This window comes from Lytechinus pictus, chromosome 18 (assembly GCF_037042905.1).
Source record: "Lytechinus pictus isolate F3 Inbred chromosome 18, Lp3.0, whole genome shotgun sequence".
Taxonomy (NCBI): Eukaryota; Metazoa; Echinodermata; class Echinoidea; order Temnopleuroida; family Toxopneustidae; genus Lytechinus; species Lytechinus pictus.
The window spans coordinates 23626312-23698400 of NC_087262.1; the positions used below are offsets into that span (position 1 = coordinate 23626312).

General features: G+C 36.2%; 2 protein-coding genes across 3 annotated transcripts; one reads left to right on the forward strand and one right to left on the reverse strand.

Annotated features, from left to right (window-relative positions):
- The first annotated feature begins 1688 nt into the window (after nt 1–1688).
- LOC135157544 (uncharacterized) lies at nt 1689–8252 on the forward strand. 2 transcript variants are annotated; one of them, XM_064113476.1, is made up of 3 exons: nt 1689–1973; nt 2528–2734; nt 3152–8252. In XM_064113476.1, exon 3 carries the CDS (start codon nt 3587–3589, stop codon nt 5570–5572), a length of 1986 nt encoding a protein of 661 aa, XP_063969546.1. In that variant the 5' UTR covers nt 1689–1973; nt 2528–2734; nt 3152–3586; the 3' UTR covers nt 5573–8252. The 2 variants fall into 2 exon arrangements, 1 of the variants encoding a protein (XP_063969546.1); XR_010296526.1 differs by lacking the exons at nt 1689–1973; nt 2528–2734 and having other exon boundaries at nt 2788–6832; nt 7387–8252.
- Nucleotides 8253–27502: 19250 nt separating this feature from the next.
- On the reverse strand, nt 27503–48874 carry LOC129282073 (phosphatidate cytidylyltransferase 2-like). Its single transcript, XM_054918008.2, has 12 exons — nt 48748–48874; nt 47504–47600; nt 45682–45861; nt 44946–45006; nt 43113–43171; nt 42295–42433; nt 41704–41804; nt 40382–40429; nt 39168–39272; nt 37279–37413; nt 35789–35892; nt 27503–35250 (listed from the first exon to the last, which is right to left on the reverse strand). Exons 3-12 carry the CDS (start codon nt 45841–45843, stop codon nt 35133–35135), a joined length of 1032 nt encoding a protein of 343 aa, XP_054773983.2. The 5' UTR covers nt 45844–45861; nt 47504–47600; nt 48748–48874; the 3' UTR covers nt 27503–35132.
- Nucleotides 48875–72089: the final 23215 nt, after the last annotated feature.

Consider the following 72089-nt stretch of genomic DNA (forward strand, 5'->3'; position numbering starts at 1 on the left):
GCGCGAAGCGCGTGCTGAAAACTTTGATATTTCGATCTGAAAAAAAATGACAGTTAATGGACGTTTTTAATTAAAAAAATATATATATATCCAATAAAAGATTATTGCAAATCGAAAACGGGAGTTCTTTTGAGGTTTAGAACTGAAAACGGGACATTCTATTCATCTATTTAATCATGAAAAGTATGGGTTTTTGCTATAGAAATGATACGAGTGCGAAGCGCAAGTTGAAATTTTTTTTATATTCCAACCTGAAAAGCGAACATTTTGAGCACGATTTAAAATAAAATATGAGTTGTGTATCTCAATCTCGCTTGCTGATTTCTGTGTAACATTACAATCTTATTTTATTTTTGCACATGCGGAATTATTTGGGGGGGGGCTAACGATATGTTTTAATTGGTGGGGTGATCACCCCCCCCCCCTCCCAAGATCGACGCCTCTGATAAGTACCATATATTATGCGATATAAGCTCAATAAATTCACATTTCAATGGAATATGATAAATACAAATATAAGTTTCTTACAGAAGTGGGCATGAAATTATGTGTTTTATGAATATATCGACCGCTCGAATAAAATCATTTTTCATTTTCTTTTAGAAAATTGAACTTTTTTTTTTAAATAATATCACACGACATTATGGAGGCGCTGCCCGTCTGTGACGTCATCAATTCGAAAGGTTAAAAAGTCATTTATTCATTATTTTTCGACGGATTTTCATAATACCTTCCCCCACATTTTTTTTGTATTTTTGTTTTACTTTATTAACCCCAACTTATCATCAGGTAAACGTCCCCACAAAATTGCGACAGACAATAGTATCTTTTTCAGAATAATCAACCAGGGGGCCGTTTCATAAAGTTGTTCGTAAGTTAAGAGCGACTTTAAGAACGACTGGTGAACCTTCCTTACGCGCTCAACCATCGCCAATGAATATAACATTTTCCACAAGAAAGGATCACCAGTTTTAAAGTCGCTCTTAACTTACGAACAGCTTTATGAAACACCCACCAGGAATGTATTGTGCTACTATATGATTGCGTTTCTTTTCGAGCGAGTGCCATGAGCGTAGAGGCTCAACGAAAGGGGAAGAGGATGCAATAAAAAAGAACAGGAAAGAAGAAGAAAAGGGAAGAAATGAGACAGAAAGCTATTAATCATTTAAAGAGAAAGGTCTGGATCATTTAGTCTTAATACCCCTTATGACCGGTGTGTTGGCTCCGTCTCACAACGGGGAGGTCGGGAGTTCAAAACCCCGGCCGCATCAGACCAAAAGGCGTTAAAAGACAGGATTTGCTGCTACCCTTACTTGACGTTCAACAATTCAAGGGATAGAGCAACGTTGATCTGGCGCTGCACAGTGGCTGCCGGGCCCACGATCAATTGGGCAAAATGAATTTTCGGAGGATATCTGTTTCGAACAATAAAATATGGATTTTCGATTTCAATTAAAAAAAATATGGTGCCAGCTACATCTCCCCTTGCCCCCCCCCCCCCCCCCTCCCCCTTTCACGGTGGTGCCTTCACTGCATGAGCGCGTGATTTGGCTAAAGTAGAGATTGATTCAACTTCTCATGTAGCGTTTCAATATAGATTTCGTAATGTGATATACGTTATACATTGTCAAAAATTTATTATAATTACTATTATTGTTTATCATTATTGTCGGGAAATGGAATTTTGTGAAGGCGAAATTTATAAGGATTTAATTTGTGCGGTGAGATCTGCGTATCTGAACCAGGTGTTTCGAATATTTACGCTAGGTTACGTAATCGTACTAGGCCGAATTTACTTTTTTTTGAAGCGCATTGATATATGCATCTTTAATTAGGTCGTACTCGTACCGTTTCACGTGTGATAGCCCTTTGGGTGTGGTTTGATTAGGAGAAGGCATTTGAAGATCTACGTGCACGGACGTGTTTGTAGGCAGAGCACGAGAAGTTTTAAACGTGTGTTGGAGATTTCTTCGGTATGTAAACTTTTATATAGCATTTTAAGTCTATAAGAAGTCACTTTAATGCTGAGAATAATTCTAAGAGTATTTGTAACTATTTTAACTGGATTTAAGAGATTATTTTGAGTACTTTCCATGTCTTGACTTTGATGCGTCTGAAGGATAAGAATTTCGATTTCTGTAACAAATTGTGGGAAATGATGCAAATGCTCTGTGGTTATCTCCAAATAGAGATTTATCGGGTTTTCAGTATTTGTTGTTAATGATTTAATATGTTAAAAGATAACAGGCTCAGATACTTGCTTGTTATAGGAGTGATTTAATTGTTTTTGGTTCAGCATTTACGAACGTGGAGGGCGCCATTTTATCCGACTTCTCAAGATGGCCGCGCCCATGAATCGAAGATATAAAATGTATGTATAAGATCATGAAGTGATTACACTGTAACATTACACTGAAAGCAAATTATAAGATGATTATTCCGGAAATAATATGATAATTCATATACTTCTGAGAGTATTTCGAGTGTAGAATTGTTGGTGATGAATAAATTAACTTCTTATTTATAGCTGGGAGAATTGGGACTTCAGCTGGTCCAATAGGCAGTGGGTCTACCTGTAGCAGTGGGTGGCAGTGGCTGGTAGTGAGCTACTGTGGGCCTTGCAGTGGCTGTGGAGTTTGCAGTCCAGGGGTTGCAGTCTGTGGGTTGCAGTCTGTTGTACTGGTAGTGGCAGCCTGTAGTTTGAAGCAGTTGATTGACCTTTTTCTGACCTTGGGTAGGCATCTTAGAGTTTTGTTTCTTATATCATCAGATGCAAGAGTTGAGTGAATAAGCTGGTATTGGTATTATACTAGATATTGTTCGAGGTGCTTTGTACTAAAACAAAGAGGGATTTTATAGGCTTATGCTGAATTTATAGTAGGCAAGAAAATAAGTTGTTGTAAAAACATAATTATTTTGAATTCTTACAAGGGAAATAGTTTCGACTGAATTTAACTTGGTAAAATTCAAGATTGTTTGCAGCGAGGCGTTAAACTTTAATGACAAGAAGTCTGTTTCATTTTTGTAAGCATTACAGAACTATCAAGTGATGAGATGGGAACTGTTTACATGTGAACTTTGTCATTGATTATTTGAATCTGTAATATAATACATGTAATTTATTGCGGTTTTTGTTTATGTATCTTTACAGGGTTTTTTTATGTTTCCTATGACGCCGATTAAATGAAACTGCCCTAGATCTGGTGTCCCGGTTTCTTTATTGAACTGTCCGGTCCCTTAGCAAGGTCCAACCCCCACCCACGACAGATTTGGCGACGAGGATGGGATCACTGGTTCTGCGCAGTCTTCGCCGATGACCGTCAGGAGTCGAGGAACAAAACCCCATGGTCAACCAGTCAACCGAGAAGCCGTAATAGAGGTCAAGTCAGCAAGTCTTCGCAGTGAAGTCAACCAAGTCTTCACAGTGAAGTCAACCAAGTCTTGCCAGTCAAGAACGAACTTTAAATTGAGTGGTAAAGGTTAAAAATTAATTGTTGTCACTGATGTATACTATGTACTTGTAGTTATATTAAGTACAGTATATTAACCTTTTCTCCCGAATAAGACCAATCTAGCCCTTGTAACGATGCCCGGCGAAGAAGCGTCGATGTCCGAGATGCTGCAGGCCTTGACCGGTGTTCTGACAGGCCTTTCCGTGCAGCAGGCTCCGCCAGCTCCACCAGTAAAGCTACAGAAATTCAGAGGACTGCCTAAGGGGCCAGGAGAGCCCTCCCTAACCGAATGGCTCGAGGAGTTTGACACTTACTGCCGTAGGTACAAGCTAGAAGGCACGAACAAGGCCCAGGCTTTGGTTGAACATTTGACTGGATCGGCCAAAGAAGAGGTGCTATGTAGGAATTCCAGTGTGCGAGGCAACTATGATTCTTTGGTCACTGTCCTGAAGTCGCTCTTCAGTCCGGCGGAGTCCGTGCAATCGCTGAGTGCCGCTCTTCACTCAAGGGTACAGCAAGAAGGGGAGTCACTCGCCGAATACAGTAGAGTCTTAATGCGATTACACTCAAGAATGGAGCAAGCGGCCAGTTCTGAGGAGAAGAAGGCACTGGAACTCCTTAAGGATGGTTCGCTCAAAGAGAACTTCTTGAACGGCATTAGGGAGCCTTGGATGAAGAGAGAGGTACGACGAATTAAACTCGCCTCAAGAGGAAGTACATTTCTAGAAATGAGAGAGGAGGTTCTAGAGTTTTTCGAAGGACAAGAAACGTTTGCCAGTAAGGCTGTGCTGGTGAAAGAGGCAGTGGCAGAAAAGAGGGAGATTCCTAGCCCTTCAGAGATGGAATTATTGAAAAGTGATATTTCAAAGTTGGCTCACCAGGTCTCGAGCCTAGTTGAAGTTGTGAGTCACATGACTAAGGACAACAACCAGAGGACTGATCGTAGCAGTAAAGCAAAAAGGGACACGACCTGCTATAATTGTGGGAAGAAGGGTCACACTAGATCAGAGTGCCAAGAACCTACCTTGTGTTACGGCTGCAAGGGGACTGGACACATGAAGAAGGACTGCCCAGAGGGCCGACGAGCTGTCATGTCAGAGCGTAACAACAGCCAGCATCCAGGGGTTAACATGGGTACAATCCAAGAGTCAAGCATGGGTGCTACTTCGTGCAGTGATGAGGGTCTATACGCCAGGTTGATTTCTTCATGCCCAAGGACGAAGATTCTGATATGTGGAGAAGAGCTTGACTGCGTTTTGGATAGTGGTGCTGAGACGTCGGTAATTCCTTCTTCGGTTTATCATAGCCACCTCAAAGACAAGTTGGGAAGCCCGAGACAATTGCCATTCTCCCTGAATGTGGTAGGCGTCGGAGGAGTCGCAGTTACGGAAGGCTATATTGAAGTGCCAGTTGAGGTGGAGGGACGGATGCTACTTGGTAGCTTCCTGATCACTCAAGACAGAGAGAACAGTAATCGTACCTCGATACTTGTAGGATGTAATATCCTAGACCAGATTAGGGACAAGGAGCGCCTAGTTGAAAGGCACCCCCTCTTGAGTGTGGTACAAGCAGATAGCATACTTGTTTCTCTGTGCAACGTTGTCACCGAGCATGAGCCATGTAAGGATGATGGAGATGGAGTTAGCCCACGCAGTGGTGATCCCTGCCTTCCCCTAGGTGTGCAATTAGATGGACTATCAGCTGATGAGAAGCAGAAAGTCTCTGAACTCTTGACAAAGCACACTGATGTATTTTCAACAGGACCCTTTGACTTGGGGGAGTGTAGTATTGTCCCACATGAGATAAATCTGAGTGATGGCCCGCCAATTAGACTGCCTTATCGGAGACTCCATCCAGACCAGGCTTGTCGGAAAGTATCTGATAGGCAGAGAGAGGATGCCATGAAGGAGGAAAAGAGACAACAGAAGAAAGAGAGAGGATCTGTTGCTGCCATGGGAATAGGCGACAGGGTGCTACTCCATCGTGATGCATTCACAGGCAGACATAAACTTGTAGACAAGTTCTATGAAAGACCTACATCGTTGTTGCAAAGAACAAAGAAGAGGATGTCTACCAGATCCGCCCGGTTACTGGAGGAGAAGCTACATGTAAGTGGGTAAATCGACGTCGCCTAGTTGAAGATCCTCGTCAGGAAGATAGAGGGATAGACCAGATTTTCCCTTACCCTCAGGATAATGTTGAAGCAGAGAGTGAACTTAGTCGTCACGTTGATGATAACGTTGATGATGTCGACATCGAGAACCGAAATGACGACGGCAATGATGACAGTGATGATGAGGGCGATATCCCAGGTTGGCTCTATCTATCGAGTAGACAGGGTCTGAGGAATCCGGAACCCGAAGTAAGAGCCCCGGTCCGACGTTCGGCGCGAAGTAATAAGGGTGTAAATCGAAATCCTTTTCGATTACCCACGTCCTCCATCACAGGCCTTCCCACTTGTTAATGTAAATGTACAGATTATTTATGACACAAGCGGGGAAGGAGATACTTTGCACTTGATTTAATACATGATTAATGTTTTGGGGTTCATTTTTCTAAAAGAAAAGGAGGTTAATAGCAACAGTGGGAAAAGTATTGAATTTTCGAATTTGGCATTACTTTGTTTCCTGTTCTAGAGAAAAAGTGGTTTGTCAGTATATTCAAATATCTTTTCATTACAAAGATGATGGTGCAACTACTCATGGTTCCTTTTCCAGTAGTATACGATTGATATTTTGGAAATGTGACATTTGTTTTTTTTGTCATATATTGATAGAGACCGGTTTGTGACATATATATGTATATATAGGATAGGAGTATAAGATTGAATTATTTTGAGATATGAAATATGAAATTCTTTGTGGGTCATATTATATATTGACAGAGAATGGATATAGTGTTCAGTTTCTGAAATATATTATAAAAGGTGTGAAATCAAATTTCATAGATATTCTGCTATAATTGTTTTGAAATTGATAAAATCAATGGATTTGTGTATCGATTCAAGTATATTTTTGGGGTTAATCATTATAGATGTAGTTTGTCGGGGACGACAACGTAACAAGCGGGGAAGATGTCGGGAAATGGAATTTTGTGAAGGCGAAATTTATAAGGATTTAATTTGTGCGGTGAGATCTGCGTATCTGAACCAGGTGTTTCGAATATTTACGCTAGGTTACGTAATCGTACTAGGCCGAATTTACTTTTTTTTGAAGCGCATTGATATATGCATCTTTAATTAGGTCGTACTCGTACCGTTTCACGTGTGATAGCCCTTTGGGTGTGGTTTGATTAGGAGAAGGCATTTGAAGATCTACGTGCACGGACGTGTTTGTAGGCAGAGCACGAGAAGTTTTAAACGTGTGTTGGAGATTTCTTCGGTATGTAAACTTTTATATAGCATTTTAAGTCTATAAGAAGTCACTTTAATGCTGAGAATAATTCTAAGAGTATTTGTAACTATTTTAACTGGATTTAAGAGATTATTTTGAGTACTTTCCATGTCTTGACTTTGATGCGTCTGAAGGATAAGAATTTCGATTTCTGTAACAAATTGTGGGAAATGATGCAAATGCTCTGTGGTTATCTCCAAATAGAGATTTATCGGGTTTTCAGTATTTGATGTTAATGATTTAATATGTTAAAAGATAACAGGCTCAGATACTTGCTTGTTATAGGAGTGATTTAATTGTTTTTGGTTCAGCATTTACGAACGTAGAGGGCGCCATTTTATCCGACTTCTCAAGATGGCCGCGCCCATGAATCGAAGATATAAAATGTATGTATAAGATCATGAAGTGATTACACTGTAACATTACACTGAAAGCAAATTATAAGATGATTATTCCGGAAATAATATGATAATTCATATACTTCTGAGAGTATTTCGAGTGTAGAATTGTTGGTGATTAATAAATTAACTTCTTATTTATAGCTGGGAGAATTGGGACTTCAGCTGGTCCAATAGGCAGTGGGTCTACCTGTAGCAGTGGGTGGCAGTGGCTGGTAGTGAGCTACTGTGGGGCTTGCAGTGGCTGTGGAGTTTGCAGTCCAGGGGTTGCAGTCTGTGGGTTGCAGTCTGTTGTACTGGTAGTGGCAGCCTGTAGTTTGAAGCAGTTGATTGACCTTTTTCTGACCTTGGGTAGGCATCTTAGAGTTTTGTTTCTTATATCATCAGATGTGTATCATGTATTAATGTCTGATATTAGGATGATTGCATCAATGATTTTATAATGTCTTATAATATTGTCAAACGGTGTTACAGAGGATTTGTTTTGACAGTTTAGTTAATCTTATACGAAATAGATTGAACAGATGCAAGAGTTGAGTGAATAAGCTGGTATTGGTATTATACTAGATATTGCTCGAGGTGCTTTGTACTAAAACAAAGAGGGATTTTATAGGCTTATGCTGAATTTATAGTAGGCAAGAAAATAAGTTGTTGTAAAAACATAATTATTTTGAATTCTTACAAGGGAAATAGTTTCGACTGAATTTAACTTGGTAAAATTCAAGATTGTTTGCAGCGAGGCGTTAAACTTTAATGACAAGAAGTCTGTTTCATTTTTGTAAGCATTACAGAACTATCAAGTGATGAGATGGGAACTGTTTACATGTGAACTTTGTCATTGATTATTTGAATCTGTAATATAATACATGTAATTTATTGCGGTTTTTGTTTATGTATCTTTACAGGGTTTTTTTATGTTTCCTATGACGCCGATTAAATGAAACTGCCCTAGATCTGGTGTCCCGGTTTCTTTATTGAACTGTCCGGTCCCTTAGCAAGGTCCAACCCCCACCCACGACATTATTATAATAACGTCTTTCGGATGGTGACGTTAAAGGTCGATCCCAGACGTAAATAATCATATCTGACAAAACTCAAATACACACACACATTATCATTATTAGTAGTAGTAGTTGTAGTTGTAGTAGTAGTAGTAGTTGAAGTAGCAGTAGTAGTAGTAGTAGTAGTAGTAGTAGTAGTAGTAGTAGTAGTAGTAGTGGTAGTATAAGTAGGTAGTAGTTATATAATCATGGTCATCAATATATTATCATTCTGCCAAACAGAAACGAGTCGGTAAGTAGAAAGGCATCGGTATAGAATATTTTCCACAGTCGTTTGGATAGAAAAGAGGATCGAGGTTCTCAATTTACTGTGGATTTACTGTAGATATAATAAACATGATAAATAGGCATGCTCTATTCATTGGGGAAAGTACACAAAAATGTCAATTTACTAGATACAATATTATGTCGTCAGAAACAGCAGTATACGTACAGAGTGGTCATAATTCCATACAAAAGTATGGAGGGTTCACACGATGAAACTCTAGAGTCGCATGTATAGTGTTTTATTTATGATATCGATCGCAGTGGTCGCAACTTTTTTTTTTACTCATTCAGTTTTATTTCATCCGATTGCCAAGCTCCAATTATATTGTGCATTATCTTTGACTAGGTAATTAGCCAGTTGAAGAGTCAATGAAATGTTAAATTTATATTTATAGTATGCTTTTGCTTAGCTGCAACTAATATACCGCTTATACCAATTTCATTACAATCTGTCTATAAAGCACCGTAGCAAAACCATCTATAATATGGGGCAAGTTCAAGACTGGAGGCTGGAGCAATGCATTTTATTTGCATGGTTCTTTTTTATGTGTTTATCCTACATCACACAAATGAAAACAAACTGTACGCATTAAACCCTTTGTTGAATTTAGGGTAAAGAATTCAATACAGAACAAATAGAAGTTGCAAGTTTAAAATTTACGCCGAACAATATCAAAAAGAGACGATGGTGGAAGTGTAAATTCAGATTTCTGCCTACACGCAATATTGGGCATTGTGGTATGAAATGATGTTCAATGCGATGCTATAAACAAAAACACATGTATTCTTGATAGGAAATGGTCAAAACAATTGAACAAATTAAGGAATTAACGAATATTCGCCTTACCAAACATGCCAAAAGATAGTTAAGATTGAACAATAACTATGACGATTAGTAGTAGTAGTAGTAGTAGTAGTAGTAGTAGTAGTAGTAGTAGTAGTAGTAGTAGTAGTAGTAGTAGAAGTAGTAGTAGTAGTAGTAGTGGTAGTAGTAGTAGTGGTAGTAGTAGTAGTAGTAGTAGTAGTAGTAGTAGTAGTAGTAGAAGTAGTAGTAGTAGTAGTAGTAGTAGTAGTAGTAGTAGTAGTAGTAGTAGTAGAAGTAGTAGTAGTAGTGGTGGTAGTAGTAGTAGTAGTAGTAGTAGTAGTAGTAGTAGTAGTAGTAGTAGTAGTAGTAGTAGTAGTAGTAGTAGTAGTAGAAGTATTTATTGATAAGGTGGATTGCCCACATTCAGCTTGACTAGACTAGAACAGTCATGCTTGTCTTCCGCGGGGTCCGACAAATACCAAGTCATCCCACTAGAAATAATTAGTCGGACGTAAACGAACCAACGAAATATGTTCGTTCACTGCATTGTCAGAGTGCCCCCATCCCCACTCCCCTCGAATTATTTTTAGACCTTTTTCTTTTACCCCCCCCCCCCCTTCCTTGACAAGATAGAGCTGTTTTATAGACTGATATTGACCATATCATTTGCCGTCTCTCTCCGACTGTATTAGCATTGGATGGGTGCGTTAGCATCCATGCTTGCTCTCCAAATAATTGCTTCTAGAAATAAGTATTTCTAATGTACCACGTTCTTATAACCTGGATACTACTAGACAAGTTGAAGTTCTTGAAGTGTTATAGTTATGTTGTATTCTGATGTATCATTTTGGGGGATATGATTGCATGTATCTGCAGTATCTGGTGGCCATAATTATACTCATCCATTAGCTATTATACATGTCTGTCAGGTTGTAGTTCTATGTGGGGATTACAAGTTGAATGCAATGAGGTCTATATATTTTACTGTATAGTGCCTCTCTGAATGGCTTTGTGCACTGCAGTGAACAATCCTTTGTGCAGTCAATTCATCATGGTCCTTTCATCAGAAAGAATCTCATATACCGCGGTCACATTGGCTAACGAAAGAACAGTGGCCTATCACACAGAAGAGTCAAGGCCGTCCATCTTCTAACTTCCAGCTGTGATCAGATAGTAGACGGGTCAATATATGGTTTGACCCGGAACAAATTACAACAAATGATTTTTCAACTGTTTCTGGCAGTATTTGACCTTAGGAAAGACATACTAAAAATCTACAAAAATCCGCACATGGGAAAGTGGTTATTTTCAAGATGGCGTCCAAGATAGCCGCCAAAATGGATATAAGTCACTCATTATCCACCCTAGAATCCTATTTGATTTCATATTCCATGGTACAGTGGGTAAACGAATTTGTTGAAACAAGTTAGAGTGAATATTAGCAATCTAGGGTACCAGAAAAATCCAAGATTGCGCCCAAAATGGCTGCCGTAGGCTAAAAAATCCTTACTTACTTACTTAAGTGGCTTTAATTTGGTATCTATTCAATGGTTTTACCGGCGAAGTAGTACATCGGGACAAGTTACAAGGATAGTCAGTGGTCTGGTGTGTCCAAAAATCCAAGATGGCTTCCAAAAATTGAGTTTAAAATGGCTGTTAATGCTTAAAATGGTCAAATAATGCACTGGGATAAGTTACAAGGACAGTCAGTGGTCCGATATGTTCAAAAATGCAAGATGGCTTCCAAAAATGGAGTTAAAAAATGATGTTGCTACTTTAAAAAACAAACATAGTTTTTTCATTATCCGGGAATATGATTTTGTGCCTATACCAAGGTTAAATGGGTCAAATAATACATTGGGATAAGTTGCAAGGACGATGGGTGGTCAAGTATGTCCAAAAGTCCACGGTGGCTTTAAAAAATAGTATAAATTAGCCGCGCTGGTATTTACAAAATGGACAGAGTTCATGTAATATCCGTCAAGGGCATGTGATTTTGATGACTAATCCATGGTTTTAAAGTCAGAAAATTAGTTACAATGACAGTCAGTTGACATGTATGTCAAAAATCCTAAAAGGCTTCCAAAAATCGGAAGTTTAAAATCACCGCTTCTACTTTAAAATTGACATACTTCATTTAAAATCCACCAAGGAAATATAATTTCGGTGTCCATACTATGGTTTCACGGTTAAAATAATACGTTTGGACTGGTTGCATTGATATGCAGTTGTCCAATTTGCCTAAATATCCAAGAGTGTTTTCAAAAAAAGCATCTGAAACGACTCATATCACTCAATAGTGGTAAGAGTTCTACAATATCTACATGTATATGTAAGAAATAATGTTGGTGTCTAAATTGTGGTAGGAAAGGTCAAATAATACATTCGAACAAGTAACAATGATGGTTACTATTCCATTTTGTCAAAAAATCCATGATGGATTCTAAAATTTCATCAGAATGGGTGCTGTTACCAACTCATGCAACAATATGATAACATATCCCCATATTTAAGTGTAGGCACCAATATTATTTCTCACAAGTGGATATTGTATGAACTAATATGTCCATTTTTAAGTAACAGCAGTCACTATAGAACCCATTTTTTAAAGCCAACTTGGATTTCAAGGCAAAATGGATAACTGCATATCATGGTAACCAGTCCCAAAGTATTCTTTGACCCTTGAAACCCTAGTGTAGAACAAAAATGATATCCCCAAGGTGTATTTGTAATGTTCTATATCCACTTTTAAGTAACAACAGTCATTTAAGACCTCCATTTTTAAAGCCATCTTCGATTTTTGGACATACCTGTCACATGAATGTCCTTTCAACTTAACCCAATGTATTACTTAACCCTTTAAACTCTAGTGTAGACAGCAAAATCATACCTCCAAGGTGTATTTATAATAAACTATGCATACTTTTAAGTAGCCATAGTCAATTTACATCCCATTTCTTTGAAGTAATCTTGGATTTTTTAACATACAGACAATTGACTCGTCTTGTAACTTACCCTTGTGTATTACTTGACCCTTTAAAACCATGCTTTTAACACCAAATTCATATTCCCCAGACAGATATTAAACAAACTATGTCCTTTTATAAGTAACATCAGACATTTTTTTACTCCATTTTTGGAAGCCATCTTGTAATTTTGGACATACTAGACCACTGACTGCCATTGTCTGGTCCTAATATATAATTTGACCCTTGAAACCATAGTTTAGAAATCATATCTCACAGGCGGATTTAAAATGAGCTATGCCACTTTTAAGTATCAACAGCCATTTTAGAATCAAGTTTTGGCAGCCATATTGGATTTTTGGTCATACCAGACCACTGACTGGCCTCAAAACCTGTCCTAATGTATTATTTTGGCCCTTAAACCAGTGGTTTAGACACCAAAATCGCATTTCCCATGCCGATATGAAATAAGCTATGTCCGCTTTAAGTATCAGCAGCATATTTTTAAGACCAATTTTTGGACGCCATCTTCGATTTTTGGACATACCAGACCATTGACTGTCCTTGTAACTTATCCTTATATATTACTTGACCCTTGAAACCAGTGGTTTAGACATCAAAATCACATATCCCAGGCCAAAATGAAATGAGCTTTGTACGCTTTAGTATTAGCAGCCATTTCAGAATCAATTTTTAGAATCCATCGAGGATTTTTGCACATACCAGACCACTGACCTTCCTTGTAACTTGTCCCAATGTATTATTTGACCCATTTAACCATGGTATAGACACAAAAATCATATTTCTGGACATTGAGCAAACTATGTCGGGTTTTCTTAAGTAGCAACAGCAATTTTCGACTCCATTTTTGGAAACCATCTTGGATTTTTGAACATACTGGACCACTGACTGTCATTGTAACTTGTCCCAATGCCTTATTTGACCATTGAAATCATGGTCTAGACACCAAAATCATTATGTCCCAGGCGGATATGAAATGAACTATGTCCATTTTAATTATCAACAGCCATTTTAAACTCCATTTTTGGAAGCCATCTTGGATTTTTGGACACACCAGACCACTGGCTGTCCTCGTAACTTGTTTCAATGTACTATTTCACCCTTAAAACCATTGAATAAAAAACAAATTTAGATGAATTGTGGATTTTCAGCCCACAGCAGCCATTTTGGGCGCCATCTTGGATTTGCCTGGTACACTGGGGGGCTTATAATGCATTCTAGCCTAAATCAATTTTTGTACCCCCAGACCATGGAATATGAACAGAAATAGTATTATAAGGTGGATAATGTGTTAGTTGTATCGATTTTCAGTGAATGGCGGCCATCTTGGACGCCATCTTGAAAATAACCACTTTCCCGGATGCGGATTTTGGTAGATTTTTAGTATGTTATTCCTGAGGTCAAATAGTACAAAATACCGTTGAAAATCATTTGTTGCAATTTGTTCCGGGTAAGGCTATTTTTGGTCGTATATTGACCCGTCTACATAGCAGAGCGAGACAATAATTGGCGCCTATTTTTGACGATGGGGACGGCGTCAACACTGAAATCTTAACCAAAGTTAAGTTTTTGAAATGTCATAGTTCATGAAACTTGGAAACAAGGGTAATAAAGTATAGCGGAATATCCTGACTACGTTTGTTTAAGGTAACATGACCAAGGTCAAAGGTAATTTAGGGTCATTGCAGGCGTGGCCGCCTGGGTCAATGAACTTAGAAAATGTTGGGAGAATCAACATCGAAATCTTACCAAAATTAAAAACTAGAATAAGATATTCCAAAGCGTGTGTAAGATTAAAGCTAATCTCCCACATTAGATGTATTCAATTTAAAAAATATAATATAAAAAATGTACGTCGTATTATATAAACTAGCAGATACACCCGTGTATGTGACAAGTTTGATGGTATAAGTAACATTGAGATGTTTTCTATCATGTAGTGTATATAATTATAAAGTGTTTTGAATTGGAAACATGCGCTAAATTTAAATATTTATTTTTATATCAATATATGAATTGAGTAATTTGAATTTATTTGGCGTTATTGTGTTTATGTAAATCATTAACCATAATCTTGAAATACAATGGATATTTAGCTTGTATGTAGATTTAGTTGTATGTGAAATAATATGTAGAGTTTATGGAGTTTTGAAACTTTTGGAAACCTACTTAAAGTAGATCTAATTTAGTTGATTTGGGGTTATGGGGGCCTAACTTAAAATTAAAATTACCTGCCGTTGATACGGCGTGCTTAGCATTTTTCTTTAGTGTTTTAGATCTACTTGACGCCCCCCCCCCCCCCCGTAGGGATAGTAATTTTTAGTTTGCTTGTGAAAGAAATATGCACCAGTCGGTGACTGGCCGTTTTCTTTGGGGACTTCTCATTTAACAGTATTTTACCTAGACCAATTGAGAGTTCCCTCATTAACTGGTTCACATGCAAAGTACAAAATTAATGAAGTTAACTTTCTGCCGGTTCATCCGTTTCTACAGGGGCCGCGGAACGGTTTTCAAAGTGGAGGGGGGGGGGCTGCTGACCATGCAAAAAATCACATTCATAAAATTATGGTAATTTTTACGTTTTTGCACACGGTTTTGACAAAAGTGGGGAGGGCCTGAAGCCCCCAAACCACCGCTTCCCCTGCCCCTGTTCTATCCATGGAATTACCCGACTAGCTGACTGAAAACTGATTTTTTTTTTTTCCATTTTTTCCCCCTTCCACAGGGTTCTTTATTTTCAAAAAAACATAATTACATTGTATAAACATTTACATTTTTCCGACAAACATTAAATAAACATGGTATATACATATTTCATAATACATAGACATGTAGTAGTGATGATTTTGCAGTGTACAAAGAAAACGTCGAATCCAATATCGTTTGGAAAATGACCCCAAAAGCCGTTATAGAAATAGCTTACTTTAATCTGTGAAATCAGTAAGTCCAAAATGTTTTTATGCATGTTTTTATTATGTATGTAATGGTAATGGTAATTATACATCAATAGAAATGTTTTGACCTTGTGGGCAAATAACGGCTCTTTTTTTGGGGGGGGGGGTTGATATTCGGTTGGCAAGCAAAATCCACAGAGTGACACACGAAATGTTGACGTGCGCACAAAATTTGCCAGTCTTTCTTTCTGGTAAATGTCAAATATCATAGAGTCTATGTCAACTATTGTATGAGAAGGTCCCAAAGCAGGGTAGGAAATACACTGGAATTCAGCTCTAAGGCCGATTTTTTAGCTCCCCATATGAACTAAATAAATAGATCTAGCCCCAAATAACAAAATAGCCGTCAGTCAATTATCCTCATAGCCTAGGGTTCAATGTATAACATACAGACATCACTAAGGTCGAAATACATTCATGACTATGGTGGTCAACTGGTCATGAGCTTTAAGCCATAATTCAAAGGAAACAAATATTCAATTTGGCATAACTGAACATTTTTTGCCGTGAAATGTTTCTTTTCCAACGATTCATCGAATAGGTAGGGAATCAAGTATGTTTCATGCAACTTTTTCTCGACCGTGCGTCATTCATATTTTACGAAGAGGGTCTCATAATTATGAAAAAAGAAGAAATTGATGTTTCAGTTATGAACTTTGATTGAATAGATAGCAGTAAAAGCCAGAAAAATTGTAAAATTCACGTGCAAACGAAAATTTGGTAACACCATTTCCATTGTTCTAACTCAGTCATGCATGTTTTATGACAATTGATATGGTCTTTAAATGACAGAAAGAAATCATATATTTCGATTTATACATTACATGAAGAAAAATTATTATTATGGCAGCAAAAACTTTCACCGAATTACGGTTTAGTTTTTTCTGGAGATTCACTATATTCTAACTTCTCAATGAGACATCAAATTATCAATCGATGCAGTGGCGTACCGTGGGTCACGGCAATGGGGGGCACCAGCAAAAATTTTGAGTCACTTAGTAAGCGCGCGAAGCGCGCCCAGTTGCCTAGTATACTGACCTAATAGAGACATTTTAAGGACAGTGCCATTAAACGGATATGTCTCCCACTGGTCAAATAATGCGAGCGCGAGCTTAAAATTGTTGATACTCAGACCTAAAAGGGGACATTATAATCAATCTTTTGTAATTATGATGCGTACCTGTCTCGCTAAATAATGCGAGCGCGAAGCGCGAGTTGAAATTTTTGTAAATATTGACCCCCAAACAGGAAGATTTTAAGGGCTATATTTTAGGAATTCATTGATAGTATACACATCTCACCACAGTCATCTAATGCGAGTGACAATAAGTAAGCGCTTGCTGATTTTGTTAGAATTACATCTAAACATGCACATAAAGCAGTTGTTATCATGATTAACATATACCCATCTCACTAATCAAATCTTGCGAGCGCGAAGCGCGAGCTGAAAATTTAGGAAATTCAGACCTGAAGAGGGGCATTTTAAGGCTTGTTTGTAGGAATTCACGAAGACCATACGTAGTTCACTAACCAAATGATGCGAGCTTGAAGCGCGAGCTGAAAAATTTTGATATTCAGATTAGAAAAAGGGACATCTTCCTAGAAGAAAATAAATGAATGATAATTAGTGAATTCAATACCGGTAAATTAAAAATCAATTTTAATTACAATTAAAAGAAAATTTTCATTGAAAGTTATACTGAGAAGTCATGTCAACTTTTGTATATGTCTGCAGACACTTGACCATGAATTGTACCATGTTATGAATACCATGCTTGCTTCTTGGAGTAAATTTCAGTCCAGTGATGCATTAGGCTAGGACAATAACTTATCTCAAATTTTGACCTGTCTAATGCCTGCGGCCGACTAGATCTAATGGTTAACTTATAGGGATCACAGCCTGTATAGGTGATTGTTCCTGCATGGTTCGTTTTATGCTGGGGGAACTGTTCTTTGGAAAAAAATCATTTTGTATTACAGAAACGTCCTCACGAGACAACAAAACATTGTTATCAAGTTCATTGAAATGGCAAGCGTTTGATAATACTATACGTTGAACTCTTTTTTTTATAGAGACTTTCAAAACGAAGCCCCGTTCATGTCATGTCGACCCTTACCGTGAAAACGCATTTGTTAAGACTAGAAATGCAAGGAATGCAAGTATCATGCCCCGGGGGGGAGGGCAGTCAAATGTATTGCTGTACACATGCGTGACCGAATTATTTCCAAACACCCCCCTAAACGATTTTTTTTCACTGTGTGCAAAATAACCCCCTAAACAAATTTTTCGCGGGCTTTATTTACACATTTTGGCCCCATAACAAGTTGTCGCCAGAATATGACCCCGGGGAAAAAGCTTGGGGAAAAAACATACCCTAAACACGTTTGGCTAGTCTTAAAAAAAAAGCTTTGGAAAAAAATTACCCTAAATAGGTTTGACCCCGCGATTGACCATTGACCAGTCTTTCAAAACCACCCCTTTTCTTGAAAATAGGTGTTTTTGATACCCGTGCACGCGCGGCCCTCGTCCAAAACTTTATAAAAAAAACCGCCCCTTTAAACGCTTTTTTTTTTTGGTCACGCAGGTGTACAGCAATATATTTTACCCCCCCCCCCCGGGTATCATGCAAGCATTCTTTGAAAATAGCAGAACTTGTTATTTTCTCCGAGTGAGGTATCCAAGTAGAGAGCAGATCTATGAAAGTTTCTAGACAAGTTATGTGACTTCCTTCTTGAAATTCAAATGTCGTCAGCCCGGTGACTGAATTGTTCACACAGAGCCGAGCTGGATGTACGGGTTTGTGCGAGTTAATTTTTGGGGCTACTCGCGGTAACTCTTCATTCAATACGTGGTAACTCTCCGTTACTCGCAGCAACTCGGCACAGCTCTTAACAACTATCGGCAGCTCGACGCAACTCGAGTGATGTCGTAGTAAGCTCGTGCAATTTTTGAAAATTTTAAAATTCTGTCATGCTGTCGGGAACTCTTGAAAGTCTCGATCAAACTCGAAACAACTCGAAGTACACTCGCTACTTCCCGCGATTCTAATACGACCAGCTGCTAGTTCTGCACGAGCTTGCCGAGTCACTTGGGAGCTAACCACGAGTTTTGCACGAGGATAGCGAGTTATGAAGAGTGTGGATAATTCTGGTTTCTATCACCTCGTATGATGTATTTTGATATTAAAAATGGCCGCCAAACGCCCTAACAGTATTATGTAGTGCTAATGGGACAACAACTAAAAATCACAAGAGTTATCACTGAAATGCATATTATTAAGTTAAACGAGTGGAATACTGACTAAAATCATAATTGTTAACAAAATAAATTGTTTAATATGCCATGTACGTGATAAAAGTTGTATTTTAAAATTCAAATTGGCCGCCACAGGCTCTGTCTGTATTATGTACAATGCGAAAGGAGAAACTAATTTTCACAAGAGTAAGAACCATAAAATACGTGAATTGTGATCTACGACTAAAATATTTTCTGAAAACATGTTTTCTAGCGAAACATATCATTTATTTTATCATGCATGAGATAAATGCTGAATCGTGAAATTCAAAATGGCCACCATTAGCCCTAACCGTATTATCTACGATGTAAATGGGAACTGATAATTTTGTTTTTAAAAATGGATTTGCTTGACTATGAAATCCATATAATTATGTTCTATTAATAAAGTGTTGTTTGAAAACATGATTTTTTAAAATGAAATATAGCATTTCGTCTGTCATGTATGTGATAAATAATGTATTTTGACATTCAAAATAGCTGCTACAAGCCCTAACTGAATTATGTAACATGCTGTAGGAAAACTAATTTTCACAAGAATGAGAACCATAAAATGCATGTTACTGTGATGTATAAGTAAAATATTGTATTAAACATGCATGATTTATAACTAAATACATCGCATATTGTCATGAAGATAATAAATGCTGTACTTTGAATTTCAAAATGGATGCCTTATAGGCCCTAAAAATATTATGTACATTGTAATTGGGACAGATAATTGTGACAGAATTTGACTTTGTTGCTTGACTATAAATATTGCATAAAAGTAAGAAGAAAGAGTGAAATATTGTCTCAAACCAAGGTTTCTATAACAGAATATAATTCATCATATCTTGTGTCATTAAGGTGATGAATGCTGCATTTTGAAAGTGAAAATGGCCGCCAACCCAAATCATAAAAGAGAATGGTTTCAGAGATTGGTTCCAGCATGCAGATAGATTATTAGAGATCGAGTTAGAGCTCCAGTGAAGTTACATGACATCAGTTTGCAGTGTTAATTTTTATCAGTATATAGTCACCAGTAGACTTACTCACTTATTCATCATCATCAACTTATTTATAATCTTCAATAAATGTATGAACGGTATATCCTGCATTGCATTGTCTTCATTTCAGACTGGTTGAAAGCAGAAGTGCTGACAGCAATAGATCCCAACGACAACATAATAGGCCCTTATCATATACAATTTGAATGGGGGCAGATAATTTTCACAAAAGGGCATAGGGCGGCCGTTTTGAATTTTGAAATATAGCATCTATCACCTATATGATATATTTCATTCATGTCATTAGAAATTATGTTTTCAGACAATATTTCACTGATACGACACCATTTACTCAAGCAAAGCCAAATTCTATTACGATTACTTGTCCCCATTCAATACCGTTAGGACCTGTAGCGGCCATTTTGACCTTCAAAATACAGTATTTATCACCAACCTGGCAGAAGAACTGATATATCTTGTTAGAAATTATGTTTTCAGACAATATTTTACTCATAGATCACAATTACGTGCATCTATGGTGCTCACTCCTATGAAAATTGGTTTCCCAGTTTGCATTGTAAATTGGGCCGTATGCATAAAGACAAGCAATTGCTTATAAGCAAATGCTTTAAGCAAAAGCAAGAGCTGGTCAAGCAAAAGGGCAAGTTAAAGCAATTGCTTAAATTCGTATGCACAAGCTTTTGCTTGTGCTGAAACCTTTTGCTTGCACTGCCTAAGCAATTGCTTATGTGTTGGACAAAGGATCGTTACGGTTGTGCGAACATCGCACAGTAGGACAACGACGCTTCGTTCCCGACCTGGCAGAAGTATTTTTTATTACGCAAATAGGGGGAAAACAGCGCAGAGCATCAGGGGGGGGGGTTTCTGTGTAGATCGATGGACAAAAATTGCTGTAAAAAGTCTAAAATGACAGGAATTTGATTAGATATGAAATCACAACATAACCTCTGGAATATGGAGCTTGAAACGGTATGAAAATGTAATCCTTAAACGAGAATGCCATGAGTAAGCAAGAGCTCAAGCTGGTCCGGAGGTGCTTGAAAAAACGCAAGCAATTGCTTATCAAGACAAGTAAAAGGTTTGTTTTATGCATACGGTTTTAAGCAATTGCTTGTTCGGTAAGCATTTGCTTACGAGTAGTAAGCAATTGTTTGTGCTTGTAAGCAAAAGCTTTTGCTTATAAGCAATTGCTTGTTTGTGTGCATACCGATTCAAGCAAAAGGCTAGCACAAGCAATTGCTTGTTTTTATGCATACGGCCCAATGTCTATGGCGGCCATTTTGAACGTAAAAAAAGAAGTCTTTTGACAAAAACATGAATCCTGAATGATATTTTTCGTTAAATTATGTTTTTTATCTAGACAGTATCCCATTTATTTATCACAAATACATGCATTTTAGTGCTCAATTTTGTAATTTATTTGGTCCTCTTTCACATTATACACAATACAGTTAGGGCCTTTGGTGGTCATTTTTAATATCAGAATACAACATTTATCACAATGCATGGCATATTAAATAATATATTTCGTTAACAACGTTTATCACAACAACATCAATTTTACTGCACACTCTTGTAATTTAAAACTGGTTTGGTCCCCATTTCCAATACTGTTAGGGCCATGCAATGGCGGCTATTTTGGATATCAAAATACAGCATTTATCCCGTTCATATATCACAATTACTTGCAGTAATAGTGCTAATTTTTGTGAAAATTGATTTTCGCCATTCATATTGTACAGAGTATACAGGGGCCTATGGCAGCCATTTTGAATATCAAGAAATAATTTTTTTTTGGGTCAAAAATCATTTTTTCAGAGAGTATTTCATTCCTTCCACACAATAATTACATGGATTTTCTAGCCAATGTGCAATTACATGGATTTTCTTTTTCTTTGTAATTTTCTTTGTAATTTTCTTTGTAATTTTTCTTTTTAATTTTTAATTTTTAATTTCTTTTTAATTTCTTTTTAATTGTTGATTTTCTTTTAAATTTCTTTGTAATTTTTCTTTGTAATTTTCTTTATCTTTGTAATTTTCTTTGTAATTCTCACAATTACATGGATTTTCTAGCCAATCTTATGATTTTCATAGGTAATTGGCATATTGGCGACCATATTGGATTTTGCCAATTTGAGGAAAATGCGGCTAGGTACGTTGCACGAATGGCATCGTTTTGTTTCGTAATCAGTCAGCACCCTCGAAATGACAAAAAAAAACATTAAAAAAATATTGCTAATGAAAAAAAAAGGTCATGCCTTTTATATAGCCAGGACTAGAAGGTCCATCTGGTCATCAATCTTGGAAAACGTAGAATGCACGAAAACTCCCACCTATCAAGGGCTGAATTACTCTCAGTAAAATCTGCCAAACTCGAGAAACTCTTCGTGACTTGTACTGTGCTCTGTTAAATATTTAAAAAAAAATCCTGAAAATGTACCACCCCCCCCCCCCCCCGATTTAATTCCGCGAGTTTGAACTCGCGGAAGCTCGCCGTAGTAGGTCCATGGTATACACCTAACTCGGCTCTGTGTGAATATATATCGTTCAATCAATATACATCATTATAATATTATATCGTTCCTTACCAGATGAAAGAACAGTGGCGTACCGTGGGTCATGGCATTGGGGGGGCACCAGCAAAAATGTTGAGTCACTTAGTGAGCGCGCAAAGCGCGCTCATTTGCCAGGTATACTGACCTAATAAAGACATTTTAAGGACGGTGCCATTAAACGGATATGTATCTCACTTATCAAATAATGAAAATTTTTGATATTCAGACCTAAGAAAGGATATAAGCAAAGTTTTGTAATCATGATACGTACCTCTCTCACAAAACAAACAATGCGAGCGCGAAGCGCGAGCTGAATTTTTTTGTATATATTAACCCGAAAAAGGGACATTTTAAGGACTGTTTTAGGGAATTCATAAAGAGCATACATATCAAACCATAGTCATCTAATGCGAGCGCCATGCAAGCGCTTGCTGATTTTGTTAGATTTACACATAACCCATGAAACACCTTTTGTAGTCATTGTAATCATGTACATGATACATATCTGACTACTCAAATATTGCGAGCGCGAAGCGCGAGCTGAAAATTTTTGAAATTCAGACCTGAAGAGGGGCATTCTAAGGCTTGTTTGTAGCAATTCACGAAGACCATACATATTTCACTAACCAAATTATGCGAGCGTGAAGCGCGAGCTGAAATTTTTTTTTTATATGAAGAGCAGACATCTCGCCAGTCCAGTAATGCGAACGCAAACACGGACAGGAAATTTTTTATATTCAGACTTTAAAAGGGGGCAATCATGAAATAATCATTAAAAAAAGCATATGTTACTACATAAAACAATAAATACTCGAAGTGCAAGAAATTATATTATGGTGTATATATATTGACTTGAAAACGGGATGTTTTAGTACAACAGGATTATGTATATAAATTTATATATCTCATTACTAAGACAATGCAAGCACCAGAAATGATGAACACATTAGCCCTCCGTACGCCCTAAGCCAATTATGTTTAATAAATTTATGAAAAAAATATTTATGTAATATGATGTGATATAATATAATATAATGTAATAAAACATAACATAATATAATATAATATAATATAATATAATATAATATAATATAATATAATATAATATAATATAATATAATATAATATAATATAATATAATATAATATAATATAATATAATATAATACAATATAATATAATATAATATAATATAATATAATATAATATAATATAATACAATTATTTCTTCTACCCCACTACGTTTCTCTTTCTTTCTCCTTCCTTTTCTCCTTTTCCCCCGTTTTTTTTTTTTTTTTTTTTTTTTTTTTGGCCAGCCGATTGGGGGGGGGGGGCACGTGCCCCCCCCATGCCCCCCCCCGTAGTTACGCCACTGTGAAAGAAGATACTATATATAAAGCTGTACAATCCCGGGTGTATAATGCACGGCGCATCGAACGCTTTTGATTATTATGTAAAATCGTATTTATGATCCCCGGGTTATGATCATGATATGCAATATCGGTCGAAGGTCGAAGCGCGAGCTAGGTATCAAGCAATGCGAATTCTCCTTCCTTTCTCTCTCCCTTTTCTATCCCCAGGTTATATCCTCCTTCCTCCTCTTTGTACGTCTCTCTCTCTCCCTTCCTCTCTCCCTTTATTTGCGCCACCAAAAATAGAAACGCTCTAGGAGTCTAGGCTAGCGCAACTGTTAATGATACCGGTCCGGCTTGGCAATGGAGGCATCAGAAAAAAAGTAATATTTAAAAAAATAAAAAAATAAAAAGTTGCGGGACACTGCACTATTTCACACTCACATGTAGCTGTAGACGTGGTCTGAAATTCTTCTTGGAGAGCTAGAAAGGTGATGTTGAAGCTGTAGTATATCCCAAAGCAAACGAAATGAATGCAAAAGCCAGCAAAGGTTACCACCCATCCCCATCGCTCTGAGAGATAGGCACGGCATCTCCGAAAGACATCCATGGTGTCATCCGTCAAAACGACGATGCATGCTCGTAGAGGGGGGAGAGATGACGATAGCCTATTCGACGCGAGACAGAGAGTCCTTATTTCTTCGTAGTGACAATGCACGCGAGCTGCATTGTCTTATACGAGCTCGGTTCAGATTTACGAAGGACAGATCCCGTGCCATACAGTTTATGTATGGATATGCCTATGGGTTATTGCATGAATGCATTGTTGTGTTGAGAAAAGTCAGTGCGTCGATAATAATATATAAGTATTGTTCAGAAAATAATTTTATGCGTGTCGCTTCGCAGTGCATCAAAGTGTATCAAAGCATAAAACCGTAGCCTTCAGCCAAGGCACTCGGCGCTGTATATCCCTATTAAAATGCTTTGCGGCGCTCGTTTCATCAAACCCTGGATCGGCAGACAAGCAGCGCGCGAGGACTTGACCAAAGGCGAAAAAAGCAGCTGTACAATGTGTGACCTTTGGCATTACTGTCGAGGCTGCGACACATAAGAATCAGTCATGACCAAGCATGTATGGAGAAAAGGGGGATTCTGGAAGGAGATGCTCATGCCATATGGAGCTATTACTGTAATAGCTCTATGCTCATAACACATGTTATCAGAGGCTGACAATGTGAACGTCATAGCATTATTTACATTTTTGATCATCAGGGAGAGGGGCGCGAAAGGAGTGACATAGGGGGATCAAGGGGGCCCGCCCCCCCCCCCCCTCTATCGGCGGAGCAAAAACAAAAAAACAAAAAGGAGGAAAGAAAACAAAAGGAAAGCCGGGGGGAAAGAGAGGAGAAAAAAAGAAGAGGAAAACAAAAAGAGGAGGAAGACGAGTGAATAAAATAAGGTTAGGGGAATTAGACTTGGGGGGGGGGGAGAATCTTTCATATCACTGTAGAAAATTTTCGCTCGCGCTTCGCGATCACATTGCATGTTTGATGTCTGAAGACTATCATTTGCATACACTTTCGAGAGATGAGATTACTCTTATCTATTTTACGATCATACATGCGAAATGTTGACATGCACGTTGAATATTTTTTTACGAAAACCAAATTGTCGTGAAATTGATACATTGTTATAATTAAAAAAACTGTACAAACGTTCATTAAAAACATTTTTTTCTAGTATCTTCAAGAAGATGGGTAAAACAGAAATTGGTCTATAATTAACAATATCTTTACAGTCACCCTTTTGGAAAATTGAACAATTTTAGCTATTTTTAACTTCACCATATTCAAAAGACATAATATGACACAGTTGAAGGACACGTTGATAATTACATTTTTTCACAATAGATGGGATAATATCATCAGAGCCACAGGAAGAGCAGATCTTTAGTATTTCATATATATTGGTTGGTCCAAAGTATATCTATGAAAATTTTTACACTGAGGATGTTTTATTTGTCTAAAATTTCATGATGCCAGAAGAAATCCATGGTTTCTAGAATCTTTTTTCCACTGTTAACTGTAGGAAGACATTCATTATAAGCATTATACAAATGGAGTAAAACAGATCATAGGCATGATTGTCATCGTTGGATGCGATTGGTTTCCAGTCTAATCAGCTCAATTTCTTTTTTAAGCAATTGACCCCAGAGGCCCGTAACGCAAAGCTTAGCAATGATCGTAGAACATTTTTCTACGATTGATTCCATATTGACTACAATGTACAATCAATCGTACGATTAAGTGCTGACCTTTGTGTTACGGGACCCAGAATCATTTATCATTCTCTTCAGATGGGCCTTGAAATGAAAATATTATTAAACTTTTTTTGCAACATAAGATATTGGGAAATGATCTTAAAAGCAAAGAAACTTGTACTGCGGGATAATAATAATAATAATAAGCATTAATTTATATAGCGCAGCTTTTATATGGATATATTCAGCTGCGCTTGTTCAGAGCTCTTTTTACATATGTCTACGCAGCATATTTTCTTAACTAAAGAGATATGTTTTTAATTTTGATTTGAAGAGAGCCAAGGATGGAGAGCTTCTTATATCAATTGGCAGGCTGTTCCATAGTTTGGGGGCAGCAAGTGCAAATGCACGATCACCAAGTGTGAATTTTGTTTTGTGAAATGGGATCTGAAACAATAATTTATCTGTGGAACTAGTTCGCAGGCTTCGACTGTGTGATTGGGTACTAGTGGCATATGGAGAGACACTCTCAAAATACCAAGCTGCAAACTTATAAAACATTTGTAATGGATTACAATACTAAAGAAGTCGCATCCATGATCACCAAACTTAGAATAGAAGTATTCCAAATGAGTGAAGAAAGTCTATATACGAAATTCAAGATTCGAGAATATTTTTGTTTTCGCAAGAACCAACATTTCCCCGGTCATATCCTGGTATGAATAGGCAATTTCGTTATGAGGCAAATAGGGGGTCAGATCTTTTTTTTACAAAAATCCAATTTTATGATTGATTTTGCCATATTATTCAGAAAATAATATCATATTTTACCCTTCTCTTTTTCCTTTTCTTTCATTTCTCTTTTTTTTTTGTCTTGGTCTGAAAAGGAAGGAGGCACAGTATGTTTCTGTTGACTCCCGTAGGAACTTGGCAGGACAGATTTTGTTGGTAAACGCCAAGCTGGTATGGCGCTCGTGCTAAAAGGTTGCTTGATATAAGTCCCGAGCGAGTGAAGTGAGCGAGAAATAAAATCACCTTTTCATGAGAATCTAACTTTGAGATAGATTTTTACTTGAAATTCAGAAAAATAATTTACACTTTTCCTTTGCTTTTCTTTCTTTCCTCCTTTTTTTGTATGCGGGTGGGGTCCGGGGACGAAGCCCTCGGAAGATCTTGATATTCAAGCCATTTTAAACCTTACCGATGGCCGCTATTTTTAATCAAATCGCGTGTGTGTATATATCGTTTTCACACAACACATCGAATTCAACGCAGTTGAATAGTAATCAAAATATTTTTAGGGGGCACACCATAGCATATGCAGGCCGGAACACTTTTAAAAAGTCGCCAGCGAGCGAAGCGAGCAAGAAAGGAAAATGGCCTTTTGAAATGAAATTCTAATTATGTAGTAGATGTTTACATCATAGCAAATAACATGTCATATTTCATTGTTTTCCATTCATTCTATTTCGTTGCCTCCTTTATTCTTATTTTCCCACTGTACGCCAGTGCTCTCTTCCTCTTATTCCTTTTCTCTCTCGCTTTCCCTCTTCAATATCTTATCTTTCTCCCCCTCACTCTCACTCATGTAAACCTCTCTTTTAAGAAATTATTATAACGCAGAAGATTACATCAATTTTTTCAATTTACTTGTGGAATTTCCTTTTGAAAAGGTTTACATTTTTTACCACAAATAAGACAATACAATGGATGAATTTCATTTAAGATAATATCTTTTTATTCATTTCATACAACTTTATACAATGCAAATCTCTGGCTAGGCTAAATTGACCATTGCACACTGTAACACAGAAACCGATCCCTGTAAAGAACTTGTTTTCTCCTAAAATACAAATAAATATGCTATTTTCCATTTAAGATTACACCAATTAACACAAATGCTATTTTTTTTCACAAAATGTAAAAACAAATCATATACATCTACATGTACATGCAATAAATTATGTAATCATAAAAAAAAAAACAAAGAGGAAAGTAAATTTTGAACTATACCAGTATATAAATATAAGATTTAACTATTTATGCATACAACGTAATTCGTGAATGAAAATAGGTTTTCACAATGAACAAAATAACCAAGCAATTTCAAACTATGAATTTATGATGGCAATTTGTGACACATGAACAGAATCAATACAGTATATGTATGCATTACAAATTATGTTATTGTAGTAATTAAAAAAATGAACACATGCGTTAGAACTAATAAAAATACCTAAAAATGTCCCAGGAATACTTTTTTTTTCATCATGGGTCAGCAAATCTGAAATTCCAAATCATGTCTGACAGCACAACTTTAAATGAGCACAACTACCATTTCATGTCTAAATTTACACGAACTCCATTATCACATTGCGTCATCGAAATTCAAAATGCTTTATAAAGAGAAAGTCTTTAACTTCAGCAAATAAACACCAAAACACACCACAATAAATTGATTAGGAAATCAACAATATATTCACTATATTGCTACATGAATGACATCCCATAATAATGATCAATTAGTCATATCAATTAGTCATATTTACCCTACAGTGAAAATATACAAGGTGGTCTTCTACTGTAACTTATACTTAAACATGTTAGCGTTATCACTTACAATGTGCATGTGCAAAAAACGTGTCACATAGTGGGAGGGGGATAGTGGCTTTGCTTTCTATATTAATTACAGTGAAACAAGGTTTTTGCTTTCTAGTATGCTTAAGTTTCGAATGTGTTGTTATTCATTTAGTATTGTGCAGATGATTTGTTTGGATTGTTGCCAGGGGTGGGAGGGGAAGGATATTCTTTTAATTGTTTTAATACAGTTTTAGTTTTACATTTTGGCTGGGAGATGGCGGCCTGTGAATTATGTGCCAGCAGGCAATGTCCCTTGAACTGTAGGTGAACGGCCATGCCCAGTCAGATGATTTTTTGGAATTGTTGCCAGGGATGGATGTTTAAAATAGTTTTAGTACATACATGTATGTTACAAACATTTAAGTACTAGAATTTCTGACTATTGACAACTACCCTTGATATTACAGTTGGCATAAAACAAGTTTAATCAACTAAAAAAAATAAGCAAAATGATAATCAGTACCCATTATCAATGTTATTTCATTGTATCTTGGGGAACCATTAAAACAGAACATTAAAATATTAAAGAAACTTAACATCATCAGCCAATAAACAGGTGACACGAAATTAACTTAAGCCTGATCAAATGCACTAATTGCAATCCATCCAATTAATATGGCTATTTTACTAAATAAAATAAAAGTCATGATTTCATTGAACTGATTGCAATCACAAATGATTTAGTGATTCACCAATCATTTCCTGATCAACAAGACCTACTCACAAAGTATGATAAGAAATACCAAATGCTAGAATGAAATATGAGGAAGGGGGCGTTGTATGAAATTATTAATGGTTACTCTGCCATTAATTGTAACTGTCATGGTTACAAGGCTGTCATGGTTACAAGGCTCTACAACCAATCAAAATCAAGGCTCTTATGTAAATGAGTATCAGAAAAATACCATGAGTTGTTAGATATTAGTTATATGCAACCAATCCAGGACATTTGAGATACTAAAACCCTAACATCTATATCAGCCATTATTCACTCTTGAAAATTTTCAGAAGTTAAATGGTGACCTTGACTGTATGAGAAACACCACACATTTATATGCTACAAATCCCTTGCTAGCCAACACAGCATACACACAAAGAGATTGGATGCACTACAAAGATCTAAACAGGTTTAATATAGGATTCACATTGTTCCTGAGTTATTGGAGCAATGTGAATTGGGCAAAAAAATGTAAACAATTTTATCACATAAAGAAAAGAATTAGCATCAATCAAAATACCAGAAAGACAGATATTTATTCCACAAAGTGATGTGATAAAATTGGTGGAGACACACATCCCTTAATGATGATATAATTTTTTTAGTACACAATACGTTCTACACAGCTCCTTTAGAGTATGAAAGATTAAGGTAGGATCATGGAATATAAATTCTATTTCTTTGTGGCTTTTGGTAAAACCACAGGAAAACAACCGCTGCTAGATATGATAAGTATCTTGGTATACTTGGGACTCTCTCTTTGTAATGATGAACAGTGGGAAGAGGTCATATATACTTAAAATTACAGATATTCTGACAAGAGTAACAAATTATTTGTGATCGGGGTGGGGTCACAATATCTCCAAATTTGCAGAGGCCGACAAGGAGGGGTGATTATTTTAGAGGTCTCTAATCATAATCATGTTCACTTTCACATGATCAAGACTGGATTTATAAGAAGTGGTACTGGGTATCCACATTTACCTCACCCCCTCCCCTCCTCTCCCCTCCCCTCCTCCCTCCCCTCTTCATAAGGCTATCAAAGGAATGGATTATATATTCTACTCACATGAACAGCAATATGGAAATAACATGCTAAAAGGTGTTAACCTCTACAATGTCTTTAAAAATAGTTAATACTGGCCCAACTTTGCTCATTATATACATACTCCTTCCTATCATATGATACAAATGTTAAAAAGATTTTTTTTAAAATACCCTTCAAATGAGGACATGCACAATCGCTGGGTCTCAGGAGGGAATGCAAGATGATCATTTGCATTCATGAAATATTACTTACAAATTGAAATTTACTATTTATGGATCAATTATACTACAACTATTAATGATATCAGTTGCAAAATGCTATCCTGCAATCAATTTATTTCTTTTATTGAATTCATTGCAAAGAGTTATGGGCCCGTCTATCAAAGAGTCGCGATTGATCCCATCAATCGCAACTATGGAAGGCCAGCAACATCAACATGTACATGTATTATTCATGTTTGTTCAAAATACTTTCTATGATGTACATGTATATTCATGCATTCATTGTTTTCTTGAAAATTCACTGCGTTTCCTTTTGTTTACAAAGAACACTGTGCAAATTTCCTGTAGAAAAAAGTTATAGCACTGATGGATTTCCATAGAGTTATGATTGATCCAACCAATCACAACTACATGTATGGAAAGCCAGCAATGTCAACATCAAAAGTACAAGTTTGATCAAAGTACTTTATAGATACAATGTACATGTACATTCATACATTCACTGTTTTCTTGACAACTCAGTGTGCTTCTCTTTGTTTTTAAAGGACATTGTGCAAATTTCCTAAAGAAAAATTTATGACATCGATGGATTTCTATATACTTGAGGTTGATCGGATCAATCGTAACTCTTTGTAAGATGAAACCCTGGTAGATTGGGGGATGCAAAATTGACTGCAATAGGCAGTTACTTGGTTAGTGCTTGTTCGTACATGTAGCAGAGGATGAGAAAATACATTGCTTGAAGTAAGAAATTTGGAGTCTAGTACAAACCTTTGTCACCATTACTTATCACTTAAACTTTATTAAAGTGGACATGATTTATCCAAAGGTAGAAACAGATTTGGCAATATTACGATTAATTGAGTTAGCATGTACAAAAATAGAAATGAAAAAATATGCGTAAAATCTAAAACTTATAAAAAATTCTTTCCTAAAACTAAAAAAGATTTATAAAGAAAAATCAAAATTAAAGAAAAGCTCTGCCATCGTGTTCAGGTTTACCTAAGAATTGGATCAAAATATTTAAGAGTCACAAGAATAACAATGCAACATATTTTCTGAAATTCATACAAACACTTGAATATCATTTTCAAGATGAATTTAACTTTGTACATAAATATTTCTTCAATAGATAAACATATGACGCCAGCATCACACCTCGTTTTTCTCTACTAATTTTTCACAAAGACAACATCTATATGAGTTTTTGAGTTTCTTTCTTCCATTACCAGTCAAAAGTACATGTACATCAATGCTTCAAACTTTTGACAACTTTTTACCAATTCTCCAGCACTTCTAACTGTGACTTTTCCAAGTGATGTTTTGGTTTGGGACAAATAAGTAGAGCATAAAGAAATAATATGTAAAATATGCTTATTACCTGCAAGATTTGACCATGTGAATACCAAAAACTGAATTTTAAAAGAAAAGTTTTGCAGCACATATTAGCTTTTCTTCCGTGATTGATAAAGCCTTTTTAATTATCTAATAAACCAATTTATTCAGTAAGACCAAAAAAAGTTAATCTTACAATGTATCTTACATTTAGTCAACACAATGATTCTTCTCACAACAAGACCCTAGAACATCAATATAAAACAGTGCAAACAATAAATAAATATTATCCTATACATACATATTCATTCATTTTATAAACCATTCCTACGACAGCAAGTATGCATCAAATATTTCATTAATTACCAAACTCCATATTTCTCAATAAATCATTATTCTAGATTCTTAAAAACTAAATAATCATGATTCAATCCCTATGAACATTTTCCGTAAAACTTTAAATCTTACATACCTGTTCAAAATTTAAAGATCAACAAAGAAACATTTTCTAATTTTTCAGGAACAGCAGAACTTTTCAAATAATGTACAAGAGAGCATTACTGACTCCTGTTCTTTATTGTGTAAGTTGACTTAAATGGTAAAAAAAAAGAATCTAAAGAATTCATGGACTTATTTTGGTGATATTAATTTCTTTCAAAACTATTAGTATCTGAATTTCCTTATTGAATTCTCCATATAATCACAAATAAAATCAATTTACAATCCTTAAAAACTGGTGCACACTATGCGATTCATTGCAATCTGATTTTCAAAGAAATTATAATAACATTTGATATGAACATTCAATTCAATAAAAACTTAGCGATCAGAGATAAGAATAGTGGTAGGACTACTGAAATCAAATTTCAGTCAAGTTCAAGCCTCCCTGTACGAATAAAAGCAAATTAAATCAAAATCGTAATGACATCATCATCGGCTGTGACTTGAAGCCGATTGGGAAATTACTCTGACAACAGGGCTTGCCACAAAGCAAAATTATGATTTTATTTTACCTAACATTATGCCAAACTTCAAATAAAGTAATTTTTCTTGTTGGAACTTTCATATTCAGTGCAAAAGGCAATTCATTAAGAAATCGCATCATATCAGATCGCATAGTTTGCGCTGGCCTTAATATACATGTAATCCACCATTTTATATTCTCTTACTGAAATGCATGCACTTATCAGATATTTTTCACTGACTTCATTAATACTGCAAATTACTAATAGTTGCACGCTTGACATATACAACACGAAGAACAACATAAAGACAATATGGTCTTTCTAATATTCACATACAAAAATCTTTGGGCTTTATTGTTCAGCATTTTTTTTTCTATTAGGTCCCCAGTTTTCTACTTATTCAACTCTTTCAGCAAATTCTGCATTCTTGTGTTCTTACAATCAAATTCTTTTTTCTTTGACAGCATGTAGAAACCATATGAAATGTAACTTTTGATACCAAAACTTGTTGAAATGGTACATATTTGCTGAGATGCAATGCGACTTCGTGGGCCCATCCTAATCAGTGCAAATAAATTTATTTATATCAACTGCAGAAGAAAAATATCATCTTACTGGATTTTTCTTTGATTATGATTTACTGTATGTTGTTTTTGCTTTATTTACATGTAGGTTAAAAATGTAATTAATCAATATTTCTGCCCTCAAAATTCATCACATTTTCCATGAGATCCATGAGATTCTGTGTTCTTCCAGGATTTGATTTTTGACAGATAAATTTGAGTTTGTTTTCCGTATCGCAGATAACTGGGGACTTCTATCACTAATAGCATCATAGTACATTCAATATTCCACATCCCAGATGAGGTATAAGTGGTGATGGTGATTTTTTTTTTTACATGAATGCTTGTCACCAAGCAACCAGAGGACCAATGGCCTAAGTTCCTCTCTGAGGGACCTGGAAATGAGGATTTAAATGCCTTACTAAAGGGCACTAGCACACCAAGTGGGTATCGATCCCGGTCACCGGAACACAAAACACCCCCCTTTTTACCGACTAAGCTATCGTGCCTTGAAATGGGGACCAGGGCTGACATTTGATTGGTTCCTGGTCAGTAATTTGAACCAAATACGTGCTTAACATTGATCTTGATTAGTCAGTTGATTTAGCGATTGATCGCTAATCTTTGTGTTACGGAGCCCTGGTGGGCGTTTCATAAACTGTTCATAAAGTTACGCACCACTGTAACATGTTCTCAGTTCATAATATCAATTATACAGGGATAACACAAGAAAGGATCACCAGTCGTGCGTAAAGTCATTCATATCTTACGAACAGCTTTATGAAACACCCACCTGGGCCCCGTACTAAAAAGCTGAGTAATTGATTGCAGAGCCAATTTCTACGATTGATTACATTGACTATTGTGTACAATCAATAATAAATATAAGACCCACAATCAAACACTGAGCTTTTATGATAAAGGGACCCAGTTAATATGCAAGGCTTCTGTACTAACGACAGGATAAAGATAATGCACTGCTGTGGGATGCTGAGAGACTTCTAATAGAGGAAGAGGTTGGCGCTATGTCAGTAAGTAGAGTTTTAAAGGAGAACTGAACCTCAAGCTCTTAGTACAAAGCGATTTTCCTGTCATAGATTTATGAGTAATAGGATAGTCTTGGTGCATATACAACTCTCTTATCAAAGCTTCACAGTATTTTTCTGATATAACTTACATTAGAAAAATACTGTGAAGCTTTCATTTTGAAATTGTGATGGTCATTCTAATAATTTGCAACATCAAGATTTTCTCTAGCAAAATCACCAATTAGGCCTTGAACACCACCCTCTTTGGCAAGCCCTGCTGAGCTGTTTTTATCTCATAAGTTGACATCTTCAACCAACACAATGCACCAAATATGCTACCAACCAATGAAAGTGAACCAACCCTTGTGAATACAATCAATACTGACCATTGTGAAATTGAGCATTAAAATAAATTTCAACTCAGAACCGCTTTTCAACCTTCTGACAATGATTTCCTCCATTCCCCTATTTCTCAGGATAAATTGCGCTACAATTCTGTCATTGTTGTCTACCTTTCCTTTAAATGTGTATGGGAACATTGGCATAACAGTGGTATCACCATACCACCATCAAGTTGATTGCAAAGCTGAAGTATTGGGGTTATATTTATAGTACAAGAGATTATGCACATTTTGTTAGATAGTGAGCAGTGCAGCTAGGAATTCTTTTTGTGCAAGACACAGACAATAAACTAATAGTCACTCAAATATCAACCTCACTCTGACCTATCCTCCCTGTATCTATTGACAGCCTTGTCCCTGATATACATACTCCCTCCGCCACTGACTAGGGAGCCCTCTGTTGTCTCGTCATGGAGAGTTGGGGATTCAAGCCTCTATCGCTCCTGTTTTGATGAGATTTTCTTTCAGCTGGTTGAAAACGTAAAGTTGTTGCTCCTGGGAGAGGTTTAGGATTTGCTGCGCGAGCTTCGTTGGGTTAGCAGTTCTGAAAAAAAGAGGAAGATAAATAGGAAGAGTCAAATAGGAGAGTTGTTGGTAACATTGCCAATAGGAGGACCGCCATAGCACAAGCGTTTCTGACATTCAAATACCCATAACTTTCTCATAATTCATTCCTTTTTCCAGAGCTACCAACCTGGACAAGAACATATCAGTATTTTTAATGCTGAAAATAAGTATATTGGTGAGGAAATCAGTATTTTCAAAGAAATACCACAGGACAAGACATGATGAAATATTTTCAAAGAAATACCATAGGACAAGACATGATGAAATATTTTCAAAGAAATACCACAGGACAAGACATAAAACTGAAACTTTGAAAATCTGTATTTGCATGAAACCATCAGTATTCTTCTCATCTTTTCAGTACTAAATATTGAAAATCTGTACTACTTGGCAGCTCTGTGTTTATTAAACTTTCATTGACCTGCTCTTTGATGATCCTGTTTTATAGAATTCAATTAATTTGAAGGATAACATTCTCCTTTGATAGCACATTGAGTAAGAAGACAAATACTTACTTGAGGAAAGTTTGGATGTATACATAGAGGAATGAAGCCATTAGGAACTGACAGTCAAACCTGTCCATGATACCGCCATGGCCAGGAAATACATCACCAAAATCCTGCAAAGAAGAAATTAAACAAATGATCAGATAATAAGATACACTCATTGGTGTCAGATCTTGCAGAGCATGTGCATGTTACAGACCTACCAACCTTCTCCAACAAAAAAGGGTATTCTAAGAAGAAAAAAAAAAGTATTTTTTGACAAAAAAAATAGTATTTTCAAAAATTTGTCTCAACGTAACAATCACCAGCCTGTTGTGGTGAGATCGGTGAAAAAACATGTGAAATGACTCTACTTGAAAACTTGATAATTCACCCTTTTAAACATGTGCTCGTAGGCAAGAATTTACTTGTTCTTTTCATGCAACAAGTTACTGGCCTTACAGTGATTTTTACCGGTCTGGGACCAGCGCTAGTGTCATAGTGTCATGCGCTGTGTATAATACATACTCCATGATTGGAAATTTTTAAAAAAAGTAACAAATCATACAAGAAAAGTATTGGTGCATTCATAGCAAAAAATGAGGAACAAATACTCTAAAAAGGAAACGGTTGGCATGTCTGATGTCATACTTGAAGGAGCTCCAGACTTTGAACCCCAATATCCCAGTATTCTGTAAATCCCTTCCTAAAATTATTCTACCAGGCAATTCCATAGAGCGTGTTTGTCTGACCCCCTACATTTAGGAATTTCCTGAAATGACTTCCTATTTTTTTTTCAATTTCATATGAAAAGTTGTAATATATCCAATTATCGTGGCTTAAGCAATTCTTAGAGTGAAATAAGAATGGACAAAATTGGGATTTGGATGTACAAAAAGATTGGTTATATCAAGGAATTACCCTAAAATATATTTTATTTGGTATACTTACAACATCTTGGCCTATATTCTCGAGAGAGGTTTCATATGGACCATAGTACAAAACCATGGACTATGCAATTTCTGGTATTATCGTGTTTCAAAGACGTCTTTTTTCCCAAATGCGCACATTTCTAATTGGATTTTTCTTAGTGCATGCGATGAAATAAGCGTAATTATGTACAAAAATTTGCATAGTCTATGGTTTTGTACCATGGGACAATTGAAATTTCTTGGGAGTACAGGTGGGTGTTTCATAAAGCTGTTCGTAAGTTAAGAGCGACTTTAAGAACGACTGGTAAACCTTTCTTACGCACTAAATCATAATTAATGAACATTCAATGGTCAATATCATTTACCATAAGAGAGGATCACCAATCATTCTTAAAGTCGCTCTAAACTAACAAACAGCTTTATGAAACGGGCCCCACGCCCGTAAGTTTCATTTTGAAGCTTAGGACATGCTTTTTTTAAAAGGTATCAAAAACTTTGTTTTTGCAGACTTGTGAGTGTTTTGCACTGTGTGTTCATATGTATGATTTCACTTGGATGGTGAGCAGTAAACAGAAAGTTATACATTACCTTGATTTTGAAAGCTCTCTTGAACCCACTGGCAAAGAAACCTCCGAACGGACTGACTAGGGATGCGAAGAGAGCGATGACAAGAGCATGGATCTGAGCTGGCATCAGGTTTAAGGTTTCCCAGTATAAACCAACCTACACAAAGACATAGAGGGAAAAATGTTAAGAAACAATATGTCTGCTTCATAATACATGCATATCAGTTGCCCCCTTATTGTGACGTCACTCACATGTATTAATCCTCAGAAATTTGTCAACGAAAGTGTACTCAACACCGTGAATTGATTATCTAATTTCTCTTTTAAAGTTATGACAAACCACATTTAAACACTAGTTTCTCAAGGATCTCATTTATAGGTCTATCGATTAATCCTTGTTCTTCCATATGCTTGGAATTCACTGTTTAGTTTGATATATCGTTATTTTTTCCAGTTCTCTTTCTCTCTCTGACAGTCTGTGCTATATATATGTGACCTGCCACCCAAAAACCAACATGAAATGAATATAAAGATTTTTATTGAGCTTGAAAATTCATTTCCTAAGCTTTAAAATGATACATAATATGTTGAAATTGATTAACAATAACTATCACAAGTACTTGATTGAATGCAGAGGAAATTCAGCAAGAGCTTAAAAAATAATGAGAAAACAAGGTTTGAAACTTGTGGGGTTCAGTCAAACATGAGATGTGCATACTGTGTAATCTCAGTGAAACTTCCAAGCAGTCTGAAAAGTAGTGTCTAAGAAACTCTTGTGTCTTTTCTTTTATTCATCATCACGACTTCAAATTTTCACAGTATGAAGAGGAAGAATTGCTCTTACAGATAAGCTATTTTTTTATTTTTGGTTTTTGGAGACTAAATAACTATTTTGTCTATTTACAGAGAACCTTACCTGGCGACTTATTGGTGGTTTTGGGGTGGTAGGTCACATATTGTACATATAAGTCTTAGGAGACCCACAGGCCTCTCTTGATAATGAACATTAATGGTGCATACATTATGAAACACACAAATTTAATAGAATGATTAAAAAAAACCACTGAAATAGAGTTGTCAAGGCTAACGCCTGTCTAAATGCTAAGAAAGGGTAGCTGCCACTGATTTTTTTCTAAATTGTTGATTCTTTGTGAATTTTTGGGGTATCCAGCAGCCTAACTCAGTGATGTTTTTATGTTTCTTTCACAAGTGTCCTTGACAGCATCTCAAATATTTAGTGATTGAATGTAAGAGAGCTACAAAGAGTATTATCCTCAAATTTTCAGCCCATTCCAAGTTATAAAAAGTGGTTTTATATTATTTTTTTTCTTTGATCAGGAACCTGATTAAAAAGAATTTTCACCACAGAATAAATCCAATGTAAAACACACTTTAATTCATATCATCTATTTCTGTTTTAGCGCATATACATTAAAATTCAGATAAATCTCGGAATGAACTGCAATAATCACATGCATTTAGGGGGATTTACCAAAACTTAAAATAGGCTATGAACACTTATTTCTTCTTCACCACCTAGCCTCGCTTAACTCTTTGCCCGCTTTGTTTGGCTAGAGTCACATACAGGTGGCTGCCAACTTCGACTCAAGTCACATTTCATTCACAAAACACACAGAGTGTATTAAGTCTATTGTTCATGCAAACATACACAATAGTGATGTGTGTATCACATTGTACTGAGTACACACAAAACTTTTCTTTACAATAGACCAATCAACAGCAATTGTGAGCTGAATTAGCATAGTTCATGCAAATCCCCTCTTTAGATTGCACCTTGAAATTAATGTGGCACAGGGGTGATTCTGTCCGTGGCGGGCAAAGAGTTAAACAGAGATTCTCTCTTCAATGTGGGGAACAGGTTTAGCATAGAATAGCATTTTGTTAACTTACAAATCCCAAGAGAGTCTGCACGAATCTAGGTAGGATGTATTCTCTGACTTGATACGTTGAACTCGGCTCGCATTCCATGATGAACACCATGCTCTCTTCATCATACTACAATTATAATAATAATAATAGGCATTTATATAGCGCCATCTATCTTGAAATAATCTATTCCGAGGCACATTGTTATTATAATTATTGTTACCCCAGCTTTAGCTTGAGCTGCTTTTCAGCACTCAGTGCATTCAAGGAATTAATCCTGCCAGGTACCCATTCACCTCAACTGGGTTGAGTGCAGCACAATGTGGGTAAATTTCTTGCTGAAGGAATAAATGCCTTGGCTGGGATTCAAACCCACTCCCTCTGATTGAAAGAAAAGGGTCTTAACCACTATACCACAATGCCCCCACATGAGTTTAAAAGACAATAGTCGAGTAAAACTAAATAATATATTGTAGAGATATTAGTTTGTTTTTTCTTCTTTTCTTTCCTATAAATATTATGGACGATCGCGTAATTTCCTTTAATGTTGAAAAATTGTTTTTAATTATTCCAGAAGATTTCTAAAGGATTCTCATACATGTACATTCAAGGAATTTAGTGTGTACTTATTGACACAGTGACGCCACAGTTGCTCCTGCAACAATTGCTCCGGGCTTTATTTCGTCTTAGATGTAGGGTTAGGGTTAGGTTTCCAATAGAGTTTCTATGCTGGGTTTATGGTTAGGTTTAGGGTAGGGTATAGTGTTAAACAAAGGGTTGAAGTCGGTCGTTCGATTAGTATGTGGACTTTAGAGCGGAGCAAATGTCATGGGACCACTGAAACACATGACTGGCAGGTGAATACTAAAGTAATGGTATCCACATTTTGATTCTTCTATGTTAACTACTTCATGTATCATTGCCCATATAACACAAGTACAGTTGTGCTCAAAAGTTCGTGAACCCCATCTCAAAATGCACTCCTTCATGCTGAGTGTTGAATGTAGACAACAACTCTACAATGTTCAGTGAGCCCAGAATTACAGACTTTATTGAATATAATATTGTATCACCTGACTTCACATTTGAATATTCAAAACATGACAGAACTTGGAACACTTTGAATTATGTTAATTTTCTGGTGGGGTTCGCTAACTTTTGAGCACCACTGTATGTCATTGTTCAAAGGCTCAATGGAATAAAACATTGAATTATAATATAACATATATAAATCTTACCTCTGCTGGGCAGGTGAAGAACTGAAACTGTGCGAGAAGTCTTGTAAACTAATAACAAAATAGGATGGTAGAGGGGAAGATAATAAATTAATTAATTTAATTGAAAGAAGCGCATTAAGTAACAATTTCAGGGTTAGGAAGTCTATGGAAGTTCTTTCTTTAAATAATCAGTGTCTGCACATTTCACACACAGCCCGCAACTGCAAGCTTTCACTTAATAACAAAATTTGAAACAGATTACAATCCATCATTCTTTTCAATATCAATTTCAATTTTTGTTTCCATCAACCCCCTCCCGCCCCCCTCCCCCCGATTCATTTCAAAGTTGTGATTTATGAAAATCAATTTCAAATTTTCATCCAAAATAAGTTAATGCCATGAACCAGATATACAGTATATCTAGGGCTTAAGTGATACAAGTGTTGATAGATATGAAACAGTAAATAACAATTATATAAAAAACAAGGAATTCTAAACACTAAACTAGTAGCAATCTACAGATTCTACAATCGAACTTCCTGATCAAAACCTTTGGAATCAACCCAAATATGGCTATGAAAGAAAGATATATGATAAAAGTGTCCTTTTACTATGTACAGTAAGGCACTGAAAATTAATACAATACCCAGTGTGTCTTCTTCCTAGATAGACTTGCATTGGCTTTTGCTTAAAATGTTCACAGCCTTGATATTCATGATTATTATTCATGTTGATTATCATTATCATCATCAACATAATCCTCCTCCTCATCATCAATTAAATTATCTATTAATTTATTCATCAATCAAAAAGCTATAACTACAAAGTAAAATATATATGTTAAAAAGCAAGATATTGGACAGATTGGCATCTGGGTCAGGTTTCATAAAATAGATATTCTTCCTTGTTGTATGTAGGCATATGTTAACATCAAGCCTCATATCAAATGATGAAAGTTCAAGCCGATCCAATACGGCTGCCAGAGAACTTAGGCCCTGGGGAAATTACCAACAATGAAAGGAACTAGAAGGTACATGCATTGATCAAAGCTTGGAAAAGGGCATGTTAAAGATAAATGCCAGTTGTGGAATTGATTTCAAATTGAGATTGTACAGAATCCAATAAGATGGCCATGCAAATGTCTATATGTATCAATAAAAACATGTGCCTCAGGATTCTGAAAAAATTTGTTAACTACTGAAAAATTTGAGTCAAGAAAGCTCGGCATTTTCTTGAACCTCATTGGGTACTGAATTTGTTATTTCCCACTAGGCTTTGTACAAGAATCACCTGGCTCCAGTAGGCGATGGGTTGATAAAGTAGTAAAATCTGAATTTACTCACGAATAGACTGTAGATTACGGTGGAGAAGAGAGCACCAATAAAACCTTCCCAGGTCTTCTTAGGTGAAAGCTTGATTAGTGATGTCCTCCCAAAAAAGAAACCTTTTGAAAAAGAAAATACAGATAAACAATACACTCTGAAATTTGAAGCATTGCAGCAAAGTGGTTCTGAATCTTGTGATCAGAGGGTCGTGTGTTCAAATCCCATTGTGGCCTATTGTCCTTTGGCAGAGCATCAAACCTTACTTTGCCATTCTCAAACCAGGTTTGAACTGGATAGCCGGTAGGATGCAAACATTAGTGCAACTGAGTTTGGATATTCTTGCTTGTATGCTCCTCAGGGAGTGGAGAAAGTGCATACATTGTGTGCGAGCAAGCAAAAATATGATGACCGGTGTAATGATATCTGTAAATGCTATTTACTATATCAAGCACTGTATAAAACAAGCAGGATGTATTATTAGAAAGTGAAAGAGTGACAAAAAGGTTTTAATGAGATACTTCATCAAACAATGAATGTAGTAAAAAAAATACTAAGCATGGTAAGTCCCAATGAAAATACAACACGCCCTATGATGCCTAATATACTTACCAAACATGTAGGCCATGATATCATTGCAGATGACACATGTGGTTGAGAGCAAGAACCATATCATACCATCAAACAATGTCTGGACGATAAGATTGGACTGGGTGACCACAATCAGGAGGGCTATGTGGGTCCAACCAAACTAGGAATAAACCAAAGAAACATGGAAAGTAGTTTCATATGCTCCTGCTTTCTATATCCTGAGTACACAGACTATACCAGTACATACAATTTGAACATATAGACAATAAATAAACTCTATAGAGGTAAGCAATGATATTTAGATGTAATCCTGAGATAGAGAAAAGGGTGCTAACTATTCCCATAGTTGAATCTGTATTTAACTCAACACTAAATTAGATTTTAGCACATACTTCTATGGAATGCATAGATTCATCTTTCTTCAATATTCAACATTCTGCAAAAAAGATAATGTACCAAATATTCATAGAAGTTCACAATCACACTATCTATTTTTTTTTTTTACATACAAATTTTCACTGCGAGATTTTAAAGTTTTTACTAATAGTGAATGGGTTGACAACTGCACTCCATAAAATATGGTCTGAGCTTTGAGACGACCAAAATTTTATAATTCAATCCATATTATAAGAATACCACATGGTTAACACATTCATCATATATACAATTGAAAATTATATGAGGCACAATATCAATCCTCATATAAATACAATGAATAGTTGATTAACCTAATACTTTAAATAAATACAGTATAGTATATTAATTCAAAGTACAGTAATGCAACTATCATTTTATTACCAGTATAATTTGACTTTACAACTAAGATTAAGAGTACCTACCAGAGTAAATTGCACAAGGTATTGTTTCTTCTGGAGAGATAGGACAAACATCATAAAACCTAGAGCAAAGCGAAGCAACAATGTGTTCCATTAGTTTATAGCTTACAAAAAAATACATATACTAACCTGAACATGCAAATGCAAGTAGCTTTAACCCTCAATCTCCCGGGGTATTTTGATTCTTGTCATTCCCGGGGGGGGGGGGGGGGGGGGAGGGGCCATTATGGCCCCCCCCTTAAGATCTCAGCCGTGGATTGCGCGATCACAACTAAAATTTGCATGATGGTAGAGAATGACGTAATCTACGCAGTTGCATTGGTAAATTTCACTGAATTCATATATTTTTATTTTATATGAATTAACTATGCTAATTTATTCATGAAATCATACTTTTTGCTCTGATTCACTAAATAAAGCTCCTAGAATGCTACTTTTTGGTGAAAATATTCTTTATAGCATTCCTAACAATTGTGAATGAAAAAAGTTCTGGTACCAAGACCGATTTCTTATGTATTTTATTGTTTTTAAAATTTCTTATGTATTTCTGTGTTTTTTTACTTTTTGTTTTTTATTGTTTTTTCAATGGAAATCATTCCAGACTTAATCCTGATCATAAACAAGGCAAAATGAATTAAGTTTAATCATTAAAAGTAAAAATAATGATACATTTATGAATTTTGGCCAAATACACAATTTGCATTGGATTTGTACATGAAATCACGTTTATGAGCAATTTTGGGTCTGACATGCACTTACATAATGTTGCGTAATGTCGTAACCGTGTACCCGGGCGTCACAAATTTGGTCTCAAAATTTGCGCGAGGCTTGAAAGTAAAAAGTCAGTGAGCGGCGAGGTCAAAAAATTTTGCGCAGCAGATATATCGCGAAAATTGTCGAGGGGGGCCATAATGGCCCCCCCCCCCCCCCGGGAGAATTAGGGTTAATACATTAATATTTGGAATAAGATTGTAATACTGCTTGAAGTATCCAACTGACTTTTTGATATACAATTCATTTGACAAAATCTTTCTGCATTTTATAGGTGAAATTTATGACAATAAGCATTTACTATGTACCTGATAAAGGTCAACATGCATGTACAGTATTGTTTAGATTTCTACACTATTTATTTCATCTGTCATTTAATTCTTTCCAATCCATCAATCAATTATTCCAACAGTCATCGGGAATAATAGCTTGGTGAAAAATAAGCGATATTTATTTCTGCATCACTAACGCATCATAATGCCTATTCTAAATAATTTTAATCAAGGTTACAAGTCTTGGGCTTGTCTTTATTTTTTCAAGGTGTCACCTCTATTCCAAACAAGAGAATTCAAAGTAGGTCCATGGTCATACTGGAATTCAAACCAGCAACCTTGCTATTGACCAATTATTTTGCCATTCCATTGCGCTGATGAGTTGCTCAAAGGAGTGCCAATTACCTGTACATTACATCCTTCCAATTTGTTTTTCTGAATATTCAATGGAAGGAATAAACCTCGTTATTGCTGACAAACACGTTACTTGTGGTACAGTAAGCAAAATAGCAAAATTATACCCTCTCCATGTTAATGATAATAAATGTAATTTCTAAGGCACCAAATGCATTTCAATCTAAATGCTCAAGGCATACAGGTGAAAAGAGAGAAACAAAAAAATTAAATGCAGAGTTATACAAATAAGATTTCAGTTTTTCTTTAAATGCTTCGACGAAGTTGGTATCACGGATCTGTCGAGGGAGGGAATTCCACAGCGAGAGCCAAGCATGAACAAAAGCACTTTTCCCCATTTGGTTCTGCATAATTTTATTAGTAAGGCCTTTTTACTCACCAATTACATACAACCAGAATGAGATGAACCTGTAGTAGTCAATAAAGGGCTGCAAGACATTCTGTAAAGGGTGGGGAAAATAAAACATCACGCTTGTTTCTGCTGGTACCAAAAGGTATTAGAACACCTCATACTAATAATAATTTCAGATTTACATAATGCACATATCTCTCGAAAATGACACTCACGACGCACAATGACTATTGGAAAACTTATACAATACAGAAAATGATATCAATAAATACATAGATATTGCACAAATTGACTAGAAGTGTTACACAATCAGTTGGAAGTCAAATTAACAAGTATGCCCATAACAGTTAAGCATATGCTTACTTCATGAGGTAAGTCATTAGTTGAGCACAGTACGAAGTTCAAACCATTTATAAGCATTAAAAGGAGAACAACTGGAGTCTGTTAACCTCAGGATGGTTTACTAGATTGATGGCTCATTATGAATTCTGTACTTGCTATTATCAAGCATTCAAATCTTACAAAAAGGATATCTTTGTTCAAATATTCAAATTTCTCTTTGTTTTTAATCTACAGACAAATTTGTACATTTGCATCTATAGTGCTTGTGTTTACTGCTCATTTACCCCATCTACATAAACAGGTACAAGTATATCATATCTTTACACATTTGTCTATAAGAACTTCTTCAAAACAGATTGACCAATCCAAAGTGCTTGACCCACATGTCATGAAAGAACACAATTAATTTCCATATCCTCACCAATTCTCTTCTTAGTACAATGCCGAAATAATCCTTGAGGCTTTGTCCGTAGACAAAGTAGTTAGCACAGGCAAGGAAGTACCAACTGAGTGTTCTAAACCATGGCAAGTTCTGTGTGCGGTAGACGGCGTGACCGATGCTGATGATCTCCTTGAAGCACATCACTTCGATCAGGAGGATCTACAAAAGGAATAATTTTTATTCATTGATTTTCACCTCCTTTTCATTCATTTCTGTAAATTCATTTAGAACCAATGAAAGTTCTGTGTCCACCTGTGTGGTAGACCACATGCCCAATACCAATGATCTACTTGAAGCAAATCACCTCAATCAATAGAATCTACAAGCGAAGGTTTAAGCTCCATTCATATTAAATTCTGCAGTTTCAAAGTTTGTTCATCCAATTCATCTTTTTTAATTTCATTAATTATTTCATTTTCAATTTTCATGCATTCATCCTTGCTTCATTATTTCTTCAATTCAAAATTTTGTTCTGTCATTATCATTTTATTAAAATTTCATAGCTTGTAACTTTGCTCCTATGGCATCTACCATGGCTTAGCAGCCAATCGCAATCATGGAGGAAGCGTGGTGTTGTGGTTCTGACTCTCGCCTTGCCATCAGAGGGCAGTGTTTTCAAATCCCACCACGGTCTAGTATCCTTTGGCAAGGCGTTAATCCACACTCTGCCACTCTCCACCCAGGTGTTAAATGTGTACGCGGCCGGATGTAAGTTATTGTAGATTGTCTAGCACTGTGTGCGCCTAATTAACGTTTTGCTGGAATACTCCATAGGGAGTGGAGAATGTACATACTCTGTATGCGGTAATGACTGATCGAATCCAATGACCGGGTCCTAATAAATCTGTAATGTACATGCATGTCTTAACCCTAAAATGGCCGGGGGGGGGGTTGAATCAACCCCCCCTCAACATTTTCGGCGTTCATTCCGCCATGCGAAATTTTTTGACCACGCCACTCGCAGAGTTTATACTTTTAAGTCTCGCGCATCTTTTGAGACCAAATTTACGACGCCCGGATACACGGTTCCGAAATTATGCAACATTTCGTAAGAGCATGTCGGACCAAAAATTGTTCAAAAACGTGATTTTGTGTACAAAGTCAATGCAAATTGAGTTTTCTCATCTTATTCATAAAGATATGATTATTTTTACTTTAAACAGCTGAAATCAATTGATTTTAGCATAATTATGCTTCAAAAAGGTTGTGCAATAAACCTGGAGTAAAAAACAAAGAAAAACAAAAGGTTGAAAAACATAGAAATACATAAGAAATTCATAAAACAATAAAATACATAAGAAATTGATTTCCAAACCGAAGTTTTTTTCAATTGCGATTGTTAAGAATGCTACAAAGAATATTTTTACCAAAAATCAGCATTCTAGGAGCTTTATTTAGTGAATTAGAGCAAAAAGTATGGTTTATGCATAAATTAGCATAATTAATTCATATAAAATAAAATCTCATTATTTTGGAAAATTTTACCATACAGCCTTGTAGATTACATCGCAAACTACCAGCGTGCAAATTTTTGCGGCGCTCACGCGATCGGCGGCCGAGATCTCAGGGGGGGTTGAATCAACCCCCCCCCCCCCCCCCCCCCCCCCCGGCCACAGAACAGCCAAAAAAGCCCGGCCTAGTTAGGGTTAAGCGCATTATAAATAACCAGATAATTATTATTATTCTTATTAATCATGGTAGTTGGCATAATGGCAAAGTTTCAATAGTTGTAACTTTTTATAAAATGAGACCCCTGTTTTCTGGTAAAGTTTGTACTTTGATACATGTATATAGTCCTTACCAATCCTGTTAATCCCACTGGTCCAGCATAGATGATGAGTATATACCCAAACACCAGAGCAAAGGTGACTCCTCCACGGATACACCAATTCTGCCATCTGAAGCAGAGGACATACGAAAAGAGTTTGAAAAATAACAATGAAATTGCAGTTTTGCACACATGTATCAAATCTCATAGGCCCATATTCTGAACTCAGGTTTAAATTAAATCCTGGTTTAAAGTTGTGGTTTAACTATGGATAGCCAATTGGGGCACTAATCCCTAACAGTACAAATCCATTTTCATTTGACACTTAAAGGTCAAGTCCACCCCAGAAAAATGTTGATTTGAATAAATAGAGAAAATTCAAACCAGCAAAACGCTGAAAATTTCATCAAAATCGGATGTAAAATAAGAAAGTGATGACACTTTAGAGTTTTGCTTATTTTTCACAAAACAGTGATATGTACGACTCAAATGAGAAAGTCGATGATGTCCCTCACTCACTATTTATTTTGTTTTTTATTGTTTGAATTATACAATTTTTCATTTTTTTACAGATTTGACAATAAGGACCAACTTCACTGAATCATGTAGTATTAAACAATGCTCATTCCACATGTTCAGGGAGGAATTAATCGTTGTTTCACTTGACAATGAGGAGAAAAAAGAATATTCCCTATTTCATATAATGAAATACAAAAGAAATAGTGAGTGGATGACGTCATCAGTCTCCTCATTTGCATACCCACCAGGATGTGCATATAACTGTTTTGTGAAATTAAGCAAAACTTTAAAATGTCATAACTTTCTTATTTCACATCCGATTTTGATGAAATTTTCACTGTTATGCTTGTTGGATTTTTCTCTTTTCATTCAAATCAACTTTTTCTTGGGGTGGACTTGTCCTGTAAATCCTTCTGAACTGTCTGGGAATGATAATTGAAGTATTTTCTTCATTATGAAAGCAAAAGGAAACAAAATAGTAAACAAAAGAAATATATAATACAAACAGAATATTTGAATTTTTCGCTCCCCATTATTTTAGCACAGAGTTAGACTGTGGTCTAAGTTAAACCTGACTTCAGAATACGGGCCATAATGTTTTGGAGGTGGGCTGTATTTGTACATGTGCAAAGCATATGGAAATTAGATTCATTCACTACAATAGTCAACAATTAAAACTGGGTTTCCCTACAGCCTATAGGAATAAGGCAAATCAAAATATTCAACCACAATTTAAAAAACCTGTATAACATACAAACCTTGGAGGAAGTCCTTTGAGGAAGAAAGGGACGTTGACCTTCTGTGGTGGGATCGGTGGTTCCTGGATCTCAGGTAAACCTAGGTTCTCTGGAGGAACACATCCTTCTGCAACCGGTTTCTGAAAAGAACAATAAGATATAAAGAACAATTAGGATGAGGGATGTTAATCTTCCGAGGTGGGATGGGTCATTCTCGGATCTTGGGTAAATTCTGTAGGAACACATCCAGCTGCTACCGGTTTCTAAAGAGACAAAGAAAATGTAAAGAATGATTAAATAGGATTACTGTATCATAGCAACTTATGAAACTTGATGGCAAGCTTTTTAATTAATTTTCCAGACTGAACAGTAGAGTACTGTACCTGCATCAATTTTTAAGGCAAAACATAATTTTATTCTTACATTAGCATGTGCAATCTATTACATGTACATACAGTTAGCAGTAATTGGTACTGTAGTGAAAGTGCAGTACATACATGATCATCAGCTCATTCATTTGCATATATATCACCAGATTGTGCATAACATTTTGGGGTGAAAATATACATGTTCATGTACAGGTACAATGTAAGCAGCAAAACTTCAAAATGTCATAACTTTCTTATTTTACATAATTTAAATTTTAAATTTTCATGCATGCTTGTTTGATCATCAACTCATTTTTGGGTTACATGTACATGTAGACTTGACCTTTAATCATGTATTTACCTGTTTCCTTACAATATCGCATTGGTTAACGTTTCCTTGTATTGCATCCCTACTGTATAATTTCATAGAAAGCAGCATACAATAAACAAAATATTATTTTCTAAAACTAGTTTCAGCCTTTTCAGGTCCTGGGGAAAAAGCAGGTCACACAGGCAAATGTTGATGATGTACATCATACAGTATATCATACAGTATCTGTTGGCCATGTTGATGTACATATCTGTAGACCCAACAGGCTTACAGAATTTCTGTTTACTTTCTACTGTAGGTTACCCAAATAATACATGAATATCAGCAAACAATCAATGGATAGACAAGAAGTATAAAAATAAAAATCCACATCTTACTGTTTGAAATATAATTATCTAAAATACAAATACACTGAAAATTCATTTTGCCCAAGTGATCATGGCCCATCAGCCACTGTGCAGTGTCAGATTGACATTGCTCTATCCCTTGAATTGTTGAACGCCAAATAGGGTAGCAGCAACTCCCATCTTTTGACGTCTATAGGTCTAACATGGCCGGGGCTTGAACACCCGACCTCCTGGTTGTGTGACGGATGCTCTAACAACTGAGCAATGTACACTGGTCGAACAAAAATTCTAACTTCCAAATTATGCAAAACAAAAACATTAGGCCTACAATGTACATGATTACATGCATCTCCCTCTGTTTCTCTCTTTTCTCCTCCTTTCTCTCTATCCCTCACCTCCACCCTGTTTTCTCTCTATCTCTCTATCGCTTCTCTCTATCGCTATGAACGCCTAGCTTAGCCGGGTAATATAGGAGCGCCTTGAGCACCTAACAAGGTGGATATGTGCGCAATATAAATACCCTATATTATCACTATTATTATTATCTATATTATATCATATGTACATGTACATGTGTATAAGATCACGTATAATCTGGCAAAAAAAGTGTTATACATGTATAAAATATAAATACAACTACATAAATAAATTATTTTTATTACATAGCAATCCTAATTCAACATACAAAAGTGGGAAATATCTTCTTTTTTTACAAGGGCAACAATAAATACTGTACAAGGTCTAGATGTATACACTCCCTGATATCTGTGAGGCATTTACAAGTGAAGTATTGGAAGTCACACAGAACTACTGGTCATGACAAAGGAGAAAATTCTATTTATTTTTCTGAATGCTTATCAGATTAAAAACTGCCACATGCACATGGTTAATTAGCATGCAGCAGCAAGATCTGTACCATGTGTGAATGTGCATTGGCCAATCGGCATGTACAGTAAAATTGCAAAGAGCCATTCTGTATAATTGCAGTCATTCATCGAAATCAATCATGTTTATCCATTAAATAAATTAAATTGAATGGGCAAATATAGATGAATGACAAAAGTGAATGTACAGTAGCATATTCCCAACTTTTTCTGTTTTTTCTATGACAAGAAATACATACATGTACATGTAGCTCTTTGTCAGTGCCCTAAGAAGCAGGGGAGGGGGGGGGCTTCAGGTGCTGGAACTTGGGCTCTGCAAAGGTCATCTTAATTCACAGCAGATAGGTGAATGTATGTATCCATAAATACTCAGAGTCACAAATGTAAACATCTACTATTCTCTATTCAGTTTTGAAAAAATAGCTACTTCAACACTGCAGACACCTTCAGTATTATCATCATTATTTTTCCATCATATTTTCAACAGGGTAGCCAATTCAACAAACGTTTATCTCCCATAAGACCCTGGATAAAAAAAAACAATACAAAGGTTCTTCATTTTGATTTATTTTTTTAATAGTATTATCATAAATCTGACATAATACAATTGCTTTGTACAAAATACTGGTACATGTACAACATTTACATGTATCAATCTTACAGATTGGGCATACGCACATAATTTGCAGATCATAAGTGGTCAATGAAACATATAGGCCTGCGTGGACAACCCAACAGCTTTTTGGTGAACTCCCATTTCCCAGGTGCATTCATGTAGAGATTAATACACTGTATAACAGGTGTAGGGGGAGAGAGGTATCAGCGATTAATGAAAACAGATGGGAAGGTGGACTGGTAATTCATTCACACTGCAGGAGATGGATGCATTGAAGAATCTAAAAATAGCATCCGTAGAAATACATGTAGATTGAGATAAAAAGAGGGAGCTTGTAATCTACATCATCTTCACTCTGCAGACACAATATATGTTCATGAGACTGTATTTGGGTTTAGACTTCATGATAATTACCGGTACTGTAGGGGAGATTGGGGTTGTAGTTGGAACATTTTTGACAAAAATGGCTGTAAAATCCAAATAGATTTTATTTGAGAAACAATCAATACATGTATATCAGCTTAAAGAATATTTATAATGTATCTTCAGTGTAGGGGCTTCAAATGTTCCCCATAAAATTGTTAACTCTATAATGGTTACTGAAAAGACCCACCTTAAACAAAACCATTGCAAGCATTCCAACTTACCCCATATACAGGGTAAGTCCCCCTATTTCATTAAAGGAGAACTATATTGATTATGAATGTGGTCTTATTATATGTCAATGGAAAGGTAATGATGTGGGGATTATCAGTGGGTCATTCAAAAATAACGAAAATAATACATAAGGTGAAAATCGCCGATTAAAAAACGCTCAAAATGCCTCTCCGAAATATGCCTCGCATCGGTCTCTGAATTGACTTGAATTTGATGACGTCACTTTCTGTACGAGATGCGTGATTGGCTCTCCCACGTGAAGCTCCACTTGCATGCAAAACCTGTTGCCAGGGTACGTTTTCTCCACACTGTCACTGAATACTTCGATCACGAAATGAAAGAAAACCCAGAATTTTATCTAGATTTGGATTTTCAAATTGATGATTTTGAAGATGAAGAGAATGATGATGAAATGAACAACAAAGTGACGTAGTTGGAGGTAAATTGGGGGAATTACGCCGATGATGATGAGTTGGACAATTCAACTTGCAACACGATCACATGCCGATTCGCTACCTAACTCATGCAGCTGCTAAGTGCTAGCTACACCGCGCGGGCCAAATTGAATTCATGAAAATGAATTACCACACTGTCCAGACAGAGTCTCTTACCTCTGTGACTATGAAGAAGGAAAATAATGATAAAACTGTACTTACAAACAAGTGAATGTAATCCGAACCTGAAGGCAACTCAACGAATAGCAGCAGACGATATGCACCGACGATAAACTTCATGTGGCTGGGATAGATTGTCACTCGTTCTGTTAGATGTAATTTTTATCTCATTAATTTGACAAAATTACGAAACTCGGGGAATTATTTATCTATATAAAAATATAGTAACATCTCGTATTATTTTTTAAATTACGATAAAACCTTTTAAAAGCTCGTATATGTGATCGTAATCAAAATCACAAACATGCCGTATTGCTTGCTCGCCAGTGGCTGAGAGAGTGGATCTATATCACTGAACTGAAAATGCACGTTTTGCACAGCTCTCAATCAAGCTACGCATGTTGGGGATCTTTTACATCTAATTTTAATTTACCTCAACGTTTTCCTTCAAAAAACGTTTTATCGTAATTCAAAAATTATACGAGATGTTACTATATTTTTATATAGATAAATAATTCCCCGAGTTTCGTAATTTTGTCAAATTAATGAGATAAAAATTACATCCAACAGAACGAGTGACAATCTATCCCAGCCACATGAAGTTTATCATCGGTGCATATCGTCTGCTGCTATTCGTTGAGTTGATTTGCCTTCAGGTTCGGATTACATTCACTTATTTGTAAGTACAGTTTTATCATTATTTTCCTTCTTCATAGTCACAGAAGTAAGAGACTCTGTCTGGACAGTGTGGTAAGTCATTTTCGTGAATTCAATTTGGCACGCGCGGTGTAGCTAGCACTTAGCAGCTGCATGAGTTGGTAGCGAATCGGCATGTGATCGTGTTGCAAGTTGAATTGTCCGACTCCTCATCATCGATTCCCCCAATTTACCCCCAACTACGTCACTTTGTTGTTCACTTCATCATCATTCTCTTCATCTTCAAAATCATCAATTTGAAAATCCAAATCTAGATAAAATTCTGGGTTTTCTTTCATTTCGTGATCGAAGTATTCAGTGACAATGTGGAGAAAACGTACCCTCGCAACAGGTTTTGCATGCAAGTGGAGCTTCACGTGGGAGGGCCAATCACGCCTCTCGTACAGAAAGTGACATCATAAAAAATCCCCAATTTCGCGGACGTAATTCTGCGTGTTTGAAGCATTCAGAGAGAGAACTTTAAACTATCAATTAACTGAGTTCTATCGGTCTCCATGATAAATGATGTACACCATCGTGTTCTCCTTATTTTCTCCTTTGATTTGATATATGATTCTCCATTTTTACGATTTTCAATATATTTCTCCTTTAAAGATCTTATATAGAAATTACAACAGAAGGCCTTGATAAAGGCTGTCTGTCATCTGAGGTGTCGAGGAGAAAGGATTTTACGAATATACATATGAGTCTCGTGGCGTAAATTAGCTTCTTGGCTTGGTTTGGCTGGCAACCGGTCACGAAATTACATGTACAGTATTTATGCCTCAGCTTTGTTTTTCCTTTTTTTTCAAGAAAAGAGCTTATTTTCATATTATTATTTTCTCCCACACTCTTTTTTTTCTGTTCAATTTTATTTTCTGGCATGTTCCTTTTTTCCCCCTTCCTTTTCTTTTTATTTATTTGTTTCTGTTTTTGCTTTTCTTTATTCTTCCTCTTTTCTTGTTTTTGTCCTTTTGTTCCTCTATTTTTATTTTCATTTTTGGGGTCGGTTTTCTTTTTCTTTCTTTCCTTTTTTCATTCTTCTCTTTTTCAGTCTGTTCTTTTCCTTTCTTTTTTATTTCTTCTGTTATTTTTTCTCCTTTTTTCTTGCTTTCCTTTTCTTTGTTTGTCTCTATTTTTCTTCTTTTCTTTATCCTCTTTTTTGTCTTTTGTTTTCTTGTTCTTTTTTTTCAAATTATGCACATGGTGTCGTACAAGGGTTTTTTAAATATTATTGAAAACTGTATAGATAAAAATAGGTAAATAAACAAATATGAAAATAAATGAATACTCATGTATAAAATGAATATATTCGTAGATCAAAAATAATGGAGCGATCAGCATACATGTACATGTATCATCTCTTAAAACAAGTTATGAAAATACCATATTGACGCCTATGATCTGGAAAAATATGAAGAAATTACCTTATCACCCACAGTAACCTCTCTCTATCTCTTCTATAAGTTGTGGTTTCGGGAACTCAGCCTTAGAAAGACCTTTGGCCTACATGTAAGCTGGCTCCCCTATATTCGCTTTTTTTTCTCCCTCCCTTGTTATTCATAATTTCCATTTTGTATACTGTGCATGTATTGCGATTGGAACGTTTTATGTGGCTAAATAGTTTGCAATAAAAATTTGACAAAAGGAGGCATTTAATTATGACTCAAAGAATGCCCTTTTCTTTTCAGTATGATAAAAACTGTTCAGCTTCAGCGCTTCGCTCGAATCACTATTTAACGCAGGGGCCGCGGAACGGTTTTGATAGTGGGGGATCTAACCATGCAAAAAATCACAATCATACAGTATTTTTTTACGTTTTTGTACATGGTTTTGGAAAAAAGTGGGGGACTGAAGCCCCCCCCCCCCCCCCGCTTCCACGGCCCCTGTAGCATTCAAAATTATCACAATAACGTCAATTGGATTAGAACTGATGAAATCACTGGAGACAATAGAGGCATCTTTTGATTTTGATTTCGCCACATGCACTCGTACGCCTTGCGTGGACTTTCATGTAGGCCTACCGCCCCTCCAAATGAATTCCTGGATATACAGTTGTAAGAATGAATCTTTTGAGATTCTTGATATATATGTATAAAGAACTCATCTGAAAATGCTTTCTAGGTCTCAAAACCACTTTATGTAAGAAGTCCTGACAGAGGTGAATATCAATAATTCAAATTGAAAAAAAAGCAACAGCAGCTCTACTCATGGTGAAAAGACGTGAGTACTCTTTTAAAGGTCAAGCCCATCCCAGAAAAATGTTCATTTGAAAAAAAAAAAAAAAATCAAACATGAATAACACTGAAAACTTTGTCAAAATCGGATGTAAAATAAGAAAGTTATGACATTTTAAAGTTTCGCTTATTTTTCACAAACAGTTCTATGCTCAACTCGGTGATATGCAAATGAGAGTTGAAGTCACTCACTCACTATTTCTTTTGTTTTTTATTGTTTGAATTATACAGTATTTCAATTTTCACGAATTTGACAATTAGGACCCCCTTGCTTGAACCACAAAATGTTAAAAATAATGGAATTCCACGTGTTCAGGGAGGAATGAAACTTTGTTTCACATGACAATGACTAGAAAATCAAAATATTTCATATTTCATATAATAAAACACAAAAGAAATAGTGAGTGGGTGATGTCATCGGTCCCCTCATTTGCATACCGAACAGGATGTGCATATGTGACTCGTCATACCGAAATGAGAGACAACTCGGAATTTTTCAAATCCAAGTTTTGTAGTGATTATTGTTCTCCGTTTCTTTACCTTTAATTTGATATATCACTCGACCCTTAAGAGTAAATAATAGTGGAGATATTAGCCTTAGAATGCAAGAAGAATTGGGCTTTTGAAAATAAAAATCAAGAGAAAAACGCCTTCGAAGTTTGACTTCCGTTTTGAATCCGCTCCATGAAAAAATATATTTTGCCACCGCCGAGCTAACAGAAATGTCCTAGCAACCGCTTGCCAAAGAAGGCGAAACGATTGACCAATGAGGAGGCTGCATTTGGAATAATAGTGAACTTGCAGGTCACGCGCGACTGCAACACGAAACAAAGTTAATGTTCTGGTTCGATATGTCAATCCACTGATCTTCTATACAGATCAGTGTAATAGCTCCATAGTTATACTGGGGTTTTATAATTATATTCGTGAAAGACATAATTGTCATGATCTCCCTTTTTAATGAAATAAAAGGCAGGGAGAAAAGGTCGGACCTAAAACCAGTGAGGAGGGAGTATACCAATGATTTTCATTGTATCATCGTCTTGTTTATTAAATAATAATAAAAATTTCATATACCGCAAATTGCCTCTATGCGTTTGAATGTCGATCGCGTTTACTCTCACATGGGCATTTTCACGGTAACTGACATTACACGGCACAATGTTTTCACACCTTTCATTGTGTGTATCTCTAAAACAACAAATGATGGGAGTTTGCTTTTGATAGAGTTAATAAAGTGAACCTTGCTGTATACTCTGATACTAAGTTTTCCTATGTAACCACATTTTTTTACGCATCAGCAAGCAAAAATGTGTCGGTAACTGACATTACGCAAAAGGACATGCAATTTCAGGGTGTTCATTAAAATTGAAATATCTCATGTCCCTGAGTAGATAGAGTAATAATTTGAATATGTAAATATACCTCCGTTACTAGGTTAAGATGTGTCAAAATATTAAGCAATTCGTTTTTGTCTTTTGGGGGCTATGATAATTTTTCCACAACCATGCTGGTAACTGACATTACGGTAACTGACATTACACTTAATTTGCCATAGAGATAACACATGGAAGTCAAATGTGTGGAATCATTGCATTGTATCTTCTGTGCAGGGCTTCACATGAAAGTGAGCTTGATGTGGAAGTATAACCAAGTTTCTAGGAACATTTCAATGAAAAAACTTCCTTTCTTTGATTTGAACATTTTTTATCATTACTTGTCGGTAACTGACAATACACATTAACATTTACCAGTGCTATATGATTTTCAAAGGCATAATTTTCTTGGTACTTATATGTAAGGCTTTTTAAAATCATAAAAGTTTCATAATACTTCACATTTTTAATTATCAAAAGATAAGAAATGTATGTTTTACTTACTCGGGGGGGGGGGTGGGGTCATAGCAGCTACATGTTTTCCTATAGTAATTTAATATTGCATTGACTGTACACATGGATTTTTCTGACTATACACCCATAATATATTCATCATTTTTATATTGACTTTTTAAACCTTTTCCTTCTCCAACCTCCCCCTCCCCTCAAAAAGGCAAAATGAATAAGGGTCTCCTCCCCCTAGGCTACACGTACCCCTACCCCGAATCTCATGCAGCCATCTAGTTTTATTGATTTCTATTCTGGTCAGTGCAAGCAATGCTTGTTCATATCTGTCGGATTTCAATTCTCTTCATAATTTGTTTAATCATTTTCTTTGCTAATTTCTTTTTTAAGCTGTCAACAAAAAATAAACTCCAGCTTCTAAACTGAAACTGAACTATTTGTATAAAAAAAAAAAAAAAAAAAACCACAGTTTTAGTAGATCCATGCAACATTGATCAGAACTGTCAAATTTCACTTTTCACCTATACTTTTAAACCAAAAACAAAATTGTATCACACATCCACACTACTAACAGGTATAAAAACCAGGAATTTACTTTTAGCGAGGCAATGCTCAAAAGAAGAATAGAAACTAAAAAAGGCACCCTGGAAATCCCCTTCATCACTATGTTAAGCTTAAAAAATGTTGCAGATTTAGGCAATAAGTTGGAAAAGTACCCCCTACCCCCCTCCCCCCGAAAACCAAACAAAAATTGTCTGATGCAAACAATTAGGTACTTGGTAAGTGCATACTGTACAAAACAATTTCATAGTAATTTTTTTTGCACGATGGGAATGCAACTTCCTATTCCTTGTGAACTATACCTTTTAAAAGTCAATAGCAAGCTCCTTCTGGTGTGACTTTTAAAGTGAAAGACTTAAATAACAAGTATACAATATTTCTTCACCATAAAATTGACCACATATTTGCATTTCAATATTGGTAACCAACATTTTATCATGGTTACTGACATTACATCTCGGTAACTGACATTACATTTTCCACTTGGTAACTGACATTACATATATTTAATGGTACCCTATGGCTTCATTGTTAATTGGTAATCTTTAATTTTGGTGTAGAAGGGAGGGGTGTTACCTAGAGAGGAAATCTACCAAGTTTCATATAATATATCCTCTTTTCCAGGAAATGAGAAAAAAAAGTTCATGTTTTCGGTAACTGACATTACATACCATATCACATACTTCATCAATGTTTTTTTATCAGATGAATGAATTACTGGTGTTTCTTTCTGTAGGATTTTAAAAAGTGTTATAATAGCAAGCTAAGTCACAGGCGAAAACAACATGATCAAACCTGTTCTTTAAAAATCTGTCAAAACAAAATATGTATCAATATACTATTATCAACACTAATTTGTATCCATACTTTGGCAGCCATTTTGAAATAAAAAATGGCTGCCAGAGTCGGAAAAAAATTTTGTCTCAGAAACTTCAGGTCTTGTTTTATTAAAAAACATAAAGCATTTGACATGAATATCAACTTGATTTTTTTGCCTCTGTGTCCATCTGTGGTGAAAATGCCCACATGTAATCTATCAAGCGAGTCATTATGACCTAAACTTTAACCGCATGTTCTAATAAAAAGAACTATCCGTTGTAAAATGGTAAGATAAGCCTTCAAAATATTTCAATTGGAACCTTATCTTTATACGAAAGGCTTGTGTGATCATGTTTTATGAATGCTTATGTTAGATTGAGGCAGTGAGAACAAAAAACGTGAATAATTTGCTCAATATCGTCTATTATCGATCTTATTTTTTTTTTTTGGGGGGGGGGTATAATTATTTACAGCATTGGAATGATTCAAAATTAGTATGAAAAAAAACCCAAGATATATTAATGAAAAAAAGTTATAGTGATTCTAAAACTGATTCCGGAAAAAAAAAACCTGGCATAAACGTCTTAACTCTACAACAAAAAGAGCGAGGAGGTACCCTGAGTAAAATCCCGCCACAATTATTTCCAACAAAGGATAGATTAGGGGAGTTCAGATTTTTATAAACTAACAAGTGCACACCTAGTTACCAATAATGCATACAACATTCCACTTATTTGAATGCAGGATAAACCCCGGGCTTCCTATGTATAGTCAGGCACCTTGGACCACTCGGCCACGACACCTCCACGAATGCTGATTTTCGGATCGATATCAAGCACAAACAATATTTTGGTTGTGCCGTGGCCGAGTGGTCTAAGGCGCCTGGCTATACATAAAAAGTCCGGGGTTCGATCCCCGGCCGCGGCACCTATGCCTGTGAGCAAGGCATTTAATGTGCAATGCTATTTTATCCTGCTTTCAAATAAATGGAAATTCTATAGGCATTATTGGTAGCTTGGTGTGCACTTGTTTAAAAAAAATATGTATATTCTAACGCAGCAATACAGATAAAGAATCAGAAGATTGAACATTGCAAATGCCTTGTGCAACAATGATGTCTTTGTAAGATTGAATGATTAAAGAAAGAACAATAAAAGCTGTTCGGTATTTTTTCGCATGTGTTCACTCTCAAACATATAAAGAGGATTTTAAAAAATAAGACGAAGAATGGAGGAAAAATACGGTGCATGGGCGTGTGAAGGAAAGAGGAAGAAGAAAGAACGGCTGTGAAAAAAAATAGAAGATCGAATGGGGAGAAGAACGAATAATACAGAACAACAAAAGAAATAAGAGGAAAAAGGATGAGGAATAAGACGGTGGGGTGAGCAAGAGAGAGGAATAAGAAGGAAAAAAGGGGGAAGAAATGAGGTTAAAAATATTGAGAGCAGATCGACGGGGGAGAAGAAAAAGAAATGGAGGGGGGAGAGGAATAAGATGGTGGGAATGGGCAGGGGAGAGGAAGAAGGAAAACATAATTATATAAAGAGGAACAAAAGAAAAAAAAGAGGAATAAGGCGGTGGGTGAGGGAGGGAGAAAACAAAGAAGGAAAAAAGAAAGAAAACCGGCAAAATGAGAGAAGATCGAAGGGTGAGAGGAACGAAAAACAGAATTATGTAAATAGAAACGAAAACAAGAAGAAAAGGGGAAAAATTTGAAAAAAAAGTGGAGGGTGAAAAAAAGGCAAGAGAGAAGAAGGAAAGGAGGGGGGAAAAATCGGCAGAGAAAAAAAAAGATCGAAAGGGAAGAAAGAAAAACAGATTAAGAGGGACGAAAGAATTAAAGAAGAGAAAGTGGATGAGATAGAATAGGGGAGGGGGTTAGAGAGAGGAGACCGAATGACCTGAATAATAAGAGCAAACGAAAAGGGGGAGAGGGGAAGAAAGGAAGAAATAAAACACAAGAAAGACGAAAGAAGTAGGTAAGAGAATAAGAGAGAGGGAAAGAGAGAATAGATCTGGACACAGTCGAATGGAACAACATGACAATGACTTTTATATGTGTATTTTAAATGACTGATATTTTCAATCAATGTCTTTATCCAAAAAAATGCACTAAACCTTCTGCATGGTCGTTTCGGCCATTTTTCATTGGTCGACGTTAGCTGTCTCAGACTTTCTGTTTGTACAGTTATTTCTTTCGCTTTCTCTATCGTCCATTCAAACATGATAAAAATTGAGGGCAACAATGTCTTGATTATAAATAATTGGAAATAATGAAGCCCACCAAGCTTTCTACATAAATTTTGTTTCTTTTGTTAAAGATACTGCAGATCAATTAACTCACATTCACGAACAAACAATACTTTTAAGGATTGTAAACCCTTTCTTTTGAAAATGTTCTCTCTTGAAAACATCCCGATCACTTGCAAATGATGGAGAGAATCTTCAACATGTCCATGTTATGTTTAATGAAATTAATCCTCGCAAACAAACCGTGTTCTGAATACTTTGCGTCTCTGCATGACTTTTATTTCGCGATTATAGCCAGGCTAATACTCTAAATCCGGTATCAATCTATCGCTAATACCCCCGCCTGGTACTATTATCACCAAAAAATAACCCTTTAGAAGTTGTATCCCGTTTGTTAACTATTGTCAAGAAGCCTCCCTTTTAAAATTCAGAATACGTATTGAAATCGATGCTTTTGATCTTTCTTTTGAAGCTGAATCATTGAACCGATCGATCGATCGAGCGAGCGGCCGCCGCCAGCTGTACACGAGTTTAAATGAATAGCCAATCAACAATGGCATACGTTGCTAGGGGCGGAGCTTAGTATGAAGCGAAATTTGATCAAGTCGAACGTGCCAAGTATCAGAAATTTGTCGAATTGACCGAAAAAACACTCGCAGAAAAACTGCTTTTTTATCATATTCCCGTCACCAATTTCACTCATCTTTTTCACAGAGTACATGTAATTATGAAACATGGAAGAATCAGAAAATGAAAAAAAAAAAAATCTTCACAATTTTGACTTTTTTATTTGTGTGTCGAATTCCAAGGAATTTTGATTTGCGACTTGTCTCTCATTTCGGTATGATCGATCACATATAACTGTTTTGAGAAATCAGGCGAAACTTTAAAATGTTATAACTTTCTTATTTTACATCTGATTTTGATGAATTGTCAGTGTTATGCTTGTTTGATTTTTCTCTTTCTATTCAAATCAGCTTTTGGTTGGGGTGGACTTGTCCTTTAATTTGTGAGGATTGAAAACTTTCATTTTTTTCTTCTTTGAATCATCTTGATATTTCTTTTTTAATGCAAGCAAAATTGATTCTCAGTATTTCGGTGGTTTCAAAATCATATTCATTTCTTCCTCATTATTACATGTGAAAATAATGAATAAAATGAAATCATTCAACATAATTGAATCAAAATTCATTCATAAAACATTAAATTGATTGTTCAAAATATAAACTTAGAATCAATCTGTACATATACATGTATTTCTCTGATAAATTATAATCACAAAGGGAACAGTGATACAAAATAAAATCTTCTACATAATTATATAACACAAACATACTTATAATCAATTGATAAATCTCAAGATGAAAATGATTTTGTTCATTTTTAGTACAATTGAATTAAAATAATTTGAGGAAGTCACACATACATACATCTATAAAACACACTCACCCACACCCAGCGTCCGTAACGTTGGGGAAGTACAATAGGAAGCAAGATGGCGGCGTAAACATCAGGCAAGTCTCTTCCGTCTTTTCACAATATTTTTCTCATTTTTTTAAAGAATTCTTGTTTAAAAATAACAACGACAGCGTAGAAATGTCGGGAATGAAATTTTATCCCATGTACATGATTTAGAGCTAGATCTTTTAGAAGGAAATTAGAAATCTCGGGGGTGAAAGTTTCAGGTTTTGGGGTCCTTCGTGTAGGTGAATAGGAAGGACTCCCTGGCTTCATTGAGAGTAAGCCTACGTTAGTAAATGATTTTTACTCTCAAGAAGCCGCCTGGCTACACACACCCATCATAACCTTGTTCATTATTGAATGAGTGCACACTCCCTACCCTCCTCTTCTGCTTCCTCTCTGACATGTGACTGCCTAAGATACATCTTAAAAATCAACCTATGTCGACAGCACCATCAAGAAAGGACCTTAACCCTGCGAAGACCGGAGGAAGGAAATATTAGCCAGGCGGCTTCTAGAGAGTAAAAATCATTTACTAACGTAAGGTTACTCTCATACGAAGCCAGGGAGTCCTCCCTATTCATCTGCGTGTACCGCAAAAAACCCTGAAACTTTCGCCCCCGAGATTTCTACTTTCCTTCTAAAAGATCTAGCTCTAAATCATGTACATGGGATAAAACTTCATTTCCGACATTTCTATGCTCTCGTTGTTATTTTTAAACAAGAAGTCATCAAAAAAAAAGAAAAAATATTGTGAAAAGACAGAAGAGACTTGCCCGATGTTTACGCCGCCATCTTGTTTCTTATTGTACTTCCCCAACGTTACGCGACGCTCGCGTCCGTAACGTTGGGGAAGTATGATGGTGGGCCCCAAGTCTGCGCACCTAACAATTTGAGTTAAGATTTCATGAATTTCTTCTTATTTCACAAAATCTTTTGGTTAATAGTGTTCCTTATATTATTAAGAGTAAGTGTACCAAATTTCTCATTAAAAAATGAAAGAAAATATAAGATTTTCTTGAAAAAACCTTTGGGCAGTCATTTTCAGATTGAAATAAAAATGGTACCCCATGTCTGCGCACTCATTCACTTTGCACACGATTCAGGGATTTTGATGACAAAGGCTGCATTTTGAGGCCGTCACATGAAATGCCCTGAATTCATTATTTTTCCACCATTTTGAGTCAGATTTTTTATGAATACCTGTCTATGTATTGCATGTGTAAAGTTCGTGCTCGTTGCGTATCTTCTTTTACTAGAATCGCGCAGATACGCGGGTGCGCAGACTTGGGAGACCGCGCAGACATGGGGGAACCATAGAGATGTATACTAATTACGCTAGAGTGCGGAGTCGCCATAGGCGCGCGTACTTAACGTCTGTGATTGCGCGGAGCGTGGTCGGCCATTGCTCGATAGGTCTAGATTTGCAAAAGTACCCGGATGTACACATAGCTCGTACGTGTAACGCTGTGAAAAAGGGTGCTGTCTCCGGCTTTTATCTTGAAGAAAAGAATCCAACCTCATATACAATTGAAAATATGAATGACAAATTGCATCTCAATAAACTATTAGTGTGATTACATGGGGATCAGCTATTGATTTGTCTTTTTACCTGAATTCTCGGGATGAAATTCTCAAATAATTTGCATCTATACGATTACCTGTCCGTTTATAGGCCTATTATAATAATAGACAACATATTGATAACACATAAATAAATAAATAAATAGATAAATAAATAAAATAAAACATTAATAGTAAATTTTTACATTTAATTCAAAAGACAGTTAATCAGTCCATCTTCTATGGATTTCCCTACCTTTGTCTTTAACTGTCATCGTCCTTTGGCAATTCCTTCATCCACATGATTCCATGTTCTCATCGACCAATTTATGTCGGATATAATTTTGTAATTTCAATTCAATTCATTTCACTTCACATCAATTCATTTTTTTTTTTCATTTCCATTCAAACATAATACAAAGTTATATAAATCGGATAGGCCCTATAACAATTTACAGATGAACATTCTTATCTCGTAAAAAAAAGAAAACAGTAGGCCTATAAAATTGAGCATACATGGCCTACTATTATAATTTGTATGAAATATATACTAGTAATAGTTTTTTTTTATGTACAATAATTTGTATAAGTTAGTGTATTTATCTTATACTAACTATATGAGCTATTTTAGTTTTATTAGCAAGTAGTATTTCAGGGCATCTCATTAATTTTTCTTGGTGAGCCTCCCGTTACACCATCAATGGTAAAACTATATTGGGTCTTCAGTGGTTTTTTTAATTTTTTCTCATAGGAATATGATAAAAATCTGCAGGCCTATGCGGCACCGAAAATGAGATATTGATCTCAAAAATATCTAGAATGACTTTTCATTGTTCCAAAATTTTTGCTTTTAATACCCTTCTCTTTGAGTTAGAATCGGTTTATTTTATTCGCTTTTTAGGGGTGGGGTGAATTGACATACGCATCCAAGCAAATTCACAATCAAAATAAAAGTATTCAAGTACAGGGGGCGCGACCGTGCCCTCCCTGAAGTGAAAATGAACAGTACATAATAAAATTTGATTGTGATTTTATGCACCGACCACCACTTTCAAAATCATTCCGCGGCCCCGTAATAAACTGACAAAATAATTTTGTTCATCCATGGAAATCGTATCATTAAAAAATGAGAAAATCAAATTCAGTATATACTTTTAAAATGACCCAAGAAATGAAGAAAAAAAAAGAATCTGCAAAATTGCATGTTTATATACACTGTAATAATGTTTATACACAGAGCCGAGAGGCCGGTGCCAGTGTTAGGAAATCTTTGTCATTAACATGATTAAGTTAGTATTCAAGCAACACAGTCACATTTGATTATCATAATTTCAAGACAGGTATTATATTTGAGGTTAAATTATAGGATGATCACTCAACAGCCGACAATTTATTTTGTAATATCTTATTCCAAGGATTTGACCGTTTTACAATAGGCCTATGATTATTGTTTAATATGTTTGGTTTTCGTACTCACAATTTTACAAAAGTTTTTATGATAAGTTTATTAAGTGTGCATGTATCTCTTTCAGGATATTGTTATCAATTGGTTTTATACACTCAGTTGCAGTAATAATGTTCTTCGTAGTGTAATACAAACAATTATTGTATCCCCCTCCCGCTCTGTTTATTCTCCTCTCCTTCTCCTCCTCCTTCCTCTCCTTATTATTCGATCCTTGATTGTTCACATAATATTGGTTCAATCATATAGGATCACAAACACAATATCTCAGCCGGTTTGCCGATCAGCAAGCATGGTATTTCAGCCGGGGTGAATCAAGTCTAGATTTTCCAGAAAATCAAAGTGAAAATCTTATATGTTGCGTTAAACACGCATCGTAATTTGTTTATCATGTTTACAAGGCAATACTGTAAACATAATTTCCCTCAATATTAGGCCTCCTGTATACATTGCAAAATTGTACGACTGCATGCGCGCCTTCGATATGCAAATTTTGCTGTCAACAAACTTTTCTACATTGATTTGCAAGTAAGAAAGTAAATGATCGGATGGTTGCCAACATTGGAAATATAAATCATAAACTTATAGATTCATCAATCAACTGGACCAATGCGTAAATCATTTTTAAATATTATCAATAAAAAGTCATTTTATGACTCACGAGTTATTGTGATGACGGTTACATCGACATTTAAATCCATGGGGAAAAGGAGTTATGCCCATATGATTTCTATGTGTAGATCTATACATGTATATATGGAAAATAAATTATAACTATTATTCTAAAAAATGAAGAAATAAATTATCAGCATCATGGTTATTTTGAAACTGCTTGAAAAAATGCAATTGTGTTTTCTATCAATGAGATATGCCCTGTAGGCCAAGTTAACTTTCTTGACTAAATTTCTGAGGTCGACTTGAACATGTTAAATTTGTTAATCAGGACTCCCTAGAACAATATGCCCAGGCCTAAATGTTATTTTTATTATTCATCCCTTCCAAATCATTAGAAAATAACAGTCATATTAGTGTATCGAAATGTTATGACCAAAGCAAAAACAATTGGGGATGTATCATTAGCCTGTATATTATGCGCTAGTACTGTATATATGCATTTTTGTTCTCAGTTTCGTTAGATTTTTTGTTAATTTAAACTGTAATTCTGTACATTCAATACTATTTAACTTTTCCATTTGCTTTCGCGCTCATTAGTCATAATTTTGTTCCGTATCTGTGCTATCACATTATATGGCCCATAGGTACTGTACGCGCATGGCAGGCTGCGAAGACCTATCGAGTAATGGCGGCCGGTCTCCGCGTAATCACAGCGATTTGACGAAGTACGCCCTCTAGCGTTATTAGTATACATCTCTATGGGGGGAACTGACCATACAATAAGAAACAAGATGGCGACGTAAACATCGGGCAAGTCTCTTCCGTCTTTTCACAATATTTTTTCTTTTTTTTTATGAAATCTTGTTTAAAAATAACAACGAGAGCGTAGAAATGTCGGAAATGAAGTTTTATCCCATGTACATGATTTAAGTCTAGATCTTTTAGAAGGAAAGTAGAAATCTCGGGGGTGAAAGTTTCAGGTTTTGGCTTCCTTTGTGTGGGTCTATGAGATAGAAGCCCTGGCTTCGTATGAGAGTAACCTTACGTTAGTAAATGATTTTTACTCTCTAGAAGCCGCCTGGCTAGGAAATATGAAGTATGGTAGTGGATCGTATTACCGAACACTTTTCATGAATTCAATCATATCAAACACATTATTCTCATAAACTTCACCAAACTTTCACCATAAATACACAATTACCTACACAATATTAATATATTTACGATATTAGCTTCAAATCGGACCCCTCTTCGCATATGAAATATTTTGGTCACTTGAAAAAGGTATCGTATTACCGAACGTGTGTTTTCTATGGAAAAATTGAGAAAACAACAAAATCACTTATGAGCTATTTTGACCATATTTTATTATTTTGAGAATATAAAGACTTTGAAAATTTGTTTTTGACCATTTTTCGTCATCTTTCTATTCAAGTTCCCTTTGGAAGGATGTTGCAAAGTTTTCAGCGTATTAAATCATTTTCTGACGCGTACGATGCGCGCGTTTGGTAATATACCCAGTTGTTGTGTGTCCGGACACGTTGTGTGTCCGGACGATCAATTTTAGAAAGTCATTTGGAAGAATTTACAAGTTAAGTTTCATAAATTTTTAGTACAAAATGTTAGGAAATATTATAGAGAACAAAATAGAAGATGATTACAACTATTGGATTCATATTTTTTTGTGTAATCCAAAGACAAAAAAGAAGGCTTCAAAAATATAAAGTGTCCGGACACCCGACCCCCCATCCTACAATTACAAGGCCGGTCGGTAATACAATCACTCACTATACAACTACAAGTGCAAGATACAACGAATACCCCGATTCAACCAGGCCAGCGCATGCAGTGTGAACGGCCGAGGTCGGCTCAGGCGACGATGCGCAGCTGTCACCGCTGGAAAAGCAATGCATTATATTTACCTCTTCTTCCTTATTTGATTCTTGTTCTACAATTTTCACATCTTCACTAGATTCTCTCTTGACCTGTTCACCTTCCCTTTGGCGTATTTCACTCATGTTGAGAGCAGAAAATTGCAAATTCTTGCTTGTTCCTACTGCCTGGCTTGTTCCAAATCCTACTACTCAGCTAGCTAGGGAGGCAGCGTAGCTCAGTCAGTTAGAGCGCATGTTTCGGATAAGATCGTAGATCTCAACGTGAGGGGTTCGAGTCCCGCTCATGCCGAAACGCGTCTAACAAAAAATCTGATGCTACAGCGTTGTGTGTTAGCGTGCCTCACCACTGTATTCAGTGCAGGTGTGAATGCAGTTGGAAAACACTCCGTCCATCGGAAAGGACACAAATGTTGGTCCCGTGTATAGGAGAGTCACAACCTATGCACGTTAAAACCAATACACTATTCGTCAAAGAGAAGGGTGTTCACCCGGTGTATTGCACCTGCCGGCCCCCGGTACTACAATACTGCAAGAATCTTTTTAGGATTGAAGGAGGCAGTCAGTGTAGGTTGAAGAAGAAGCTCAGCCCATTCGCCGTCTATGTGTGTCCGGACGATCAATTTTAGAAAGTCATTTGGAAGAATTTACAAGTTAAGTTTCATCAATTTTTAGTACTACAAAATGTTAGGAAATATAATTTATAGAGAACAAAATAGAAGATGATTACAACTATTGGATTCATATTTTTTTGTGTAATCCAAAGACAAAAAAGAAGGCTTCAAAAATATAAAGTGTCCGGACACCCGACCCCCCATCCTACAATTACAAGGCCGGTCGGTATACAATCACTCACTATACAACTACAAGTGCAAGATACAACGAATACCCCGATTCAACCAGGCCAGCGCATGCAGTGTGAACGGCCGAGGTCGGCTCAGGCGACGATGCGCAGCTGTCACCGCTGGAAAAGCAATGCATTATATTTACCTCTTCTTCCTTATTTGATTCTTGTTCTACAATTTTCACATCTTCACTAGATTCTCTCTTGACCTGTTCACCTTCCCTTTGGCGTATTTCACTCATGTTGAGAGCAGAAAATAGCAAATTCTTGCTTGTTCCTACTGCCTGGCTTGTTCCAAATCCTACTCCTCAGCTCAGCCCAATTCGCCGTCTATTAAACTCGGCCAATATCAATAACAAATAAAGGCAACGCCCTGTAGTAGCTCGACCAAATATCATGGGCAACTCGACCTAAGCCTGGAGAAGTCAAAATTCCCAGGGGTCACCCCGTTGGGGTGTTGATGCTGCAAAATGTTCGGCGGCACCTAGGGCCGTAAAAGAGGGGTAAGGACTACAATAGTTAGGTCTTATTGCATTTTGGCTTAATTGAAATTTCAGACAAATTTGTATAAATCCATATACCGGTAGTAGGCCTATAAAAAAAAGTGCAGACGGGGCCGGGGAGGCCGGGGAGGGGGAATCTTCACAACCAAGAAAAAAAAGAGAAAAGGAAAGAGAAAGGAGTGAAAAGGGATGTTGTTTTCTGAATCTTATGTAAAACGCTATTTTGAAAAATTGATTTTTTTTTTTTGTAATTAAAAAACCCCTAAATTTTCACAACTTAAATTTTGCCCAAAGGGCCTACGGCATACATTGCATAAGCGGATCCTGAGGGCCGAGGCCCCCCCCCCCCCTCCCTCCCCTATTGGCGGAGCAAAACAAGGGGAAAGGGGGGGGAGAAAAGAAGAAAAAGAAGGGGGAAAGAGGAGAAAAAGAAGAAGAAAATAAAAGGAGGAAGACGAGTGAAAAAATAAAATGAGGGGAAGACTTAGAAAAAAATTAATGTCACTATATCAAATTTTCGCTCGCACGCTTCGCACTCACATTGCCTGTTAAAGGAATGGTCCGGGCTGGAGATATTTCTATATCAATAAATTCACAAAGCAAAATGCTGAAAATTTGATCAAAATCGAAAAAGAAATAACGAAGTTATTGAATTTTAAAGTTTTGCATTATTCCGGTGAAACAGTTCTAGGCATGTCTGCATGAATATTCATTAGGTGGGCTGATGATGTCATATCCCCATTTGTTCTTTTGTATTTTATTATTATGAAATAAGGTTCATTCAAAAAAAATTTACCAAGAACTAAAACAATAGACCAGTTCGTAGTTACTTCATGGACAATTTTGGTCAAATGACCTTTCATTTATTTCATTGAGATTTCAAAGCAAGATACTAAGTAAGGATGCCTTACATAGCAGGATGAAGAAATTGAAAAGACAAGTTGACTAGAATAGCACACCATTAAAGGCTCTATGAAGGTATTTGTTGCATTTCTACTTTAAATGCATATTATGTTGTACAATGTACTTGGCAAACTAAAATACCAGTCACTCGTGAACATGCGCGTAGCCAGGGGGGCGGTGGGGATGGTCGCCCCCCCCCCCAAACGTCCCCAAAGAAAAAAAAAGAAGGGAAAAAGAGAGGGGAAAAGGAAAAGCGAAGGAAGGAAAGGGAAGAAAGGTAGCTTTGTGGGTTTTTCTTTTTATTCTTTTTTTTTCTCAAAAAAGAAACTCCTTCACTCTTGCTCTAAATTTAAATATACATGTATGAATTTTGCTTCCGCGCTGCGCGCGGTTAAATGACAATATTGCAGTTCTCCTTTGTTTCCCTCACCCTTTCTCTAACCCTGTTTTTCCACCTCAGCTATATGTGTTTCTTGCCAGTTAAAGTTCAAATATATACATTAGGGCATGAAATTAGAGTAAGGATAGGCCGAAGTATATGAAGTTATCTTTGGTTTTTTTTTTGATCGCGCAACTTCTGGTCGGGTCGTCTCTGGACGGGTAAAATCTTTATATCAATTTCTGCCGTCACCTCCATATAGGCAACTTCTCCCGCTTTTCAGCTCATTACTAAACAACCATAATTTGGGGGCAAACAGGTTCCTAATTTAAAAAGAGGAAGGTATAAATTCATGTCGTATTAAATAAAAAAAAAGTACAATATTTTTTATCAAATTCTACTAAACTTCATGTCATTTCCCTGCACATTCATCTCCTGTCCTGTTTTGCGCCCTCAGTGTGAAATTTTGAATGACACTTACATTTCATTATCATTCAAAATGAAGCGCATCAGGATAAGTCAAAGAAATTATACATCATCCTGTTTTATATAATTTCAATAAATCACAGAAGTTTCACATTTTTGCGCACTATTTTCCTTGTAATGAAGTTCAATAATCTTAGAGGAAAAACAATTGAATTAGAGCCGATGGGGGTATTAGAGATATCTGCATTTGACGAAACGCCCGTCCTTTGAAATTTAAGAGTTTCATTGCTCTGCACGGGGAGGAACATCTTCCTCCCAGCATATATCCTTCTTCTCCTCTGTTTTGCGAGTTAATATGCACTGTCGCTAAATTGTTTGTAATCAAATCTGATCTTTCCAAGGGAAGTATTCAATATTACTTAGAGAATACCCTTTTCTCGGGACCCTTTTCTTTGCCAAAAAATTGACAAAATGCTTTAGCTTCCGCGCTTCACGCGGGGTTAATATTATTTTATTTTCCTCCATTTTATCCCTTTTTGTGCGTTCACAGTCACTTTCGAAAACAAGGTTCAAAATCACAATATAGTCAACTGAATTGGGGCTAATATAGGTACTAGAGACAAGAGAGACGGCTCCTTTTCATTTTAATTTATGAAACACCGAAAGCTTCGCGCTTCGCGCGGGAGGGGGAAACTCCCCCTCCCTGCACCCACCACCCAAGGGAGAGAGCTTCGCGCGCTCTGTAAGTGTTGGCCAAGCCCCCGAAGCTACCGCCATTTTGTTTAATCCATTAGAAGCTAAAATAAGCCCTCATTAATATTAATTTCGTACGATGCTCCCTCGTCGACCGTGGTTTTGTACGTGTATTAGACAATACGCACATCAGCGCAATGACAAAGGTCAACTTGGCAAATTCATTAATGTATTCATTTTGTTACGCGCTCGTGACGCGAAGGATTCAGCGAATCAAGCAAGTGCAAATCTGAGACGATACATTGCGCTCAATAAAGTATCGATATCACAATCGATATCACTTAAAAACAAAGCATTGTTTGTATTGTGTCTTATAGGCCTATAAAGTCGTGATTAGTTAA

Bases quoted from the DNA above. Each gene is read 5' to 3' on its own strand.
- LOC135157544 (XM_064113476.1), top strand. From the start codon at position 3,587: ATGCCCGGCGAAGAAGCGTCGATGTCCGAGATGCTGCAGGCCTTGACC.
- LOC129282073 (XM_054918008.2), bottom strand. From the start codon at position 45,843: ATGTGCTTCAAGGAGATCATCAGCATCGGTCACGCCGTCTACCGCACA. The intron at 39,273-40,381 runs GTAAGATTTATA...TTATAATTGTAG, and splicing joins TCTTCACCTGCCCAGCAGAG to TATGATGAAGAGAGCATGGT. The intron at 35,251-35,788 runs GTAAGTATTTGT...TCTTTTTTTCAG, and splicing joins TACATCCAAACTTTCCTCAA to AACTGCTAACCCAACGAAGC.